General features: G+C 40.3%; 1 pseudogene; it reads right to left on the bottom strand.

Annotated features, from left to right (window-relative positions):
- Positions 1-30,699: 30,699 nt before the first annotated feature.
- Positions 30,700-46,266, bottom strand: LOC119823611 (annotated as a pseudogene).
- Between the last annotated feature and the right edge of the window lie 25,823 nt (positions 46,267-72,089).

The following is a 72,089-nucleotide window of genomic DNA, read 5'->3' as shown; positions in this document are numbered from 1 at the left end:
ATCCTCCAGTTCTTCAAGACATGTGTTCTTAAGAAAAAAGTGTTCTCTAGGGCTGGAGCGATGGCTCAGCGGATGGCTAAGAATCTGACTGCATTTTGCTCATATTCTAAGAACCTAAGTGAGGCTGAAGTTCAAAGTATCAGACTAGTGTTTCTGCTGGAAAACTTTCAAAGCAGGCTTGCATTCGAGCTGTGGCATGGTTATCGGTCACCACTCTATCCAGGTCTACACTGGAAACAAGCAACACAGGGCCAAAGAGATAGGAAAAGTATGTGATTTGTTGAAGAAAAGAGCTTGAGAGATTTAAAAGTTCTTCTAAGGCTGTAATTCTGAAAGAGAATCATCATGTTCGGCATTGGGTCACAGGCTTTTTAAGGGAAAGAATCAACTTCCCAAAGGCTGCAATTTGTAAGTTCACCAGAAAGAGGGACGCTAAGTTGAGAATGTCACTGAAGGGGTACTCTGGTCAAGGAAAGCAACTGTTTGGGGAAATGCTTCTCCAGGGCAAGCACACATCAGTTGTAACTTGAACTGTGGTTCAAGGAGACAAGGCTCCATCTCAGCTAGCAGCAGAAATTAGCATACTTTCGTGTGGTGCCGCTTTGACAGGTATTAAAGAAGCAACAATGGTGGATTCCTGCGTGTCTTGGACCATGGAGAGCTGCTGAATATGTGGGTGAGAGTCCCCATAAAAAGACACTGAGGCAGGCTGGTTCCTGAGACCATGGTGAAGCCCGAGTTGAATGGAGAGCGCAGGATGTGGAGATGCCAGAACTGTGGGATTTTCAACAGAGAAGCGGTAGGCATGGGTTGGAATCAGCTCAAGAGAGAGGCTGTGTGTGTTGACAGGGACAGAGCTGGAGGGCAGTGCTACTCACCCCCATTGGAATCCAGATGATTTCATTATGAGCCCCGAATGTCAGACACTGAGCTATAGGATTTGGTTGGTGTTTTCCTTGCTGGGGCTTGATCTTCCTTTGATGCGCTCTTTCCTTGCTTTGCCACCGTTCCTTCCTCTTGGAATGGGCGTGTGCACTCTTTGCTACCAGGTACTGTAACCGTGTGAGTTGTTTATTTTACAGGCTCTCACACTTAAGAGGTTGCCTTGTGTCCCAGGTGAGACTTGGATTTTAAAGTTTGGGATGATTTAAAACCCAGCAGCAGCAACCACTATGTGGACTTTTGTGAGTTCAGACTAAGTGCAATTTACATTTAGTTGAGTTGGCCATGTGTACATGGCAGTAAGGAGTGGAAGGTGGCAAGGGGTCTGGGGCTTGACAGTTGATCTGAGCTGTCAGTTTGACAAGGTTTATAATCACTATGGGAACAAATCTCCAGAAGTGTTTGTCAGGGATTTATCTAGATGAGGAAAATTGAGGATGGAAGACCCACGCTAAGTATGAACATTAACTTTCTTGGGCTGGACTGTCCGACAGAACTGATAAGGAAAAGAAAAATGTAAGGTGAGCATAGGCCTTTATTATCCCCCTGCCTCTCGGCTGCAGATGCGACATGATCACAAGCTGCCATGTTTCCATTGTCACGAAGGATTGTGTCCCCTAGAACATAAGCTAAAATCGACAGTAAAAGTTACTAATACAATTGTCTTCTGGCCCAGGCTCTCCCATATTTTCCTCGTGGACACTGAGCTTTTGAGAGTAGCTATGCGTTCTTCCTGCCTTTGCAGCCTCCTTGTACATGAGTCATCCATTGTGACTGGTCTCGCAGTCACTGGGATCTCGGTCTTCTCTAAGAATTGTTAAATATCATAAACCTTTTCAAATTTCAATCTGGAGAATCTGCTCAAATGAAAGAGGTGAATTACTGAAAATACCACATACTTTGACAGAGAGAAATCTGTAGGACGTGGAGAAATAAAGCTGGAACAATGAGAGAAGCTTCCATCCTGCTGGCTAGCTTGTGTTGGAATGTGCTAAGGGAAAAACTGTCATCAACAGTCTTACTCAGCCGTGAACCCTGTAAACGACACTACCTGCCCAGCAAGATGTCCTCACTGGTGCAATAGTGGCTTGACTGGTATCCAGTGGGCAGCTGCTTTCTGGTTGGAGCTGAAGCCTATTCTCTGGGACAGAGGTGATGCGTTGTAAAAATGCTATGGCGGGGCAGGTCGTCTGCACCAGGGGGAAGCTCCTGGTACTGTTTTTATGAATGGATGTGATATGCCTGTCAAATCACCTTCAACTATGCTTGTGTGGTGTCTCCAGTTTTGCCAGAAGAGCTGCTCCTTTCGGTGGGCTACAGTTACAGAAGAGACGCATAGTTGTGAATAAGTGACGGTTGGACACTTGGTTCTGAATGAAGTAACTACACGACTGTCTCTGACGTTTAGGGAACATGGCAGAAGAGGGAGTGGAAAAGGCGTAAGGGCCAGAGGAAGAGTTGGGACGTTGTGAACTATCTTCTGGGCATGGCATGGCGTTCATCCTTTTGAACACTGAGCAGCTGTGGTTATCTGCAAGCGAGCTGGGTCTGTCAACATTCCTTCCTGGAAAGGGGTCGGGCTCATGAGGTCCAGCTATCCCTGAAGATCTACAGGCAACCAACCATTGTTCAGAAAAGAAGAAACATTTTCCTTAGAGTTGTAGCCACTGAAGGGGTTGCCTACCCATCCTTCTATAGATGATCTCTTATGCATACATGTTCCTGTATGTTTCCTACTTAAACTCACTGATTAAAGAAAAGAGGAAAGTAGAAGGAAGGTGGGTTGGGGCAAGGAAAATAATCAGCAAGAGGATAGGGGCAAGACAGTAATGAGAGGTGAGTGTTATCAAAACACGATATACACGTAGAACGTGGCATAATTAAACCCATTATTTAGTGTAATTATTCTATGCAAAAAATAAGGTAAAGCAAAATTTATATCCTAGTCCATATTCTTGAACCAACTCTGAATAAATAGGCTCAAGAATAAACTAAACTGAATAGGCTGGGACCCTAAACGATGTGTCCTTTTTGGAAACATCTGAACGCATAAGGGAGAGTCGCAAGAGAAAGAAACTCAATTCAAAACAGCTTAAGTAAAAGCAAAATTTATTGGCCCATACAATTGCAGAATCCATGGATGGAAATGTTTGCATTTAAGCTTGACTAAATCCAGACATTTAAACAATGATATCAGCTTGTTCATCTCTCGGTTTCATATTTATATCCCTTTTCCTGTCGGCCCCACTCTCTCATGCCTTAGACAGGATCCCAGAAAAGCTACAGTCTACACAGCAGAGACGCTATGTGCTCTCAGCATTAGCCTTGGAAATGCCCATGGAGCTGTTCTGATTGACACAGGTTAGGTCAGGCAATCCTCTTTCATACTAACCATTACAAAAGAAAGTACATGAATCTCGATAGCTGGTTAGTTTTTGTCAGCTTGACTGGAGTTATCCGGGAACAGGGAACCTCCAATTGAGAAATTGCCTCCATCAAGTTGGCCCAGGGGAAAGTTTACAGCACATTTTCTTGATCAACAATTGGTGTGGGAAGGCCCAGGCTACTGGGGCAGGTGGCACCTCTGGCCACCGGATCCTGGGTGGTATAATAGAGCAGACCAAATGAGCCATAGGGATCAAGCCAGTCAGCAGTGTCTCTCCTTGGCCTCGGCCAAGTCCTTCAATTTCTGCCTCCGAGCTTCCTGCCCTGACTTCCATTCTTGTCGGACTCCAATCGAAAGCTGAAATAAGCACTTTCCTCCCCAAGTTGCTTATGGTCATGGCATTGATCACAGCAACAACAACAACAACAACAAAACCAAACTAAGACAAATCTCAAGTCATACACCCTCTCCTATTGTTCCTAGATTAGCCATAAATGCACGGAGTGGGGACTGGGCAAAAATCCCACCAGAAACTCTGGCGTTGGAAGGGAACAGAGTATAAATGTCAACTCTGTTGGGCGCCACAGATTTCTCTGCAAAAATATTCAACTAGTATTTAGTCAACAAGAGTTGAATTTGCATGCAAAAGGAAAACGTTATGTTTGGTTTATCAGAGAAAGTGTTGTTTATTTGGAGGAGACACTGTGGTTTTTATTTCTTTTCAGAGTCTGTAGATTCTAGTTTTGAGGACATGGATTTACTAACATATTAGCTGTAGATTGTAGATTGATTAAGCATGTCATTTGCCTTTTCTGAGGTTCGATTTCATTTTTAGTAAAACACAAATGATCCTGTCATAATTTTGAAGTTCCAGGAAGAAGATTTGTCTATTTGAAGTATGTGAAATCGGTCTGAGAAATAACTCATGCAATAAATCTTAGGACCATCATTCTCCACTGTCTTCTATCTCCGCTCTTCCTTCCATCTTCCTGCAAATGAGCTGCTATTAATACAAATGGACCAGCATTAGCGTGTCCAGGTTTCAAAAATGTCTGCTCAGATGCATCCCATTTATCCCCACACTGTGTCAGTGGATAGTAACCTGGGTTATAGTTCAGAATCACCCAGAGAGAGCCTAAAACTCACGATACCCAGCCTTCAATCCTACACAAATTAACCCAGCACCCGAGACCCTTGGAGTCCACAGGTGATGTCAGCATCTCCTCAAGGTTGAGAGCCATCTTTGTATATCTTTTCATTCTTCTGTCACTGATATATATGTTCGTGGGAAACTGTGGAATTAATAGTTGTTTCTGTATTAGCCCATTTCTGTCATTTTTCTGGGTTTTGATGCCTGGGCTTTTACTGACTGAGGAGGGACTGCCCCTGCCAGGGCCTAGAAATAGTAAAGACCTTGCTCTGAGTGAACCTTTTAACCTCACTGACAAGTTCACACATACCCAAACACGGCCTTTTATCAGATTGCTTGAGCTGAGTTTTGACAGTAAAGAACAGCACTGTCCTTAATAACCAGCCCCACACAAAGCATCCAATCCTACGTCTGCTTGCTTACCTTGCGTCCAGAAAGGCTTTGTTTCTTCATGGGCCTCTAGTTGTTCAGGGTGTCTCCCTAGGTGGTCCCCACAGACTGTGTCCCATATCTCCTCGGGTGGTCTTCCATGTTCTGTGCCTCATGCTCTTGAAGTAACTCTTCTTTCAGGGCCTATGGCTTCTTGATCTGTTGTATCACTATACGTTGGACTTTTCTGGGAATGCAGTGTCTTAAAAATGTTTCCCCCAAGCCAACTCCAGTGTAGGGAAGATGCCACAGTTTGCATTTTCTTACTATACCCAAAATATTTAACTAAGCACAGTACTTGGTATTAGCTGGCTAAGTGATTGAATTGAAGACATAGCGATTTAGGATATTATCGCATTACATTGTTAATAATTTACGCAGAGAAGGTTCAACCCCAACTTAAACACTGGGAATTGTAGCCTATAGTAGTTCTTCAGGAAAATGAGCATAGGATGCTGTATAAGATTGTTATAAGGTTTTTCAACTAACCCTGTCCGGCCTTCCTGACACGTCTTTCACTCACCATCCTTAACCAAAGAACCTCAAGCAGGCTTATGATTTGATATTTTAATGGTCTTTTCTAAACAGGTTCTCACCTGCTTATAAAATTAACATAGACAGTGGTCAAGGCCAAGAGCATGTTAAAACCTAGACACCTCATTATTACCTTTCGTGGGGGGCAAACTGAGGTTAAACCCCAGCAACCTCATTAGCTCTCTTGTTTACTTGACTCCAGTTCAGCAGCCAGTGAGTCCTTAATGAGTTCTCATCCACTTCGGTTAACTCTGGCAAGGGACAACGTCGGAGGCAGATTAGGACATGTGAAGAAATCCCTGTTAGACATCACAAACCACAGAAGCCGAGTACAGAAACAGCTCAGAGTCAAGCGCCAATGTCTTCTACCAAGCTTCAGACTTCGGCAAATGCTTAGCTGGGGAAACGTCTGTCATTTCACATACAAAGTGACCCTGCGTGAAGAGGTCATGATTACCATCACTCAATAGATGGAGAAACCGACCGAGCCGTGGAATGGGCCGATAACTCACTGAAAGTCATACAGCCCAAACCTGGCAGCTATCTCTCTTTAGAGACAGCCAATCCTGAGTCTTCCTTTCTCTTCTCAGCCCTGGGATCTTGTTTTGTGAGCACTCTCAGGTGAGTGTGAAGGACAGCGGGAGAGGAGTCCTGAACATTGGTAATGGTTTACAAACAGATCATGGTAGTGGGTCATGATCTGTTTGGTGTCCTGAAGTCGGGCTGGTGAGCTCTTGTCCCATTAAGATTAAACAGAATGAATGAGGTTGAGACTATTGGAGTGCGAGGCGCATAATTAGGGTTTTTCTCAGAAATATTTACCCCAGCCATAATGATGCATAAATAAATGACTGTTTATACATGTGTTCATGTGGGATCTGGATGAACGCGGATTTCTTGCTGTGATTATGGATTCAGAAGCATTTAAAAAGGAGTTATCTCCATGCTAAAGAGCCGGCTCTGCTCTTGAGGAGGACCCAAGTTCTATTTCCAGCTTCCAGGTCAGGTGACTCACAACTGCCTGTAATCCCTACTCGGGCAAGATCCAATACCTTCAGGCTCTGTGGCACACACCGGACTCACGTGCACATAGCTCCTCCATCACCACATACACATAATTAAAAATAATCAAATAAATCTCTTCAAAAAATACTTATCTGGGGGTTATGATTTGGCAGTAGGGGCCTGTGAAGAGCCCACGGCAGTCTTGGAGAGAAACCCTGTGTTGTTGGAAACAAGGCCTAGACAGTTTCTCCTTGGAGTCTTTTTTTTTTTTTTTGGCCTGGGACTGAGGAGGCAGGAAGCAGCGCAGGAAGGGCAGAGGCTACTGAACAGAGGAACTGTTCTAGCAGGAGAATGCCCCGCTCGTCCTCCTTGATCCCTGGAAATCCCCACAGCTTTGACTCTCAGCTGGCCACACTAGAGGCTTATGGGGAAAAAACAACCCGCTCATGTGAAGACACAGGGACTTGATTCTGACATGATCAACCTGGGGCAGCTTGCATGCGGCAGACTTGCTGTCAGTGTGCTTCTAATCCTCTCCTGGAGACAGACTGGATGCTTCCTTGTTTTTGCAGCTGTTGCAGATTCTGGTTTGAACCAAACTGCTCTCAGCTGTGAACCTGACGCAGCTACAATTCTCAGTATTAATGAAATACATGTGCTTCAAGAGGATGAGCAAAAATAAATTCCATCAAATGTTGTAACTCGTTTTTTTTTTTTTTTTTTTTCTTCTCGCGAGCCGTATTTCTTAGTGCTTACGATAAGGCAGTTCCATCTGGGTTCTACTTTGCTGAGGTTTTGAACCATGGCCCTTTCACAAAGGCAAGGCTGAACTAGTATTACCTGACATATGATCCCACACCGTCAAACCAGAGGTCACCAAAACAAGGAGCAAATGGCTTTTGTTTACTCCTGCTTAGAAGAAAGGAGAAAACGTAAAAGGATGAGACGTCATGTTGGCCAAATACCACCACTGTGTTTTTCCTGAGACTCTCTTGTCCACTGATGGTTTGCTCTATCTAGCAACTGTCTACACATGTGCTCCCAACTGTCTACACTTGTCCATTTTGACTTAGTTATTGGATTAATACTGTTGACACTAATACACTTCTCATTGCCCCCAAACTCTTCCTCTTGTGAAATAGGTGCCCATCGTGTTCAAATTTCCAGTGATCCACAAGAGGCAATGGGCCTTTGTCTCTATTCTCTGAAATGGTTATTGGCCTCAGCATTGCTAAGGATTGCAGAGAGATTCAAGCCCACAGATCTATGCCTAGGTCCTTCCTGACCTCTACCAGGGAGGGTAGTGTTACAGAGTCAATGGAGACTATGTTTTTACACCACTTAGGCTCTGCTGTGTTGACATGCAGGTCTGTCTGTGGGCTGGTTGGAGAATAATGAGTGACTGCATACAGATTGACAGAGGACAATGCCTTCCACAATATTTTTGGGCATCTCAGCATCCGATGAAATGTAGAGCCATAAGAAAACCTAATAGCCAAGACCAGTAATACTTAGCTACAAAAAAATAGATAAAGATTCTTATAAGGTAAAGTTCTCCAGTATCTTTCCTACTGGTTCTTGCTTTGTTTTTGCTCAAATGTTTGTAATAAAAATTAAAGTAGAATGAAAATTTCCAAGAAACAACGATGTCTTTGTAACTAAAATGCTTTTCAAAATATACCAAAGATTTAGTATTAGTCAAAATTTAATGTGTCAGGCAGCACAATAACAGACAAAATTTGTGGGGAACTCTGATGTCAGTGCATGGCTAGGGCTGGTACCATCTATCTTTGGCTCCGTGGCTGACACTATATAAAACCAGGGATATGATATGAATGGAAAAAGAAGAAAATGATCTTGCTTTTTTTTTCCTCAATGTTTATTTCACATAGTCACATGACACCATTTTTGTAGGTGGAGGTAAGCCTGGCTCTTGACGAGAGATCTTCATAAAATGTAACACATTGATTATAGCCTAAATTTTAGTTAGTTAGAATTTAGTTGAATCAAAACCTCTATAAACAAAGTACAAGCACTTCCAGTATTATAATTATTATTAAAAGATTCTCATTGAGAATTATCTATATGCTCTTTTCTATACCCAGAATAAAGACAGAAGAATTAAATTACATTGAATGTAATTTGCTATTATAACTAAAACTTAAGAAAATACAAAGAGCCCCAAACAAGTCTACAGATGTCAGGAGTCCAACACAGAAGAAGGCAATTGGGTGGGGTGTTTATGGTAAAATAGGCATACAGCTACATGCTTTTGTTGAAGTGTGCCTCTTAAAACTCAGCCCTGAGTTTCATTATAAATATCTACATTCTATACATAACATAGACATGATGTTTACTATACAGTACTTTATTTGGCTATTTATTTCTTTTTGATTCTCAGATTTCTTGGCGAGGGAAACAATACCTTATAGATAACTGTACTTCATCAATGACACAAAACAGGCACTCAAATAATAGGCAAGTTTTACTGTGTCAATTTGCTCACACCAACACACATGTATGTAATACACCTTGTATACAGATATATGTGCACGTACATATCTGTGTTTATATCTATCTCATACTGTGTCACTTCCAAATAAGATATTTTAATACGTTAGTGTGATGGGGTTTCCTATAGAGGTCTTTATTCTACCAGAAATTCCTGGGAGCATTTGCTTCACTTTCTTAATAAGAAAACCAGCCAATAGTCTAAAGGTGTAGATGAGGACAAGAAATTGCTTTGAGGGGAGTGTCTCTTTGCAGGGGAAACTCTGCTGGTTCTGAGAACAGAGCGTGGCCCCTCTGGAATGCACGCGGCTGCCAGAAAGGAAAGCGGTTTCTGAGGTCACTGCTAGACATCTGAGCTCAAAGCGATGAGTGCTTAAAGATGAACCTTGGAAGACAGATTCGGGTGTCTTTCAGTGTGCAGGGTAATGAGGCGTGCTTCCCAGCCGTGGACGTGCCCTGTTTGTCCGGACTTTAAAATGAAACAGCGCATGCGCGTGAGATGTGGCCTCTCTGATTCACATGCTCCCGCTCTTGCGTGGAGAAAGGGCCCTATAGCTCACTTTCCAGAGACGTTAGCAAGTTAGGGTGTGAGCAGAACACTAGACTGCCTGCTACTAAGAGCAAGTAAAGACCCCCAAAATTCACTGCAGTCAAAGAACTGAGGGCGTATTTGTTACTATGCTATGAAGCTATTCTTCTGGGAGCAGGTATGCATGTGCTTAGTTTCTGAAAGGGATATCATAGTGTAGTCATGTGGCTTATTATAATTTCGACTGAAAAAGGAAAGAATAATTTTCAAAAGAAGCTTTGTGAGGATTTTTTTAGCTTTGTCTAGGGCCTGTGGGATGGCTGAGCGGGTGTAGGTGCTTGGGATGCAAACCTGCCCATTTGAGTTTGGTCCCCAGATCCCATTTGAGATGCTGTGATTGTTCTCTGACCACACACGAGTTCGGTGGCTTCTGTCATCATACGCATACCATGTAAATACAATAATAATGAATTAATTTTAAAATTTTATGTTTAACTGTGGGCTTTGCAAAGTTCAATTACTTGAAATTCCTTTTTATTCTCCCCCCAAAACCCCGCCTCCTGCCTCCTGGCCAGGCACTGAGCTCTTTCTTCCCCAAACAGAGAGCGCTCTTGGAAGAAGTCTTCTGTTTTCTAGAAATCCGAATTCCCTGGAAAGAACAGAGGTAAGACCTTGCACCCCTCAGTGCATTTGACTTTCTGAGAAATTTTTATAATTAAAGAGGAAGCAATTAATCTATGAAAAAATTATATTAGGAGTAAAACACTCAAACTTTCCTCAGAGAAGGAAAACGTTAGACTTGACATTAAAAGTTCCGAGGATGGAATTCCAAGAGGCAGCGGGGAGAGGAAGCAGGAGGGAGTGGCTGGGGGTCTGATGGAACGCAGCTGCTGCGGTGAGACCCCACACACTCCTCCAAGAAAGAGCTCTGGGCGCTAAGACCAACCAGATTCATGGCTTTGCTGCCAGGCTAGGTGTGGGAAGCCTGGGCAAAACCAAGACGGTCATATCCAGAGTTGGGCATTCCGTCTCTTACTCTCATTTTTACTTCTTTCTGAGTCTACCCTACCTAATGAGATAAGAGGGGGGCATTTTTAGTAGCAAAGGTTCCAAATACTATCAGAGAGAATCAAGTGCTTCACAGAGCGGTCCTCTAAAGGACACCTCGGGGGTTGCCAGGTTTGCTGCACAGACCCAGGCAAAGCCTTCAAACTGAAATCAAGGGACCACTTCCTAAGTCAGTCGCTACACTCCGACCCCAACTCGGTCCACCATTATTATGTAGCGTTTCCAAAATAATTTCAGCACCTACCTTCGTTCAGACCCCACCTTCGTTCACAAGTATTTCATGTGCAGAAGATGGGTGTTATGACTAATTATTGTATCTCAATTTGCTTGCAAAGTGCTGTTCACACATCGCATTATCACACGACTCTGCCATTTCTTCAAAGGTAATAAATGAGCTAGTTTGTGTTTATTTCCGGCGTGGGCCTGCCTCCATTGCTATGATTCTTTGTGAAGTTTGTCAAGCCCTTTCACGCCCTGACTGAGGTAATACTGACTTAGTTCATAGGGTTGCTTTGTGTAAAAATATCTGCATTTTGCCATCTTAAAAAACAACAGCCATAGTTTACATGCAATAATAGCCCACATCAAAAAGAAACATTTTAGCAAGTGTTGACAAATATAAATTCTGTAACCACTCTCTCAATCTAGAGCATTCTTGTCACTTTGTAACAGTCCCTATGCGTTGTGATTCACCCCTTCCTCTCAGCGGTGGTCTCAGGTGATGACTTGCCTGTCTGGTTCTGCCCTTAGTACGCTATTCAAGTGAAAACCCACAGTATGTACTTCACCCAGCACCATGCTGTGGAGACTCGTGCTTGCTCATGTTGGTAATGTGGTCCCACTCTTCCTGAGTGTTGTTTTATATGGGACCTTTTAATGAGCCCATCTTCGTTCAGGCTGCCAGAGGTAAAGTCACCATGTACACCCTTTGTGTGTGTAAATAAAGCTTTCACTTCCCTTTGAAGATCAGCTAGCAACTGGATTGATGGCCCATAGGATAGACAGTTATTAGTGTAGAATAGCCAGTTGGTCTGTTTTCTGAAGTGGCCGTTCTACTTTGTGTCTTCACAATTGATATTGCCATTCTTATTTTCGTCATTCAGATAGCATGAAACTTATTTCATTTAGGATATTTTATTCTCTATGTAGTTAAGGATATTACTAATCTTTTCACATGCTTATTTGTGATTGATGTATCTTGAGAAAAAATGTTTAGAACCTTTATCCACTAAGTTATTTCTCTTCATGTTAAGGAAGTTCAAGCTCCTGTATTCATCTCCATTTTATCTTTTATCTGGCATGTGTTTTGAAGAGGTTTCTTTCAGTCCGTTCTTGTGATTCCTGCCAATACTATGCTACACACTGACATGGGAGGGAAACTTAGACCTTCACATGTCACTGCTGGCGATGTAGCCACTTTGGGGACAGATTGGCAATCTCTTGCAACACTGAAAGTGTACTCTGCATAAGATGCAAGAATGCAGCTCCTAAATATTTACCAGAGAGAAGTGCAAGCACACATGAAGAAGTCATACAATGTTTGTAGCTTCTTTCTAGCCTTGAAGAATAGCGAAAGTCTTTAGTTGTAGTAGAATTCAATTGATTTGTTTTCCTTGTGTTCCCTGTGGATGTTTTTTAAATACAGTTAGATACCTTTGTTCAACCTAAGGTCAAAAGATTTTCTCCTGCATTAAAATTTTTTTCAGAACTTTTTTAAAGGACACAAGTTGCATCTATTTTTATCTTAATTACTTTTTATTAATAAAAAAATCTCCATTTATTTTAAATCCTGATGGCAGTTTTACCTCTCTCCTCTCCTCCTGTTCCCTTCCCTGCATACCATCTACCCCCCACGCTGCCATCCACTGCTCCTCTGTTTCTGATCTGAAAGGGACAGGCCTCCAATAAGTGTCCACAAAGCATGGCACGTCAAATTGAGGTAGGACTAAGCGCCTCCCTTTGTATTAAAGCTGTATGAGGCAATCCAGTATGTCTTCCAGAATTTTTAATGGTCTTAGCTTTTACAGGTAAGCCTATAACTCACTTTTAGCTAATTTCAAAGTGTGTTGTGATATAAAGGCCAAAGTTTTTATCCCCCTTCCCCCCAGTCCTGCCCTTTTTATTCAAGATGTACTATGTCTTCAGTCTCTGTGTAGTTCTGGAATTTGTTGAACTAAATATTCTTGTCATCAACTTACCTTGAGACATTTGTTTAAACTCAATTTTGTCTTACAGTTGTGAACCTATTTTCGATATCTCTATTTTGTATAACTCATAAATCTTTTCTTTCTATAAGTCTTTTCTTCTTCCAATATTTTACTATATTGTGTAAATTACAGTTTTTCTTTCTAGTAAGTGTAGAATCAAAAAGGTTACATTGTCCAACCTTGTTTCCCTCTTTTATTGAAATTGGATTATTTTATGTTCCTCACATTTTTCTATGCATTTTCTGTAATACCAAATACAGTGTAACTATATAATAGATTTTTAGGAATTTGGTTGGAGTTAAATAAATATCTAGACTAAAATAGAGATAACCGACATCATAAGACTATGGAGTCTTTTGAGCCTTATGTATGTCTAAGGCTTCATGCACTCAGTTCTTTTAGAATTTGATTCAGTAATGTTCAACCACTAATAGGCAAGTTTTGCCTAAATTTCAATAAATTTTTCTATCAATGATATTCCAAATAGTATTTTAAATTTTTCTAGCACATAAAAGAATAAAATCTTCTGTATAGACCATATTGTATTCACTAGCAAAATTTTCTAGTTACTTCTAGTAGCTTTTATATAATCATTTGAGGTTAGATGTTTTACACTAGTGTGGACAATCTTATGAATAAAGTGGTTAGCGGTTTTATTTCTATCTTTTTTTTGAGCCAAAGTTTCTCTCTAGCTTTGGTGCTTGTCCTGGAACTAGCTCTTGTAAACCAGGCTGGCCTCAAACGCACAGAGATCCGACTGCTTCTGCCTCCCAATTAAAGGCATGTGCCACCACCGCCTGGCTTATTTCTACTTTTTAAAAGAATAACCTATCAAGTAATTATGGTGTAGGGAATGGCCGGCAGCCTTTCTCAGGCTCCTACCTTGTTTACTGTGCGATAGAATTTCGTGTAACTTTTAACTTTATTTTTGTTTTTGAGGCAGGCCTCATTATATAGCCCTGGCTGAACTGGAACTCCTTACATAGATCAGACTAGCATTGAACTCAGATTTACCTGCCTCTTACCTGTGCTAAGATGAAAAGCATCCACCACTATTTCCGGCAATGATTTTACTTTTTTTATTCAGTGTTTTCCATTTATACTTAAAATCATCACTTTCTCTTAAATAGCATGGTGTGAGAAATGCTTGTGATTTATTTTTAAAGATTTCTAGTTTACTTTGTGTGTGTACACATGTGTGTGGATACCGGTAGGGGACATGAAAGGGCTATGCATCCCCTAGAGCTGGAAATATGGATAGTTGTGAGCCACCAACAGAGGGGATAGGAACAGAGCTCAGGCCCTCTGCAAGAGCAGTAAGCAATGGAGGAGCTATCCCTCCAGTCCTGACACTGGTTTTCAAAGAACTCCATAACCACATAACCACACTCCTAAGATTGTCTATGATAACTTCTAATGCTAGTTAATTATATCATAAAAGAATTATTTGAATTTGCCAGAAGATTTTTCTATATCTGCTGAGAATATGATTTGTGTTTTCTTGGTAAATACGGTATTATGTTTCTTTACTATCCAATGAGACAATACCTGATGCCTTTGGAATGAATCCCAATTAATAATGGTGTATGATCTTTTAATATTTGTTTTTTGTTTTTCTCTGATAAGCTTTTCTTAATGATTTTGTGTTAAAGGCAATGGGAAAGGAAGGGTATTGGTGTGGAGGACATTTATTGCCGTGGCTACTACACTGGTGAAGATGCAGATGTGGTCTTCCAGCTCAGTGTCCGGGGATTGGTGGTGTACATTCATTGCCATGTTGGCAGTCGCTGCCTTCCTTCAAGTTTGGCATGGCTGGACCAAGAGAGAAGGCATAAGTAGATTTCTACAGAAACTATGCTTCTGTGAAAGATTTTTAAAGAGATGAGGAAGGCCGGTATCTATCCGAGTACAAAGTGACTTCAGAATGTAAAGAATTTCTTCGGCTTGAGCCCCATAGAAGAATGTCACTGCCCTTTGTTCCTGAACTATGAAACATGAACATGTGGGCTAAGGAGTAGTTCCTCTGAATAAATAAACAATTAACAATTTTCAAGGGGACTTTTTGTTTAAGTTCACAGCGACTATCTGTCTGCGTCTTTCCTCCCCCTTTGGTTTTGGTTTTTGGTATTTGGCCTCACAGTGAGTAGGGAGGAATTTCCTCCTCTTACAGTTTCTCAAAAGATGACTTGAAAAAGTAAACTCTGCAAAGACCATAGATTTAGGAGTAAACAGTATAAAGTAAGATCAGAATTTTGTGTTTTATAATACACTATAAAACATAATATTTTGTATAGAAGATATATAGTCACAATGTAAAATTGCAGGTAAGTGTTTAAGTGATTGTTAGGTGTTTAAGTGATGGTTTTGTTCTGCATTTTTCATAAATTAATTCTGGTCAAAACAGTTTGAAACAAGATCTTATGGCATAAACAATATAAGAACAGTATTTCAAAAAACTCAAACCCAGTATTGTACCAATGACTATGATTAATGGTAAATGGGTAGGAAATGATGTTGAGTTTCTCATCATGTATGGTTGTGGTTAAGGTAATCCTTTTCACTTCTCTGGCTTTCACATGTATAGAAACAAACGTCAAGACCCTTTTACAGGGAGGTGCTCCGTCAGTGGAGTGCTTACTAAGCAAGCATGAAGGTCTGCTTTTGGATGCTCAGCACCCATGTAAAAAGTAGTACATTGTGTTCATGGGGCAGAGACTGGAAGATTCTGGGGTTCATAGGTCCACCAGAATAGCCAATTAGTGAGCTTCAGGTTCTGTGAGAGACCTTGCATCAAAAATAAAATGAGGTAGAATGCACTGTATTTGTGACATGTGACAGCATGCCCAAGACCTTCTTGAGCAACACAAAACCCCAGCATGGAGAGGAGAGACGATCCCCAACCAGCCAAGGAGCTGACTGTAGCTCACAGCTGCTGCGAGACGGAGCGTCAATTTTCTTTAAGCGTGTGGCCTCTAGTAAGTCCAGCACGCTCCAATGGAAGGCCATCTCAAACAGTATGAGCATCATAAACCAAAACTCAGTGGGTTAAAAACAAGGAAAAGAGGATAGAAAATGGGGTGGGTAGGGAAAGGGCGCTGGAGTTGGGAAACGAGGGGGGAGGAGAATGAATATGGTCAAAACATATTGCGTGACATTCTCAAAGAACTAATAACAATGAGAAAAGACAGCCTTCTTAAAGTTGGGTAAGGAAAGAAAGATGAGTAGAGAGTTATTGAGCAAAGACATTGTTGACTTCATTTCTCCTGTACACAAGCACTCATATGCACACACACTTGCACGCATATGAGCACACGCCCATGAAAACACATACCTACAACACACGCATTAAAATAGAAAATAAAAGTAATGTTTTGCAATACTTAATTTATAGCTGGAAGCAGGTTATATAACTGCCAAATTCCCAGAATTAAAAGAAAATGTGCGATGCCTGTGATCTACGTATGCCTTTCTGAATTCATCCACACATGCATACTAGTGGGCTTAAAATATAATATTAAGGTAGGAACTGTGGTTTTGAATATAGAATTTATAAAAGAAACCACTTTACTCTTCAAAATTATTTGCAAGCAAAAACCATGTTTTAGAAAGCACACTATCTGTTTAAGGCCAAACACAAAATTCCAAAGACCGGGACAGCCTTGATGGCTGCGAGGTGCTGAGGAATTACCAAGGCAAGATGCAGTGGGGCCGGAAGGCATGCCAGCAACATCTGTCCAAACAGACGAAGGAGGAGCAGTGACAGGACAAAATTAAACGTGTTTTCAAAACCCAACAGAAATAAAAGAATAAATATTTTAGGAAACAAACAAAAATATCGTGAGTGACATCACACACCTGTCGGACTGACAAAAATAAGTAAGAATAACAAAACTTTAAATAGTATAATCGTGAAATCAAATAGAGGTGTTTATTAACATGTATGTGTGATCACAAAACATAGCTTATAACTGACATAGAATATTTTTATTAAAACACAGTGAAGTTAAATAGTTACATGTCTGGAGAAATGGCTCAACGTTTAAAACCAGTGGCTGCTCTTTTAAGCACCAGGGTTTGATTTCCAGCACCCATATGGCGGGTCTCAACCATCCACAACTCCAGTTCCAAAGGCTCTGTAGCCGTCTTCTGGCCTCTGCGGGGGAAAAAATTTAAATAAATGGTAGCTTCAAGTAAACTTCATCTTTACTCCTTCAATCATTAGCTGAATGTCTGAACTTTTTCATCCAGCTCTGTAAAACTTTAAACAAATCCAAGTAATCTTATGAGTGCAATAATTAGCACTCACTTTTATCTGACAAAGAACTTCAATAGCGTTCTTATAGGAAAAACATAAGCACTATTAACTAAATAGGAATTGGGATTCGATTTCCACCACTGGTTCAACTCTGAAAACTTTTCTATGCTTAAATCAGAATGATTGAAAATGAAATTGCACCAACTATAATTGGAACATCGGTTACACCCTCAAACTCAATGGGAAAATTCTAGAAGGAAATGCTTTCAGCTAAAAATATGTATGGTATAATTTCAAGCTTTTAAAATTATCTTTGCAATTAATGTGCCACCTACCCAGTTTTTAAATTTTATAATGATATGTAAGCGACCACTCATTACATCAAACTCATGATGTCTTTCTTACACCAGATAAACTTCATCTAGTTAAAAAGGAGATAGTTTTTTTTTTAATCTATGTTGCTTGCTTTTCCTGCTGTATTAATTTGTGAAGGATTTGTCCTTGGGTGAAACACATAGAAGGGCGCATCAATAAAATCACCAACTTGTAGGAAAACTAGGTCTCAAGAATTAAGTCCCAACCAAGCACACTGTGCTGTCAATCAATGGCAAGCAGAGTCCAGAGAGAAATCACGGCTTTAGTCAAAGTATGTCTATTTGTATTTTGCTGGAATTTCTATCTATGAAGCTCGGTTCAGGGAGCATTGGTTCCTTTGAGCCCTGGGTCTGTTTCTTGTCTTGTCCCTGCTGAGCTGGTATTTCTCCATGGGACCAAATGTACTTTCCAATCTTTATTTATTTGTTCTGCCCCAGGGCCCTGTCTGAGGCATCCTGAGATACTTTTACAAAGCTCTTCTGTGTGGACTCTCTGGCAGTGCCTCTCCCTTTTCTGGCAGTAAGCAGCAAAATGATTTGGTAGACAGCAGAAATTCAAATACGTGGTTTGATGGGACAGACGCTGATGTGTCTCCTCTTCATCCTTGCATGTCCACGGTGCACACAGTTGTCTTTGTTCTCCGGGATCCCCGATCACTCCGGGGAGCTATAGAGCTTTATCTTTGTATTGACTCAAAGTTATGGACAGAAGAAATACTTCAGACCAGAAAATGGTGCGATGTCCTCAGCCACATTGTTTTCCTTTTGTCTGTGCACCAGGTCTCCATATTTCAAATCTCTATGTTGGGTCCTGTTCCACTCATAGTACGGAAATTGAATGTGTTGTCATTTCCAATTCCTTACGCATTTAAAAATCTGGATTTGAATCCTCATAGCATAGTTCAGGCAACTTCATGAGGAGAGTTTAAGGGCCTGCCATAAACAAGTTGAGAAGGAAGATAGGGTGGGGACAGTTCTCTCAGAAGCACCAGAAGGTTCTGTGGTTTCCTGCTTCCATTAAGTTATACTACAGTGGTAGCAGTTAATTCTTCCGTACCTGGCAGGAAAATACCACAGTTTTTCTGGTCCTCTAGGACCTTCCTTTTCCTTTCTTAGTTTCACTTGCTCAAGGTTACAGTCCTAAAATAAGACAGAGATTTGAACAAAGGTCTGGGTGTCTTTTCCATAACCTGCTAGATGACTGCTTATGAATCATAACTTAGGGGCCCCATGAAGACTGAAGCCCCAATACTGACCTGCGTTGCTCTGACGTCGTTAGAGGGGCTTCTTTGAGTTATGGCACTGCAGTCCCTATGGGAAGAATAGCATATTCAATTTAACCAGTCAACATATTTTCATTATTAAAGCTGATAATAATCTAAAATAAATGGGGCACAAAGAAAAACATTTAGGCAGAGAAGGAGTGAGATTGGGAGATTTGAGAAAAACAGATTTTTGTCTCTCCCACCCCTCAATCCAACCCTTCCATCCAACCATTCTGCTACCTTGGAGCTGACGACCTAACCAAGCGCTCTATCACTGAGCTAAACCCCCAACATGTATAACAGATTTTACATGAAACTCTGCATGAACCCGAGAGTGTGAGTGTGTTTGATGCTTTTCGTTAAAGACTGGTGTCTAATTAATGAATTAATAAAGGTGGCATTTTCTAGCATGTTGACTGTAAAGTTTGGTTAAATGATTCCTCATTGCAGTCGCCTCTTGCCACCTGTCTTTGTCTTCCTGGGTTTCCATCCCTAGTGCAGTTCATCTTTATGTGCTGGCGATGTTAAACCAGAAAATAGTCTGAGCGTGGAGCAAAGTAAACGTCTTTGGAGGTACAGATTGTAAACATTTCCACATAAAGAATGAGAGGATTTCACGATTTGAGTTCAAGTTAGCTGTAAGCTGCAAAATAAAATAGAATAACCTAAATGTATAACATTGATGTTTATATAACTCAGCTCTGGAGTTTAATGCACACACGCACACAGCCAGGTCTTAGATGAGCAAAGCCTTCATGTTGCTTTGTTTCTGGAATATGACTCCCTCTAGTCTGCGTACCCTGCAGGTCGGGAAGAAAATAAAAGGAAGGCAGAAAGATCGTACAAAGTTGACTCCCCAGGAGCCATCACCTTGCTTATTTTCACAGGCTTACAGAAAGACTTCTATCTACCACCGGCCTGTGAAACCACAGAGAGGATTTCTCCTCTGAACAAATCCAGCTCACACGTCCTGTCTTCTCCCTTTGACAATCCAGTGAAGATGTACACAAAGTTGAACAACAAGCCAAAGCGGCATCAGCCCTATAAAATAAAGATGTGCAAACCTGGTGACTCAAAAGCCAGGGAAAGGTGCTGGGATTCTGATATAAGCCAGGAAGCCCAGATCTGAGGATGCTGAACACAAGTTCAAGGCCAACCTATGCTATATAACAATACCCTGTGTGAAAAAGCCAAGATGTAAATAAATAAAAATATATAAATAAATGTAAGGGAAACAAGCATCCATCGTGTGGAGTTTGTAGCCCACTAATGTGTCCAGTCTTCAAGACCTCAAAGAAGGATGCCAGTGCCAAATGCTCTGTTATGCCATTACCTTTGCCAGACTCTGAAGAGGGCCAGGGCCAGGGCCACACAGGCTTTGAAACATTTTATAGGGCTCCCTCTTTATCTGAGCTGTGGTAATTAGCAATGGAAGGATTTGAAGCAAAGAAAATGCTAGACTAACAACTGTCACGGGGGCAGGAAGCAGTGTGTAACAGCAGGTAGGTGTTGACAATCAACAAGTGACGAAGAGAATGACGGTGACCTGAAGGAACAGGTATAGTGGAACAGCCAGGGAGGTCTGTCCCCTGTGAGTGGAGGCAGAGAGGGTGAAACAAAAGAATCAACAGAATCTATTCTCTAACACTGGTAAGAAAACTAATTCGTTCGTTCTAACACCTCTTCCTTTTCAGCAATAAGCAACAACTCCCCTAACTGGGGAGTAGAAAAAGGCTATAGAAAATTTCATTTTTAAAACAATATCCAACAAAATGCACAAGAGCATTTTAATTCTAAAGAGCCCATGCTTCATGATGTGCCATCCAGTCCCTGCAAACTCTCTCGCTGCCTTCAGGCAGAAGACTTTGACAAATCTTTAAGGAAATTTCCTTTTCCAGCTAAGAAAGATTAAGTTCCTTGTCAAAAGTTAAATGTTCTTCAGTGTATGCTCATTGGTCCTCATCACAGGCACTCTTCCATTCAATGAGGTTAGATATAGAGCCCTAATTTCCCCCTTATTAATTATATCAGCTTGATCAGATAATTAGCCTACCAGAACTTCGGTTTCACAGTCTAAAAATAGGGTTGGGTCAAATCTACATGGCAAGGTATTTGGTGCTTAAAGGCAAAGTATCTGATATTCTAACTCATACATAAAACCTGTGTAAATTATACATTATAAGCCAAGTGGTAGTGCACACCTTTAATTCCAGTACTCAGGAGGCAGAGGCAGGCAGATCTCCATGAGTTGGAGACCAGCCTGGTCTAAAAAGCGAGTTCCAGGACAGGATCCAAAGCTACACAGAGAAACCCTGTCTCCCTTTCTCCCTGTATTTGGTTTGGCTTTCCCGCCTAGCTATATTCTGCCCTGCCATAGGCCAAAGCAGCTTTTTTCACCAACCAATAAAAGCAACACATATTTGCAGCATACGGAAGGACATTGTCCCCTGCTAACATCTGCTTTTCCACTAGTGACCATGTTACCAGCACAGCTTTGCAAAGCCTCCAGAGGATACCTAACAGACCATCAGTCTCACCATTTAAATCCTTCCTTTTCTAGTTGCCGTCAGCCCTTAGAGCTTTCAACCCCAATTCCCAGAGACATCCTCCAGGCCTTCAGAGCTCAGTGACCACCAGTAGCTTCCTGAAATCCTTTAATTTTCTTCTCTTTTAGTCTTTCTGCCCATATTTCCTTTCTGCCAGTGCACCCCATCTCACTCAAGACAACTGAATTCCTATCTCTTAAGGTTATCTGAAATGTAGGCTCTGATTTTTTTTTCTTGATTCTTGGAACCAACTTGATTGACTGAATAAAATCAATCTTCTGAGCCTCACTCACTTAAGGTTCTCAAAGCCTGCTCACTAACCCCATGTCTTCAGAGAGATGTCTGCTTTCCTTGGAAGGTAGGGAGGGTATCTCTCACACAAGCATCTCAACTTTAGAGAAAGGTCGAAAAATGCGTTTATTCACTGCTTTGGGGCAGAAAGATAAGACAGAGACTTTTCTGCACCAGGGGCTTCTCTATGTGAGGCAATGCAATTTTAGATTCTGATTCCCAATCACCGTATGCTCCAATATTCTTATCAGAAGATCCCCTGCCATGTCTTTCATTCCTGTTTGGAAGGATTGCTGCGAACACTTTTGCTTTATTTCCTTGCAGCTTCTGTGTTCCTCTTGGGTACCAGTATCTCAGTGCTCCGCCTAGATGTGGTTTCTGGTGAAGGATCCAAACGTCTTAATGCTGCTGTGTTTGAATTTTGAGGGAGTGGAAAAAACCATGACCAAAGAAATTCCTCATCTTCAAGGCAAACTGAATCATATGCTGAATAGTTGAACAACGTTTGAGCTTGTACCAACTCACTGAGTGCCGGCTTAAGGGGAACGATGTCTGTGTAGGTGTCGTCTGTGTAGGACATCTGTTGCTGACGACCCTCAGAAGCTGCTGCGGCTCCTCTGGAGCAAACACTGTGTTTCGCTGTTACAGAGCTGGGCAGAGACAATCCTGTGCTGCTGTCTCCAGCTGGAAAAGAGGATTTCAATGTTTCACTGTAAACAAAGGATGGATGCTTCAGGAGACAGGTATTTTAAAGATTTAAAGATTGCATAATGCATATGCATATTAAAACATCCTTGGGTGCCTTATTTTCATGCATTAGTTTGCATGTTTTTATGTATGCCAGAAAAGTAAGTTTGATTTAAATTTAAAAAAAATGACGAATTAAAAAATATCTATTGAATTCTGCTGGGTGCTAACTTGTCACTCATTGAGCTGTCCACCAGCCATGCTAGTCCTTCCTCTCATTGTTTAATTTGATGATTTTACTTCAGTTCTCACATACTCTATTGATAATGCCATTGCATCTGTAGTATAAAGAGACGATGTGTAAAAATTAGCATGCTGAAAAACACTAATGCGTTGATTCTGATTGGTGAATTGCAGTGTTTGCAGCAGGGCGCAGGGTGAAATAGCACGGATTAATGGCTCACCTCCCACTTTGGCAGACCTCCTTGCGAGGCACCAGGATTACCCATTTAGAAAATGGACCGACGCCAGTGCTCAGAGCACCACTCATCCAGCGTGCCAGCTGTGACTGGAAATTCAAAATATTTCCTCCAACAGCTGTATCTTTGACAACACAATTAACACCAGCCAAAATAGTGCTGCTACTTGAAGGGCATAAAGATCGGGCATCGCAGCCTCACGGAAGAGGCCATGTTCTAGAGTACATTAAAGACAGATGTCAGCAGCCAACACAAGACTAAATCAAGCAAAACAAAAATGATGGTCTGCTCAACTCTGGCGAGGTGTCGTCAGATGTCCCGACTGTTACTGGAAGATGCCGGGAGCAGAACCGGAAGTGCTTCTACCAGCAAGCAGCTGCTCCCCTCAGAATGTGAAGTTCATCTTCCCACGGGGCAGCTATTATCCGCTCACACATTTGCGCGAGTAGGAGTCCCCAAAGAGCACCATATTTTTGTTTTAAGCTCCGTCTTTCTTCGATGGGGGAAATAAATCTTTTAAGCGGACTTGACTAGAAGTTAGTCTTGAAAATTCTTTCGTTTCAAACAATGTGATTTTTCTTATATGGTATAAAAGACGTAGTGAGAAAGACAAGGGGGCTGAGTCTGGCTTCAGGCGGCGCTTGCGTTGTCTAACATGACGTCACAGGGCTGACACAGCTCAGACTCTGGACACGCACGCACGCACTGCTCAGGTTATGAGAGCCAGAGGGCCAGAAGCACAGTCCAGAGTGAGACAGGCTGCAGAGAGAAGTCACTTAGTGTCCACCAACCTCGGACTCCTTCCCTCTCTGACACGAATAAAGCAGCACAGCACGAAGGTGAGAATAGTTAAAGGAAATAAATAATTCTGAGCTTTAATAACTGAGGTGGCCAGTGCTTGTTCTTCAAGCAAAGGTTCGTTCAAATAATGAGTAGTTTTTGAGTTCTTTTAATAATCTGATCTTCCCCTTACATCCTTGAAATGTGTTTTTCTGACCCAAAGGCAAAGCCTGTTATTATAGTGACATAAATTACGTTTAAAGTCATTCTTATCTGACAGAATTTAGAGCGGTAGTTTGCCGAGGAATTAGCATAAAATAAATATTAAAGAAATGACTTCATTCTCATTTTTAAGGCACAGAGAACTTAAGATAGAGAGGGTGGGGCACAACTTTAATCCCAATGCCTGGGAAGCAGAAGCAGGGAGATCTCTATGAGTTCCAGGTCAGCCTTGTCTACCTAGGAGGTTACTGTAGCCCAGCCAGAATGACATAGTGAAACTTTGCCTAAAAAGAGAGAATTAGAGAAATTAGGCTTTCTCAAACTGTGTGTTACCCTGACTGCCACAGCAAAGAGCAGTATATCTTCATCATTTTGCTTAAAGTTTTGTGTGTGTGTGTGTGTGTTTTGTTAATGTTTATTTTATTCTTCTTCCCTATATTACATAATGCATGCATTTTATTCTTTCATACATATAATATATTTCATATATTACAAATATGCACAAATATCCTGAGTACAGTTTCCCTCCCTCCCCCTCCTCCAGTCTCTCTCTCGCACCTCACCTCTCCCCCACCTCGCCTCTCCCCCACCTCACCTCTCTCCCACCTCACCTCTCCCCCACCTTACCTCTCCCCCAGATCCTCTCTCCTCTGTCTCTCCTCAGACAAGAGCAGGTCTCCCAGGGACATCAGCCAAACACAGGATAACAAGTAACAATAAGACTAGCAAACCATTGTATCAAGATGGGACAAGCCAACCCAGTAGGAGGAAAAGGGTTCCACCAGCAGGCAAGAGTCAGAGGCAGCCCAGGTTCTCATTGTTAGGAATCCGATAAGAACACCAGCCAGCATATTCAACCATAACATTTATGCAGAGGACTCTTGGATACCTGAGAGCCCCATGTGTCCCTGTCAGTTGTTTCTGTGGGCTGTGTTCTTGTGGTGTCCCTGACACCTCTGGTTCCTCCGATCCTTCCTCATCCTCCTTCATAGGACTCCCTGATTTCTGTCTAATGATTGACTGTGGGACGCTGTATCTGTTCCATCAGCTGCTAGGTGAAGTCTCTCTGACGACAGTTCTGCTTGGCTCCAGTCTCAGAACACTGTGCAGGCAGGACAAACTAAGCTTTGGGGCTTGTTCAACTATGTTCCTAGCAGCTTTGCTTATGATAGCCAGAAAGTGGAAACAACCCAGGTGTCCCTCGATTGAAGAATGAATAAAGAAAATGTGGTCCGTTTACACAATGGAGCATTACTCAACTGTTAAAAACAATGGCATCATGAAATTTGCAGGCAAGCGTATGGAATGAGAAAAAAAAAATCATCCTGAGTGAGGTAACCCAGAGCCAGAAAGACAAATATGATATGTACTCACTTATAAATGGATGCTAGTTGTAAAGTACAAGATAATCATGCTAACGTCCACAGCCTCAGAGAGGTCGAGCAAACAACAAGGAGGACTTAAGCAGAGATGTAAAGATCTCCAAGGGAAAGGGAAATAGAATGAATCTTACTGGTGTGTAGCAGCAAGCTAGTTGTTCGTTCCCAGCTGCTCAGCCCTGAAATAATCACACAGAAACTGTATTAGTTAAACCACTGCTTGGCCCATTAGCTCTAGATTCTTTTTTGGCTAACTCATACATCTTAATTTAACCCATCTCCATTAATCTGTGCAACACCATGAGGCTGTGGTACCAGGAAAGTTTCAGCATGTCTATCTCCAGCAGAGGCAGCTCCATGCTTCTCTCTAACTCTGCCTTCCTCCTCCCATGATGTAGGCCAAGCCATTCATTAACCAATAAAAGCAACACATGGACAGAAGGACCTCCCACACCACTGGTGAATTGCGGGAGGGTGGATATGGGAACAGAGGAGATCAGGTGGTGGGGTAGGGAGAGAGAATATACTAGGAGAAATGACTGGAACATGGCGGGGGAAACATTCTGGGGGTGAGACAGAAACTTAGTAAAATGGAAACTCCACGGAATCTATGAGAGTAACGCTGGCAAAGATGCCCAGTAATGTGAGACAAGGAGCCTGAACCAGATGTCTGTAGCCAGTCAAGGCCTCAAGTGGCAGGACAAAACCTTTGACCTACAGTTTGCTTAAAATTTTAGCTGCCACAGATTTTAGTCTTCAGGATGCTTCAGGGTGTCATTGAAAGTGGGCCAAGAAGACAGATGTTGAGAGCAGGATTCGAAATGTTGATAGGGAAATTGTCATCACTCCAGTGTCCAGGGAAGATTGAGTTTAAAATTGGGGAATCAAAAAGGAAAATTATGATTATTATAATTTTATATTTATATTATATGCTTCCATCTATCTATCTATCTATCTATCTATCTATCTATCTATCTATCTATTTGGAGACAGGATTTCTCTGTGTAACAGTCCTATCTGTCCTGGAACTAGGTCTGTAGACCAGGTTGGCCTTGAACTCACAGAGATCTGCCTGCCTCTGCCTCCCGAGTGCTCCCACATCTTACAGTAAGCCCTCCAAGTGATGCTCACAGGGCTAAAAAAAAAAAAAAGGCACCATCTAGTTTTGGAGGCTGTTGTCAACTGATCTGTAAGACTTCCATATGAGGATGCTAGTTTCAAAGTTAAGAAGCTGTCTTGGGATTTATATTACTGTAGGTCTATGAGTTTCTTTCCATTTCAGAGTCAAGGTGCATTTCATGAGTTGTAAACACAGCATTTGACCTTTGGCCTCGAAGCCAGATTTGTGCTCCCATTGGTTTAGGTGTCAAGGACTACACCAACACAGCAAACTTCATAACTGAGTCTCTCTCGCAGGTTAGATGACTACAGTACACAGATGGCTTGAAGCAGCAGAAAAGTGATAACGGGGGTCCTGGGATTTCAGAGAACAGCCTGCCTTGAACTCTTCGCTGACCAACTGCTTTTGAAAACTTTTCAGGTCTTGACATCAAAAACTAAGCGACCACTCAAGGGAGGTGGCCAGGATGAATGACGTGTTCTCTAATCTATGTATGGGTGTGGCTTGTGCCGCTGAAATGGGATAACATGAACCAGGTGTGTCTGTCTTGCTTTCTGTGTCTGCTGCTGTGCCAATTTGTTCTAAGTCAGCTGTGGTCTTGGAGGACACTCTTCAGTGACTGATTAACAAATAAAATTAATTTTACTTGTGCTAGAAATATACTTTATGGTATTCTGGCACCACCATCTGTGGGTGCACTTGATTCCCAGTAAAAGGCAAATGAAGTAGGTAATAAAGTATAGAAATACCATGATATCTCATTTCTCTATTAGAGTAGAAACAGAGATGGTCTTTCCAACCAGAGATACACGGAATTTTTAGATCAGTGACTAGTGAAGACTTGGGAAAAGATGGAGATAAAATACTTTCAGTGGTCTTAGACTGTGTCACTTGGATGTGACTGCATGAAGCCCACATGTGTGGTCAAGTGTTTTAAACATTCAGCCTCACTTCTCATCCATGGCCAATGTAGCTGAAGGGCTCAGGGTGGTGTGGCAGCGAAGTGTCATTGCTGTTTGAACTGAATACAGCTGCTTCTCTTATTCTGAACTCAGTAAAAGGTGGAAGACTCTCAGCTCTGTGGAGGTCCAAAAGTGTGAGCCGATTTCCACCTGTCTGAAGGGCGGTGAGTTTGTCAAAGTTGTTGGCCAGTGTGGCTACACACCCTGACCTAGAGTGTGGTGGCTTGGTGTTTTGGACATAAAGATGGCCCATACAGGTAGATCCACTCCACCCTGACCAAAGGTCGGAGAATTCAAGTATACTTCTGTTTCTTCTTTTGAATTAAGAGGTTTGACTTAGGCAGTGGTTGCCTTCAGGATACTTGGTCTAGGGTGGGTTCACTGTCAAAACAACAGAATGCTCTTCTCTAGAATTACTGACTTGATATTTCAATAATTGAAGCAAATAACTATTCTGGATGTCCTTTGTATCATGCTAAAACAGTCTTTGGTCTTCTTTCCCCTGCGGTATTAGGATATAAAAGTGTATAGAAAATTAAACACTGGTGATTTCAGTATTCACCACAACTCTCTCTCTCAGTACTATCCTATGTTTCTGTTCTATTATTTTCACTCGTGTCTTTGTTCTCTTTACTTATTTTTCTAACCCCCATGCCCCTACCCTAGTAAGTGGTATGCTTGTCAAAGCTGGTCTGACACAGGTCAAGGGTAGAGGGCTGTATTTTGCCTGCATATAATATACACTGTTTTCCACATCTGAAGAGCTTCATCTATTCTTATAGCAGAAGGCCCATGAAAAACAATTATATTCTGAAGGGTAAATGATTTTCATTAATGAAGAAAACAGACATGCTTTCACCACCTAAGCTTCCCAGTTTGCCATTAGTAGTGACTTAACCGAGCTCCTGTTATCTAAGATGACTGTCAGCTTCCTGATGGCTGTTTTTGATGGCTGACACTGTAGATTGAGGAGCTGGTGTAGTCAGAAAGGAACTGCATAAGCCAGAGGACTTAACTTTGATCCCTAGCACCTCCATAAAATTCAGGCAGGTGATACACTCATGTAATCCCAGTGCCAAGGAGGCTAAAATTGGCAGGTCTTGCAGCTCATTGGTCAGCCAGCCCAGCCTAATCCATAAGCCCCAGATTCCACTAAGGAGCCTTGACTCAGATAAAACAAAACAATAAACAGAAGAAAGGTCAAATGCTTCTTAGGAACAACACCCAGTGTTACTCGGCCCTCCACATGCACATTCATATATGTGCACACATAACTGTGCACACACACATACACGCAACTGTATGTAATCACTGCTAAGCCACTGTTTTATAACAGTTTTCTCTAAGATCAAGACCTTCAACTTGCGAGGAAGATTGTTAGGTCTTAGGCTGTTAGAAAGGAGGTGGAGCAACAGGACGTCCTAAGTGGAGAGGAAATACTTCATCCTGCAGGAGTGCTCCTTACGGTCAGGAAGTAAAATAACTCAAATGCTCCAGGAAGTCACTGAATCTGACCACATTAACTTGGTCCCTTCCTTCCCAACATATAAAAGCAGTAAGGACTGATGAGAGACACTCTTAGACAAGATGAGCTGCCTAGAAGAGGCTGAGACCAGCCAAGAAGTCAGGAAATTATAGAGACCGGCAAAACTCTGCCTAGAAGAAGCAGAGACCAGCTGAACTGCCCAGAAGAGACTCAGAACAATTGGAATTCATAGAGGGGTGACTCCAACTTTCTTGAGCATCCCAGGCTCTATGTGGGCCGTGCAGTGTGTTCTAGGCTTTTGACTTTTGTAAGCCGTGAGGGGTAAGGTTCACTGATGGCAGCTGTCTTTGAGTCACAATTGACTTTGCATAAGTAACTCCCACCTCATATTCCTGTGAGGAACCCCAATAAAGCTCATTAGTTCACCCAGCTTGTCTTTTGGTGGTTTCCTTACTTTAGTCTGTCATCAGATCCCTATCTGAGACATTTGCTCGCATTTCTTCAGGAATAGCATTGCATAACAGCTGCATGTATAACCAGCCAAATAAAATGTAAGTGAACTTTCTGTTTAGACTTTGGTTTCATCTTTGAAATGTTTCATTATTTATATGGACATATTTCTAAAAGAAAAAAAGAAAAAATGACTCAAAACACTCTGATTCAAGCGTTCTGGAAAGAGGATGTTTAGCCTGCACCAATTTCTTCTTTTTGGAAGATTCTTATCCTAAACGTGACCTTGCCTTTCTTGCCTCCTGTACTTCTTGCCAGAGCATTATCAGTGGATTCCCTGATGCTTTTCGTGTCATCTTCGTATCTCACACCACATCTCAGTTACAAAGATACAAGCTCCAGAGGCAATGCTCATAAATTCGCTGTCCTCCTGAAGAAACCATTTCCCACAAGCAGCTGGCCTTACGGAATGGTTGAGTACTCTGGAAAAGATTCATTTATCACACCATCTGGGAACAATGTCTTGGAAAGTTGGTATTCTGTCCTGCAGGAAATGGCAAACGTTTTGAACCGTGAACAGCATAGTACTGTTTCTTCTGCAGACAGACACCAGGAGTCTGAATCAACGATCAGCATGGAGGATTTCTCACTAGTGACTCAACAACCCATTATGGCATGCTTTGTTTTATGTTTTTGAGGTTCGTCTTTTTAAATTCCACCAAATGAAATAATGATCCCATGTAATTGTAAGGAAAAGCTCCAATGTACAGTTGGAGAATTTCATCCCACTGGATGAACATATAAAAATGTATTTATGTTTGTTGAGGTTGTTGATTCTTTCCACCAATAGACATGGGATTGCTGCTGTACAGTGTATTAAGAGGACTGTGGACATGGCCTGATTACTCTCTGTGGATATTCCCTTTACTCTGTCATGTCTGGTTCTAAAGCTAAGGAAGGCTCTAAGAAAGTTAGATTCCCCAATCAACTGAAATTTATGTCAGGTTTAGGGTAAGTGTGAAGTAGAAAAGAATCATGTGAATCAGATCTGTGACTAACCATGGGAATGATGCCTGGTATACAGGTTTGTATCCATGCAAACATATACCTAATGTTTATATAAATATATGCACAGACATAAGTTTATATATAGGCTATGTTTGTGCATAATGTATACAAATGTATCTTCAAAGCTGTATCCTTGAATGCTGTATGTAATATTTATTAGGATAGTCATTTACATTATAGTTTTGTAGTAGAAGGTACCATTTTGAATAAGTATCATGACTAAAACAGAAGATGACTATGTAGGAGGGAGGCCATTTGTTGGTGCCTGGCTTCTCACCCCTGAAATAATCACATAGGAACCATATTGTTTAAATCACTGCTTGGCCCATTAGCTCTAGCTTCTTCTCCTTCTCCTTCTCCTTCTCCTTCTCCTTCTCCTTCTCCTTCTCCTTCTCCTTCTCCTTCTCCTTCTCCTTCTCCTTCTCCTTCTCCTTCTCCTTCTCCTTCTCCTTCTCCTTCTCCTTCTCCTTCTTCTTCTTCTTCTTCTTCTTCTTCTTCTTCTTCTTCTTCTTCTTCTTCTTCTTCTTCTTCTTTCTTCCCAAGGTCTGATCATTTATTTGTTACCTTTTAAGACTTATTTTTGACTGGACTCAGACTTAGAAGTAGAAGCTCTCGGCAAGGACAGCTTCACTTCTTGGCAATCTGTTCCTGGTGGTTTTCTTTGGCTTCCTTCATTATCTTTGCCAAAAGTTTAGCATATTCTGCAGCTTCCATCTTGTTTTTCTTTGTTCAGTCCCTCTTCAGAGCAATGTGCTGGCGTTTGTGTTGCAGGACATGTGAAGTCACAAGATGCTGAATCTTGGGTGCCTTCATCCTGGGCTTCTTACCTTCTTTGTTTAAAGGCTTCTTGACAATGTACTGGCAGATACCATCTTCTTTAGAGATATTAAAAAGCTTTTGGATTCTAAAGCTCATTTAGGTTTCAACCGACGAGGCACAGTAGTATCTGTCTGTTCAGGAATATCCTTCTCTCCTTTTTTAACAATAACCAAGTTGAGAACACTCAGATTGGCATCCACAATGCATCCTCAAACACACTTGCATTTCCTCTGATGGAGGAGGGTCTTCTATCAATCTGTTGATTTCACTGGTTAATTAATAAAGAAAACTGCTTGGCCTAATAGGTTAGAAAATAGGTGGGTGGAATAGACAGAACAGGAAGAAGGAAGTGAGGTAGATGGCTCAGACAATTGCCCTGCCTCTACAACGAGTAGCAATGAAGCTAGCCACCAGGTCAGACGTGCTGAATCTTTCCCGGTAAGACACCATTTGTGATGTTACACAGATTATTAGATATGGGTTAGTCAAGATGTGAGAAAGAGGCTGGAATTAATGGGCCAGGCAGTATTTAAAAGAATACAATTTGTGTGTTGTTATTTTGGGGCATAAGCTAGCCGGTGGCCGGGAGCAGGGCGGCAGGAAGCTGGCCCACAGCCTCCTCACTACATTCCTCTCTCCAGTTCTCCTTGGTCATAACAAGAATGCCCCTTACTTGACAGCAGGAACACTCTGTCATAGGTCAGGACACCTTGTTTCATGGGAAAATCTTGTTTGTCATTGCCGCCACTGATTTGGACCACGTAACCCTTCCATTCTTCACCCAGAGCCTCAGCAGTTACTTCTGTGGTCATGTGCTTCTCATAGAATGTCCAAAGCTTGCATTCATCATCCACTTCGATGCGTTTCTGACAGCCAGTGACAGGGAAGGAAATATTCAGCTTTATCTTTGTACAGCTGACTGCCTAGGAGGCATCACAAAAAGAGACCCAACTTCTGCTTTAGCTCTAGCTTCTTATTGGCTAACTCTTACATATTAATGTATCCCATCTCCATTGATCTGTGTATTACCACGTGGCAGAGGCTTACTGGCAAAGTTTCGGCATGTCTGACTCTGGCGGTGGCTCCATGGCTTCTCTCTGACTCCACCTCCTTTTTCCCAGCATCAGCTTAGTTTTCCCCACCTAACTCTGTGCCCCTATAGCTCTGCTATAGGCCCAAAGCAGTTCCTTTATTTATCAATCGTATTCAAGTGTACAGAGGGAAATCCCACATCATCACTAGATATCATTCTCAAGTTCTGAATATGGGATTAAGCATACCCAGTAATGGGAAGGTGACATTTGTTGGAGGATGAGAGTAATTGATTCATAGATGGTTATGTTTTGTTATGGAGTTATGTTTGAAATATGACCTATAAGGACAAGAGTGATCTTACTATTGTACATCAATAGACAGAAATGAATATCTGTTGGCTTTTTATAGGGAGGGAGGTGATCATTATGTTCTCTAAATATTCCAAGAAATTATAAGTTCTTCCTTGGGTTTCTCTGCAGAGGCGATGGAGTTCACTCACACCAATGATAGTGAAAGCATAATTTTGTTTCTAGGAATGAGGTGTTGGACATGTTCAAGACAAGGAGTGGATGTCTTATGACCTCCTCAACTGCACTTGGGACACAAGCCGGCCATCCAGTATTCAGTAGCCACATCCTTTTATGCTTTTTTCCCAGCCCTGTGGTGGGGGTCTACCTGGGATTCTAACAACCAAGGTACCCTTGGACTTTACAGCATAATTCTGAGTAAATTTTATTTTATTTTCTGCTCTAAAAATATCAGAATCAATATCTGATGGTGGTCCTCAGACTTTATTGACCATAATGAGTCTTTATTTGAAAGGGTCTTTTAAACATTAATTAATTAATTAATAAACAGAAATTAAGGTCCATGAAGATATGTCCCACCTGCATAAAACAAAACAAAACACACAAATAAACAAAAAATTGGGAGAATTGAAGAGATGGATAAGAACACTGGGTGCTCTTCCAGAGGATTCAGGGTCAATCCTAGTACCCACATGTCTAACTACAGCTCCAGGGGATCAGATGTCCTTTTCTGGTCTCCAAGGGCACCAGGTACAGAAGTGGTACACAGTCATCCATGCAGGCAAAACACGCATACACACACAAAAAAATATAAATAATGTAAGGATATAAGTGCAGCTAATCATATTAACCAAATAAGACCAGTTTCCAGAAGAATATCATATATTTTCTCTCATATGAGGCTCCTAGACTTTGTATAGATGCATAGAATTTTGTGGGTATATCCTGTATGGTATGAGAGTAGACATTAAATTCATTAGAGGAATAAAGAGGACTAACGGCAGGGGAGGGGCAAGAATGAGGGAGCGGGGACACAAGAGGAATGTTTTAGGGTACAGTGCATGCTTGTGTGGGAAAGACATTGTGAACTGCAGTAGCATGTTCAATGGACTTGCACAGTGAAAAAACAATTTTAATTTTTAAAAGGATGTATTTGCATTGTTTTCTAATATCCACTTTTACGTTCTGCTGCATTATACAAGTATACTTAGTGTGATTTTTAAACATCAAGCTCCATATCAATTTAGAACACATTTTTCAAAGGTGATGGGGATTATATGGTTCATAGTAGCTTGGTTGTGTGATAAACAAAGAATGAAAATTTTGAAGTCAGTTATATATGGGAAAATACAAATCCACTTGAAAAACAGTAGTTATTATATGTGGAAGTATCTTATCTTTCATCCATTTTACTTGTTTCTGGAAGTCTTAGATTCCTCACTAAAAGCAAACATTAAAGAGTATAAAGTATTCTTCAATTTAGTGAATATAAAAACTACATTGTTTCAGTAGGTGGTCTGAGGTACAGAGAAACAAGCCACTCATTTCTTAAAATTTTAGTCAGTGTTTAACTGCTGTTGAAAAAGAAATGATAACTCTTCCTTCCTGCCATCCACTTTAAGGTCCTTTGCCTTTTTTTTTTTTTAACTGAGATTCTTACTAATTTTTGTCATTGCAGGGGAGGAAGTTGGCAACATCAACCTTAGCATTAATGGCTATCAACCTAGTGAAGATCCCTAAGCTGATACCACCATGGTTTATATCTGGCCCACTGTTGCTACCAGACCCAATGCATGATCTAAATCATTCTCCATGTGTCGGTTAGGACTCCCACTTTCAACTTTTATAGGCTTAAACCAACATTAAACCAGTGACAGGAGAAGAGACCAAGCTTTCTTTCAGCCGGAGGGTAAAATACCCACGAGAATACACTTACACACCTGCTCTCTCTCCATCCAGACAACCGGCAACCTTTACAAGCTCTTTGGACATTCGAGGCAGAGTTGCAAAGTCAAAGTTAGGAATGAAGACATTATTGTCTCCCCACACTGACTGGTAGGAGACCAGAAGAAAGATGATACCAACATATGTACACACACACACACACACACACACACACACACACTCCTTAAAGCTCAACATTGAATCGATGCTCCCTCTATATTAAATATTCTGAGTTTGACTCCCAACAAAAAGAAAACCCAAAGTTATGTTGGTCCCATGAGGACATGACCGTGAGCGAGCTGATGAGATCCATATGTGGCAGGGCTATAAAGGTTTTGATTCATTTTAACAAGAAGAAAAATATTTTACTATCACCTTGCATTTCCAGGATTTTACTTTGTTTTCTTCAGTTTTTAATGAGTTTATCAGTTTTTCTTGACTTCTTGTCTTGATGCAAGATGTTATTCAAGGCTTTCAGCCAATGTACTAGAAAACAGAACCCCCAAATGTGGGTACCTCCACTTAGATGCTCATTCATTAGCTCTAATAGATTTAGTCATTTTTAAATTTAAAGGGGGGAAAAGCACAATGATAGTAAATATTAAAAAAGAATAATTACTGATTGGTAAAGGTAGGCACATGTATTTGACAGATTGTTGCCTGGTTAAATGTCAAAGCGTATTGTAGTTGATGACGGTACTGCCTAGTTGTATGTCAACTTGATAGAAGTTAGAATCACCTAAAAGGAGAGAACCTCAATGGAGAAAAGTTCTTCCTAAGACTTAGCTGTAGAGAAGCTTGTGATACATTTCTTATTTAGTAATTGATATGTTAGGGTCTAGCCCATTGTGGGTGGTGCCACCCCTAGGCTGGTTGTTCTGAGTTATATATAAAAAAAAAGCAGGCTGAGCAAGCCATAAAGAGCAACCCAGTAACGAGCACTCCTTGGTGGCCTCTGCTTCAGTTTCTGTCTCTGGGTACCTGCCCTGCTTGAGTTCCTGTCTTGGCATCCATGACTGGGCTATGAAATGTGGAATAAATAAACTCTTTCCTCCCCGTTACTTTTTATTTATTAGTACCTTATTTTACAGATGAGAATTTGACCCTGAAATTGAGCATTTGTTACTTTTGTATAACTATATTGCTAACGACGAGGAGAATCGTAGATTGAACCATACAGATATACAATTCAAAAAATAGATAGTTATACTAAATGGCCATGCTTTCATTAATTTTTCAAAATTAAGATGGGAAACTATATTTCCATAGGAAATTAGTTTTTACTTTTATTAGAAGTAGGTTATCTTCCCACAAAATATCCTAATTATGGTTTTTACCTCCCTCTACTTCTAGTTTCTCTTACACCCCCTCCCATTTGGATCCACTCCCTTTTGACTGAAAATTCCGCTTAGCAATGACTTGCTGATTTCAGTACTGGAATATCGCTCTAGGCTGTGTCTGGATGTGTCAATCATGTTACGAAAGACAGCTATTGGTTTCCCCATCAGGCCTGGTTTGGAGGCCTGCGTATTGGTTTCCCCATCTTAACAGTTTTAGGTGTTAATATATACATGCTGAGGGAAGGAAGGAAGAAGTAGGAAGGCCGCTTTCCTCCTGTCTCTATGCTTAACAGAGATTATAACCATTGAACTGACATTGTCTCTGTTCATAACAAGAATCTAGGCTAACTAGTGATGACTTTCTGGAGATGGACTTGAATGGACAGCAGTGTGACTTCTCTGATCACCTGTGCTATGTTCTGGTAGCTTGAGATATTGCTACCATGTTGACCACACATTTGATGACTACACTGATACTTTCTACAGACTCTCTATAGTCAGAAACATCAAACAGATTTCATAAAGACATAAGTATATTTTTTCCAATGTGTAAATTTTAGAATTTTTTTTAAAAGGAACATTTGAAATGATATTATATGCTTACTTTCAAGGAGTCCCTAAAAAGTTCCTTTAGTCTTATTCCATTAATCTGCCAAGTAAATGATAAATAAAATTAAGGCTGCAGATGAGAGATCAAAATAGCATTTTCATTACCAATAAAATGTTCCATGATGGGGACCTAGTGTGAGGGCTGCATAGTCCAGCCACCTTTCCATCACTCCCCGAGGCACATTTGATGGTACAGCATACTTAGGATTGAGGCACTGACTTGCACCTCTTTGGAAGTTTGCTGGAAAAGTCTTAGGATCTGTTAGCTGCCCCCAGTTAAGCAGTGATCACCCAGGGTCATCATCAAGCATAAAGAATAAGAACAGGGAGAGAGGTCATGAAATCTTACTGATACCCTTTGTTGAGCAGGAGCTTTAAATTTTGGTCAAGCCTAACATATTTTCATGGGCTTTTCATATACCCTAAGACAATGGTTCTCAGCCTTCCTAATGCTGTGACCCTTTAATAAGGTTTCTCATGTTTTGGTGATCCCCCACCCTAAAATTATTTCCATTGCAACTTCATAACTGTAATTTTGATACTATTATGAATTGTAAAGTAAATATGTGATATGCAACCCCTGTGAAAGGGTCATTTGACCCAGAGAATGGGTCACGATGAACAGATTGAAAGCCACTGTCCTAAACTACCCTTAACATTTTGTGAGCACCCCAGAAAGAACACACTGGACTAGTGCCTTCAGATATTGGCTAAGGCAAAATATGTTCTCTGAGTAAGAGAACTCAGTGGTGCAATGTGCCAGGTACAACATCTTTGAAAGGTTTTACATTACATGCAATATTGGCTATGACTGACTATTGTGCTTTAGACCCTCAGAATGGTTTCCCTTCAACTCTCCTTGCTTTCCATACTCTGTCTTCTTAGGCTCCTCTATCTCCCGGACACTTCCTGCTCCTGGCCTTTGCCCCACTGTTTGCTACTATGGTCAGTTATGTTAGCATCCACAAATGAGTGAGAACAAGGGGTATATTTGTCATCTGCGAGTGGATTATTTCACATGCAGGAGAAAAGTTTTAAGTGCCTAGGAAACAAAAGTGATGATATATAAAGAGGAAAAATACTAGTTAGATTATTAAACATTATTTTTATTTAATGATTACCAGGCTCAATAAACAAGTACAAATATTATATGATGTCAACTAAAATGTTAAAAAAAAAACAAGCAAAAAAAAAATCCTAGAACTTTTGAAAATCATTGCTAAATTAGAAGCTGTGGAACTCCCAGAATTAAACAATGAAACAAAACGGATATCGTGTAAGGTACTAAAACACCAAACGCCAAAGGATGCTTATCCTCAGATTCTACGTTGGAGGCTGGAAGGGAACGAGGACCTGTAAGGACTTTGGTCCTCTAGGCCCAGCTCTAGCTGGAGACCTTGACATAGAGCTGGGCCCCAAGGCGCTATGCAGTTCACATCAGAAATAAAACAACTGTCCAGAAGACAGGGTGAGGAAAATCACACTATTAGGTGTAAAAGCTGCCAAGAGAATAATAAAAGCTCTCAGAATTCACAGCCAGAAGGCAGCCTTCAAATGGGTTTATGACCTGCATTAATTAATACCACCTGTGTGGTCTGTGTGCTCAGGTTTGAAATTCACTTCAGAGTCATTTTGGTTTGGGTGAGAGCCAATTTCCAGAAGCAAAAGTAAATGCTATACAGAGGAAGAGACTCTCTAAGGCTTAAACAGTTCTAAGAAGTGACTCGTTTACACCTCGAATCACAACACATACAAGGAAGTGTCTGTGAGAGTCGGACAGTGGAATCATGAAGGTGGGGGGGGCGTGCTGAGATGACTCAATGTGTAAGCGCTGGACCCGAGCTCAGACTCCTAGCTCACATAATGAAATGGGTGTAGAGGCTGGCATCTGTAATGTCAGCACTGGAGACAGACACGGGGCTCCTTCACCAGTCAGTCTTGCTTAAAAGGCAGACCCTAGGGTCAGTGAGAGATGATGTCTCAGAAATATAAGGGGAGAACCATAGAGGAAGATAGTGCCAGTCACTCTCTGGCCTCTACGTGCACATTCATGGTGTTTTAGTTAGGGTTTCTATCACTAAAAGGAGAAGCCATGACCATGGCCACTCTTATAAGGAAAACATTTCATTGGGGAGGCCCACTTACAGTTTCTGAGGTTCAGTCCATTATCATGGCAGAGAGCATGGCAACAGATTCTTGTTTGTTTCTGGTTCACTGATTTCTGTACTGATTTTAATTATTTCTTTTAGTTTACAGATTTGGGGTTTGGCTTCTACTTAATTTTCCAAAGTGCTAAGATGCACCATTAAGTCATTTATTGAAGATATCTCTGATTTTATTGTTCAACACTTGTAGCATAAACGTTCTTCTCATAACTATTCTCACTGCATCCCATAATCTGGGCTTTCATTTTCATTCTATTCTAGTGATGTTTAGATTTTCATATTGATTTCTTCTGAAATCCAGTAATAATTCAATAGATAATGTTCAACCTCCACGAATTTGTGCATGGTACATAGTTTCATTTGCTGTTGATTTCTGGTTTTATTTTATTTCTGTCATATATTGATGGAGGAGAGTTATCTGTCTATGTTACTTTCATTGGTTAATTAATAAAGAAAACTGCCTTGGCCCTTTAAGAGAACAGAAAGTTAGGTAGGCGGAGTAGACAGAACAGAATGCTGGGTAGCAAGAGTGGGGAGACGCTTCAGGCAGTTGCCATATGCAGTCGCCATGCTTCTCCTCTCCAAGATGGACGCAGGTTAAGATCTCTCCTGGTAAGCCACACCTCGTGGTGCTACACGGATTAGTAAATATGGGTTAAAGGAAGATGTGAGAATTAACCAATAAGAGGCTACAGATAATGGGCCAGGCAGTGTTTCAAAGAATAAAGTTTCCGTGTAATTACTTTGGGTAAAGCTAGCTGGGTGGCGGGACACAGCCCCGCCGCTCCTTCTACAATATATAATACAAACTGTCATTTTATTTCCCTATGTGTCCTGTGACTTGTTTTATGTTCTGTTACATGCTTTGTTATAGACAAAGAGTGAAGGGTGTCAACTGGGCACTTGTTTTAAAATCCAGTCTGCTACTTCCCATCTTTTGACTAGGGATTCAAATCACTATTAATCAGAAGTGTCATCAAAAGCTGTGTGTTATTTCTGGTTATTTTGCAGATTTTGTGATTTTTTTTATTCCTTATTTAACTGATGTGCTAATGCAATTTATGCTTGTTTGCAGCCTCTTGAAAATTTTTAAATTTATCTTCAATCTATAGTATTATTCAAATACCTTCCGTAAGATGAGTGAACTGTTTTAGCCTGTTTTTAATCATGGGAAGCTTTTCTGATTCCTTCAGTCATGACAGTTTTGCTGGGTATAGTAGATTAGCTTTGTAATTTTGTCTTTCAGATCTTAAAATACACTATATAAACTTTTTAAGAGCTTCCTTTTGAGAAATCTGCTGTTTCTCTGGTGGATTTAAGTGTGAGTACACATTTTAATATCATTTATTTTCTTATTATACTTATATTTTGATAATGATTGGTTGTGGAGAAAGAAGTTCCTTTCTGGTCTTGCCTGGTGTTCTGCCACTTGTGCCTGAATGGTTTTTTTTTTTTTAAATCAGTATCTAGAAAAAATATATTCATGATATTTGATCATGTTTTGAACCACAAGATTATGTTATTTACTGAAAAATCTTTTTTTGTTGTGGTTTGGCTTAGCCCTAGAACACATCTTTAGTTCAAGAACCTTCTGCTTACTGTAAACAAGATTAAACAAAGTCAACCATTGGTTAATAGGTGGAGTAAGCAATCAGTTGACAGGAAAAAAAAAACATAGGGAGTAAGAGGGAGTCAAGGGGAGAGAAAGAGAGAGAGAGAGAGAGAGGAAGAAGAAGGGAGGGATATTTTGAAGGCATCTTGTTCTGAGATGGAATCGAAGTGTGGCTTCTGGGATGCTGGTGAAGGAGAAAGGTCAACTGGGTGCTTTCTCTGCCTCTCTAAACTAGTAGGACTTCACCCCAGCATTTTATTTGTGAGTCTTTATTTGTAAAATTGAACAATTGAGATTTTGTTAAAAAACAACATTTTGTGCCCTGGAAGAATTTTCCACTGATACCTTTTAACAGTTTGAGCATTATTATAAGTAGGTACAGTGAAGGCAAGTTTTTTCTTATCCTGTTCTTGTAAAGATATAGTAAAAATATTAGTCTTTTAAATCAGTCAATATAATAGATCATTCCTTAGGTAATAAAGAAGGCAAGGGAATTCCAGACTAAAAGGAGCCCATTCACTGAATCACCTTATTCATGGCTTCTTAAATCTATTAACATTCTCCATTTCCCAGATTTCTTTTTTTTCTTTCTTTTTTTTTTTTTCTTTTTTTTTTTTTTTTGGTTTCTCGAGACAGGGTTTCTCTGCAGCTTTTTTTTTAGAGCCTGTCCTGGACCTAGCTCTTGTAGACCAGGCTGGCCTCGAACTCACAGAGATCCGCCTGCCTCTGCCTCCCGAGTGCTGGGATTAAAGGCGTGCGCCACCACCGCCCGGCTCCAGATTTCTTTTTAATGACAAATAAAGGAGAATTGGTTGATTCTTTAACATCATAAGCATTTAGTTGCTCCTGTACTAGCTGTCTTAGTATCTGTACTTTATCTGAGGTCAAACATTATTGTTCCACTCACACAGGTTTGTCAGCTAACCATTTTAAAGGTAGTGTGGTTGGTACCTTTGAGAGACCAGCAGCTGTTATGTCCTGCTTATGTACAACCTGAGTGCCTTGTGACTGTTCTTGATAATGCCTTGTACTATTTTTCTTAAGAGGCATACTTTATTTTATGGTTCATTTCTGAGATTGGAAGAATGTTTTCTGTTGCTGAAACAAATTACATCTGCATAAATTCCTGGCGATATTAGCTACACGTGGCTTCAATTTTCCTCTTTGTTCTTTTGGCCCTATACACTTGACCCATCTTGCGCTTTGTTTTACCTGAATAAAGTTCCAATCCCTACAAGTTGAAAATTTGCCTCCTGAAGAGGCCAATAATCTGGATGCCAAGATTTTGGTGAGATTATTGTTACATTTGCTCCAGTGTCTACTAAACCTGCAATTTCAATGCCATTTATTTGTATTTTTAGCTTTGGTTTATGATCATTTATAGCAAATTGCCAAAATACTTGTTTTCTGGCCTCTCCTAAATTTTTGTTTAATCTACTGAAGCTGTTGTCTTTAATTATATCCAGAGCAGTGTTATTTTTAACAATAGGTATTAAATTCTTTAATTGCTCTGTGGAGGAGTTTCTCCTATGCTGACAGGGGATGATTGAATCAAATATGATATTGAGGCCATTGGGAGACCCCTTAGGACATTTCCCAATGGAAAAGGATTACCTTGACTGTCCCTTGTTGATCAGCATTCATTAGTCCCATGCTGGCCTTCCCACACTTTCTGCATACTCCAGAAAGCTGTTTAGATTATCTCTATAAAAAACATTCTTTCTAGGAATGCCTTGCCTACGATCCCCTTTCAAATGGCCTTGTTTAGCACAGTTAAAACGTCTGATATTTTTATTTTTTTAACTTTTAGAAATCACTTCTCCTATCAGAGTAGCATCATAATGTGAGATCCAATATCAGTGATATTTCTAATCCATTCATCTATTGGTATTGCTCTTACCTTAAAAAGGCCAAATCATCCCTTTACATTCTGAATTCCTGTTCTCAAAAGCCAAAGATTCAATTAATATTTGTCTGACTTCTATGTCTGATACTATTCTATTTACAGCTGAAGTCAAACTCTGTAAAAAATCAATGAAGGCTGCTTTTGGGACTTGTATAATTTTAGTAAATGACTCAGACCTCTTTCCTGATTCGTCAACCTTGTCCCAAGCATTTAAAGCTACTAATTGACATAGCACCAAGGTATGATCATCAACTTCAAGTTGCCTCTGTAACTCAGCATATTGACCTTCTCCTAGAAACTGATCTTGGGAAGAATTACTATCTCTAGTCCGATTTCTTCGTCCTAGCTTCCTCTTTCCACCATGTTTGCCCTTGTAACTGAGGACCCACTTTCAATATTGCTATTGCCAAATCTTTCCAGTCTTAAGGGATAATTCTCTTCTGAGTTGTCCATGAATTTAACATCTGCTTAACATAAGGTGACACATAACGTATGAAACAACTACTTCCTTAAATCTCCTCAAATCTAACATTTCTATAAGATTCCACTTAACTTCTGCATAACCGTGGGGGGGGGTGCCTATTGCCTGCTGGTTGTTCCTGTATGGTAATTGTATGAATTAAGGTTGGTTTTCTAACACTCTTGGATCACCACTCCAGTTTTATCATGTAGTGAAATGGTATGTTCGTCTAAATTCCTCTGTCTTTGTCTGAGTATTTTTGTTACTTTCATCTATTAGTCTTTCTAAGGCTTGTATTTTATCAGTCCATTTTTCATGTTTGACACAAAAGTCACTATGTCTATCAAGGATAAAATAGGAATTACCAGGCTGATAGTAATTCTAATTAGTATTATGCCAATCTAAGTAAAGTCACTTATCTTTCCATTTTCCATTTCTATTTTCAAGCTATCTAAAGTAGCATTATACAGGGTTCTAATGTCTTGTTGTATGGTATTTCCCATCCTTAATGTGGGAAAGATTTTTCCTTTTAATATTGCTTAGCTCTCTCCTTGAGAACTTCTCAGGTGTTTACCAAATCTGATGGCTTCTCAGTTTGTCCTCAGTTGGCATGATTGCTCTGTCCCTGTGTTTGGAACACAAGCTGGAGGGCCAAATGTTGGGTTTGTTTTAGCAAAAATCTCAATCATTTTATTTTATCAATAAAGGTTTCTGGGACATCCGTCAAGGAGGAAGGTCAGCTGGGTGCTTTCTCTGCCTCTCTGAGCTAGCAGGCCTTCACCCCAGCATCTGGCTCCTGAGTACTTATTGGTAAAGTCAAAGGTTGAGATTTTGTTATAAACAATAGCTAAGTATTTTATTAGCTAGGTTCAGCCCCCTTGGCTAGAGGACACTAGGTTCAGCACTCTTTGAACTTCTGGTTACAGCCTTGACTCTAGACCCATTTGCTGGTCACACCTTTGGATGACCCTTCAGGGTCTGCTGTGAATGTTGGTCTTGTCCCTGGGTTGTTCTTAGCAATGATGGATGCACTGCATGAAACCTGCATCTATGTTGCCCTGTGGATTCTGTCTCTGATCAGATTTATACTCCCATTGAATACTATGCAGTTTTGACTAAGTTCCTTCCCCACAATCTACAGCCACCTTACTGGCCAGGTTTCAGCATACAGTTCCAAGACACCTGCTCTGAATTTTTCAAGAGTTTGGTCCATAGAGTGTCCGAGGCCATTGAGCTGCTAATGCAGGGAGTTTCTAAAATACCATCTTGCTGTCATTCTGCACAGAGTTTTTACAGTCTCTCCCTCTGCTCTTCCTGCCATGAACTACTTTTATCTTCCTCTTTCCCTCTCTTTAAAATGTCTGCTACTGAGACTATAGGAGCTGGTTTTCCAAGGCTATGTCAAACATGGCTCTAGCTACTCCCTCTCACTGGGAGTTGGGGGACCCCTCCCCAACTCTGTCAGTATCTCCATGACAGACTATCTTTTGTGTTGTATCTAGAGTTTGCTTTTCATTGTGATAGAGGATGACAGACTATCTTTCATGTTGTATTTAGAGTTTACTTTTCATTTTTATAGAGGATTCAGTCACAAACCACCTCTTCTGATAGTTTCTGCTGCCCTCAGTTTATTCCTTAGAGTTTTCAGCAGACTCTGTATGTGTTGTCTTCTGTCTTGGCTCAACCTCCTGAAAATACAATGACATGAGTCACAGTGGATCTGGCCTCTACTTATGTCCATAAGTAAATATGTGAACTGCTACAAAACCAGACTTTTCTTTTTATAAAAAAATCATTTTTTTTTAGTGGAAAAAGAAAGAAAGAAAAGACACTAGTTTTTTGTAGTCAAGGAAAGGATAGTGCATATACTAAAATCTTTTTTGTTGGGACTGAGAATTTTGTTCTCAGGGACCTGAAATCTAAACATGTTCTTGTCAACCCAGACTTGGTATGTAATTCAATCTCTGCCCTCATTTATTCCATTCTGTATTATTCTCTTGGAAATGATTCCTCCAATTATCACCCAACAAGACAGAACTCATAATAAATGTCCTTTTAAAAATCTGTTCTTATTTTTAATGATATGTTTGAATGAGCTTTAAAATCTAAAGCTGTTATCATCATAATGATCTATCCATGTTAATCATTTGGATTTTTAGATGGAGTTTAGATTTCACCTGGCTAAAATCCAATGAATGTTCTTGTTGGGAACATAATCATTCTAACATAAATATTCACTTCTTTACATGGGTTCATAAAAACTCTCGAATTTCTCTAGGAAAGAATTTACTGAAAGAAGCCATGTATGGAACGAATCATTCCTCAGATGTAACTCCACAGCTGCAAGATCTCCAGGCCTAACCTGGAAAAACATATGGAAAAATCCTGAGGGGGGAAAAAAAGGAGTGGGAGAAAGTCTAGGAAAGGCATCTAAAGAGTCTAGCTTCAGGGAAGATATTTCAAAGGACAAGTCTATCCAGAGAAATGTCTGAAATTATTCTATATGTTTTTTTATAATTCTAGAGGTGTTAAAACGAGCTCAATAATATGCTAGTAACTTTGGAGGCTGAGTGTGTAAACTACTGTATGTTTTAAGATTGTCAAAAAATGATTGAGAATTTATTGCTATAGAGAAGTATTAAAAAGCCTTATAAAAACAAAACAAAACATTTAATAACTGAATTAAATTTGAATGCAGATGCAGCAACCACAGATATGTATGCATTTTTAAAATTGTTTTGCTGTCGCCCTTAGTTCTAGAGATTGATCCCAGGGTCTCATTCACGCTCCTCAAGTGCCTGTGTCCTTAACCATATTTGCATTGTTTTCATTGTAGACAATGTTTCACTGAGTTGCCCACATTACCTGCAAACTCACTCTGTGGTCCAAGAAGAACTTGACGCTGCCTTCCTGGCTCCTCAGCCTACTGGGTATCTGGGATTACAGGCTGCATTCTGCTATTTTAAAAGAGTTATACCCCTCTGCTTTTCCTTGGTAAACTAATTTGTTGTCAACACAGAATTAATTAAACTTATGGTTTCCTTACTACATCATTTTTGGATTTTGTATTTACTTGTATCAATAAACTTGTCAATGATAATTGATCATGCCATCCTCATGGACTCTGTTGATTCTCAAAGTTCTTCCAATGTGTTAGTCACTTTGATTTGGTTATAAAGATTATAAAGGAGTTTGGCAGACAACACACCAACAGCAATTGAACCATACACAAAAATATCTCTGAATCTGGGGAGCAGGCTCAATGACTGTTACAGCATCATGACCTGAACCTGAGTTCAGGTCTTCAGCACCCATGTAAAATCCAGAGAGGCCCTACACATCTGAAACCCCAGTGGTAGGGGAGTGGGGACAGACGGATCCTATGGATTTACTGACTATCCGAATTTAATAAAAGAGATTCCATATTAAAAATAAATTTAAAAATGATAGAAGACTGCTGACACATTTGCACACTTGTATATACCATGCACACACATATAGCACAACACACACACACACTTCAAATCAAATCAAGGCAAAACCACAACCTATAGTACCTAAGCTATTGTCTATAGTTACCAATACATCTAAGTCAGACATCAGAAAGCCAATCACTATCTGTAGTTACAAATCCAGTATCATGGGCAAAAGTGGCCGGGCCATAATAACTGAAAGAATCCCCGATTTTGTCCACAGATCCAACTTGGAAACAATTAGAGAAAACCCCAGTCAACCATGGAGAAGTCCAAGCATCAAACGCATTCACTGTCAGATTCTCAGGGTCAACACCAGCTGGGCACAGGAGACCCAAGCCTGTCCCTTCTTTTAGTGATAAAGCTTTCTCCTGTCTCTTTTTGCATCTCAGCTCAAGCCGAACAGCAAGTGATAATAGCTGTTCCTTGATGCAGTGAGGTTGGAATACACTTCCCTTGATTGCTCCCATTTACTTCCATGTCCAATCTGTCCTGATTTCTCCTTTGACTAGATCTCACATCGTTCTCTTTCAGTGATAGAACCTTGATTCTCCCCATGTAGAAGGCTCTCTTCTATGCTTACTTAAACATGGTTCCTCTTTGGATTTCAGCTCCCCAAATAGTTCAGGGGTCCAAATAGTTCAGATAGACCTAATGTGGTCAAATCCTTCTAACACTGGCTCCACTGAAGAAGATATTTAAACTGCTTGAATATAATTTCTAATCATCTCTATTTTCACAAGAAGGTTCTCAGTGATAGGGACTGTGCATATTTTTACTCTAGTTTGCAAAATCAAATCCTAGTGCTCAATACGTGATTATCTGCTGACTTGATAAAGGACTCTGGTTCCTTGAGCTACTGCTGGGCAGGGGGTACCACTTACTTACAGCATCCAGGAATGATCAGTCCACGCAGAATCATCAGCTCAAGGCCCCTTCACTTCCTGCTTCATCACCTCCCCAACCCTTTCCTTACCTAATGCAAGCTCCTAGTTAACTTTAAGTCATTAGTATAAGCAGTCTCTTCTTGAGTAGCTTTAATGTCTCAACGCCATGGAATGAGTCCTCTGTAGCCGTATATCTTGTTACAATTATTTATTTACATCTTCTCACTGAGACTTTCAAAACAAAAACCTAGTATTTTCTTGGTCTTGCACCAAGGAATTATCAAACACTTATTTGTTGGGCAAAGTACTGAGCCACAACAACCAATTATCCATCACATACAGACGTGGTATCAGGTCCAGTAGATCGTAGCTATAATTTAATTGTCACCTTAACCTTGTAGATGAAATAGTATTTTCTTCCTTTTCTGGATGAGAATGATAGTTCTAACGTAGGTAAAGAAAGTTGCTGATAATTACATGTTAAGCAAATAGTAAGGCAGCTTTTGGATCTAAACATGTCACACTCTACATTCCACTATCAAAATCCTATGCTTAATTGAACATGGACTCCATTTAAATGCTGTTCGTGGCTAGCCTTATCTATTCATCTCTCTACTGTACCATATATCACTGTTCTAAACATTTTATTTCATGGTCTATAGACCCATATTTAAGGAAAATATATAAATTTTTAAACTGATTAAATAAACTGGAGAGATACGTAATTCTTCAGACATCACTCAAAATAGGATTCTTTAAAAAGTTGTACTCTTTCTTAGGTGTGAAATATCATTCCTTAAAATCTTCAAGAAATTATTTTTTGAAGTTGTATACCAAACTATATCTTTAAAAATTAACTTTGTTATCAGTTTATTTTATGTATGTGTGTTAATACGAGTATATGCCATGTATGTGCAGGCGCCCATGGATGCCGGAATAATATGCTAGATTCCCCCAGAGCTGGATTTACAGGCACTTGTGGGCTACATGATGTGGGTTCTGGGAGCAGAACCCACGTCTTCTGCAGGAGTAGGAAGTATTCTTAGTCACTGAGGCACACCACATCTCCAGAGCCACCAAATTTCATTCTAATCCTTGATTTTATATGCTGTGCTTAAAATTAGATCTTATTCTTTAACATTTTTATACACATACGCAATCTATCTTGATCATATCTGCCCTCCAACTCTCTCCTCATCTCTTGGATCTCCCCAGCACTTGCCTGAGCTTTCTACCTTCATGTCTTGCTTAATAAAATAACTCCCTTAATCCTATCAGCTTCTGACATGAGCATAAACAACGTCCCTGCTGCTGTACCTCTGAAGAAAAAAATGATTCCTCCTCACCTCACAGCCATCAACAGCCAATAGCACCTTGCCTACATCTCTGCTGGACTTTCAGCTATCGTAATCTTGTGCAGGGCTGGTGTGGGTAGTAAGAGCTGCTGTGAGTTCATTAATGCAATGTTCATGCTATGACCAGAAGACATCATTTTGCCCACCCTCCTCCTTATCCTCTGGCTTGTAGATTCTTTCTGTTTTTTCTTCTTTGATGTACCCCAAGCTTCCTGGGTATTGATATAGATGTTTCATTTAAGGCCAAGCATTCAACAGTCAGTTATTCTCAGAATGTTGGCCAATTATGAGTCTTTGTATCGACTACAACATGAAGCTTATTTGACAAAGTTAAGAGCAGCATTAGTGTATCAAAAGAAACACAAATACTTATAAGGCAGTTTGGTGGCATGCCTATTAGTAATATCACCCTCACTAGTGCCCATGACTCCCTGGGCATAGGCTTTCGATCAGGTTTACAATACCATGTGGGCACTTTTCCTTGTGGGGCGTCGTATCACATCAGCAAAGAGCTGTTTGTTCGTATAACGGTCCAGCCACTATTTCACCCACAGACACAACTTGACTAGAAGCTCAGTATTGGAACTTGCAGGGTCTACAACTGGGAAGGTGAACTTTTCACTCCCAGCAGACTGCCCTGCATCCTTTGTATTATGAAAGCTATCCAGCACCTTCCTCTGTGGGGTATTCCAGGTTAGTGCCAGCTTCATTTCTCTATGCATTGCCTTTCTCACAGTACATTGTCTCTTTATTAACAGGGCCTTACCAAATAGTTAAGAGTGGGGAATCAAATGAAGATCACTAGTCTGCATTTTTTTTTGGGGCTCTCTGGGGCCTTCCTGATCATGGGCACTGATGCTATACTGAGCGTTGAAATTTTCATTTAACAATCCACGTGTTCTGGAGGAATCATTGTCTAACTATGCAGGGTACCTTCATTAAACACTTTCCCCCTTTTTTAAAAAAAAAATATGTTTTTAAATTAGCTCACAAAGTAGTGGATTTCCATAAAGCTTTTTTATACATCCTTGGCTAACCTACTTTGAACCCCTCCACTCATTCATTTCTTTGCTCTCATCCTTACTTAACCCATTCACACTCAATATTCCACAGTCAGGATGCCCAAGGTGTATCCATGGCTGAAATTGTCGCATGGCTGTTATGGGAATAAACACTTGGTTTCTGATTGGATATGAGGCTTGCAGGAGAAAAATTAGGGTTGCATGCTTTCTACCACCCCCAAATTCTTTTATTTCTTCCTTTTTAAGTGGAGAAACTGATAGTCAATAAATCATACTCAGATTTATTTGCTCAACTTCTACATATAACGGGGTTTCCAGATTGTTCCCTCTTAAATTAAGGCCTAAAGGTAATTTAACATCATAGAACATCAAAGCTCATGAAGGTGATGAAATAAAGCCAAAAATGTTTGAACTGTTCTCTTCACATTAATTGGAAATATAAAATACCTGTGAAATATAATCTGGAGTTTATATACTGATTTATGTCAACACATAACTAAATGCTATAGTAAACTAACATTTACCGCTAGGAGCTATTTATTAAACACACCACGAGATTAAAATAACAGGTGGGAATCTTTATCCTTTCACTGAAGTGAAGCAGTAAGGCTATTTTCTGGTTTTTAGAGGTAACAACAGGCACTTGGCAGGTTGTACCGGCTAACATGTAACCAAGGTATTCCTCCAGCAAACAGATCCCAACACAATCAGCAAAGATGCAAGAAAAAAAAAAACATGAGCTCTTTCCTCATTAAAAACATGTATTTCTTTGAAGTGGGGGTAGGCAAGCCAATTGGTAAAGACTTTAACATATATGAAGCTCTGGGTTCCATGCCTAGTATTGATAGGTAATAAGTTTAGAAGTAGCAGTCTTGTAGGTCATAGAGAGTAGATGGAGAATAGAGAGACTCTTGAAGGTCATAGAGAGTAGATGGAGAGGAGACAGACCCTTGAAGGTCATAGAGAGTAGATGGAGAATAGAGAGACCCTTGAAGGTCATAGAGAGTAGATGGAGAAGAGACAGACCCCCTTCATAATTAGTTTCCAGCCTACCTGCTGTGTCCTCCGTAAGGCACTAGTTTTAAAAGAGAGAAAACCATCACAACTGCCTCTCCTTGGAATTTGTAATGGCACATGGAAAGGAGGGAGGTGAAGGAGTCAGATTATTGCTAAAGTTCCTGGTAACACATGACTGTAGCACAGGTAATAAAAACCCAGAGACAGATATTGAGGTTCAACTTGAAGGTCAGAAAAGCAAAGCAGTCAGTCACTGGCTCTTATATCTACCTTAGTCTGAAATGGTTATTGTGCCCCTAAGAAACCTCAGAACGAGATTGTGTCTGAGAGTTGTCTCCTCCCATTTTATATTGCTCTCTCGTGTTGGGATTAAAGGTGTGCACCACTACCGCACAGTTTCTAGTGAGGCTACTGTAATTAAGTGTGTGTGTAACCACTGCGGTATGTAAGACTGACCACTAGGAACTGTTTTACTCTGTTCTTTAGACGAGCTTTATTTTATTAAAATACAAATGAAATATTACATTTCCCATTTTTGTCTAAAATTTTAAAAAGGCTATAACTGCTATAAGAAAAGTATATACATAAGTACAATGACTATATAATATATACAGGCCAAAAATACATCAACAATGTATTTGCATTTGACAAATTCAGAGAAAATATTCTTTGTCTATCCTATCTTGGTGAGTTCAAAGTCTTGTACCTAATTTACTTTCTATCATTACTTGCTTTCTGCATCAGGTAAACAAGGAGAACTGTAACTATAACTACCTAGTGCTCAACTCCCCCAGAGACTCAAGAAAGCAATAACATTACTTGAGTAAGCAGGAAGTGCAAGTAAGTGACTTTCAAAAAAATGTGAGAAATGACAGAGACAGCTGGCTACCTGAATAGTCACCAAAAGTTCCTCTGCAACATTGGGACACCCATCTTCAGCCTACAGTCCTAGCATATCCAACAGACCTGTGTGTGAAAGAGGATATTCTTGAAGGGCTGTCCTTCTTGTCTTGACAATGTTTGTCGGTCACTTTCTTCTGTGTCCTGCTTGTCCAGTTAGGACAGCGCAGTGTTAGCAGTCAAGGCAAGGGCATTTTCTTGCCCTGTGGCTTACTTTTGCTACAAAGGAATTCCATGTGGAATTCATCAACGTCCATTATCTTCTCTGAAGTAGATTGGTGCAGCCAGGAGTAGACATGTCTCATTGTCATAAAAATAAGAACCTAGGTTATTAATATATCTTAAATGCCATATTCTATAGATCTCTGGAGTGTTTAAAGATGACCTGTCTATCTAAAATATATCTTTGTTTGACCTTGAAAACATACCTAATGTTACTACAAGTTTGATAAATCTAGGTGATTAACTACTAACCTACATTTCCTTATTATCCTAAACAGTTGGTAATAGTAATTTTCAAGGACTAGAAATTTGTTTTTCATTGTTAAGTGAGTTGTATAGGTACAATACCTTGAGCAAGAGTAGAAATGTATGTACAGTATTTCTAACAAAATTAGTCTCACTATACAAAATTTGTATAAAATATACAAATGTCCAATCCAATATAAAAGATTTAAAACTAGTAGTTGTTTTAAAAAGTATATTTAATAATTCACCTTTTTATCCCATCATTTTATATCCTCCCTTTTTTCTTTTTAGAGTAGATTCTACCCTTTTATCCATCATATATATGTAAATGTATATACATATATATCCCTTTTTCTTACAAAACAAGAATCTTGAATATAATTTCCCTTGTTTAGCTTTTTTCTGACCATATTACCAATAACAACACAAAAGCAACCCCCTAAAAAATGACAAATTTCCATAATCTATTGAATGATCAAAAACCACTCACCCCACCTCTTGGGAATATGGGAGTTGTATTCTTAAATTTACTTCCTGCTGTCTGGGGTTGATGGTATCTTTAGGGGATCCTGAAAAGAAAATTTTTAGTTAATTGTCAAGTCCTAAGAGAGCGAGCTTTATCATCTGTTGTCCAATCTCTGCATAATGGGAAAGTGTAGAGCTTGTCTCAAGTTCTGGCTAGAGTAGTTTTAGGCTGGACCATCTCAGCTAGTCACCTCAAAATTGTCCTGAGAAGTTTGTAGTCCAAAGTCAATCTTTAAGTGGTGCTATCAACTGAACGAATCATATGAACCAGTTGGAATTGTTGTGGGCGCACCATCTTCTTCCTGGAGACTTCAGAGATAACTGTAGGAAAATTTATTGTTCACTTTATGTAACTTAAATATTATTCATATCAAAACAGAAAATTTGAATTTCAATAGACATGCATTCAAAGAAAGTTACCATAGAGACAAAATAAGTATGGGGAGAAGTAAAGTTTTTGAAAACAAAGTGTTGATAACCTTAGTCCCTAGATTTTTTTATCTTCCTTTCTGTTCTACAACAGGTTGCTCTCCTGATATGAGACAGAAACTCTGAATTTTTTTCAGCAACATTCATGGGTTTAGAGAAGGAGAGCCACAGACCAACTCCAAAGACAGCTCTGATTTCTAAGTGAGTCAGGACAACCATTATATTGAAAAGTAAGGGGATATGAAAGTTTAGGTAGTGCTATTTTCCCCTGCAGAGATTATTGGTATAACAAATCAGATTTTTCTTTGCTCGTTGATTCTTTCTGAATAATTATCTTTCTTATTTAGGTGTCTATTTGTCCAAAGTCTCTTGACTTCTCAAAGATGGATATTTTCTATTTTCCTGCAAGACAAGAACAGAATCTTGCCCAAACCCTTGTTAAGTTTCCTTACAATTTGTAGGATTGTCACCTCTGTGGATGAGCTGTCATTTCTCTTTATCAAGAGGTTTCTACTTTTCAATCCAAATCTTGATCAATTTTAATGCTATCCATAGCTTTTTCTCTCCTGTGAAAACAAGCATTAATTTGTGGTTTATTTCTAAGATTGGGGGGATCTTAACCTGAGTATTTATTGCTGTAATAAATCATGCCCCACAAATACATTGATATGTTAGATACATATGGTTTTAATATTCCTCTCTGTCCTTCTGTTCCTATACATTCAACCATCTCATACCCTACTTTACCTCAGATAAAGTTCCGATCCAACTTTAATCATAAAGTTTTACCTCCTGAAAAGGCCAATTTGGATGCTAAGATTCTAATGAAATTATTGTTACATCCACACCTGTGTCTACCAGACCTTCAATGACAATGTCATTTTTTTCATATAATTTTGGTCTTTGTTCATTTATAGAACTTTGCCAAAAATGCTTGCTTTATGGCTTCTCTTGAATTTTTTTTGTTCTCCCTTCTATAGTTGTTTATTATCCAGAGCAGTATGGTTTCTTACAATAGGCATTAGGTTCTTTAATTGCTCTGGGAAAGATTTTCCTCTATGGTGGCAGAAAACTACTAAACCAGATTTGGCATAAGGGCTGTGTTTGGCATGGGGGCCTGTGAGAGGTCCCTCATGGAGTTTTCTGGTGGCACAGGATTATCATGAATATTCCTCATTGACCTACACTCATTAGTCCATAATGCCTGCCTTTGTCACACATTCTGCATATTCCAAAAGGGCAGGTATTCTGAATGGACTATCCTTAGAAAAAAATTGTTTCTAGGAAAGGGCATTCCATTTTACAGTCCCTTTTAAGGTGACCTTCTTTGCCACAATCAAAACACATGACATTTCAATTTTTCTTGAAACCTCTGGAAATAACCTCTTCTATCCATGTCATTATGTTTATGAGATTCTATATTAAATGTATCTCAGATTAATTCCTCTAAAGGTTCTTACCTTGTCTTTAATGGCCTAATTATTTTTTTACATAAGAATTGGCATTCTCAGAATCCAGAGATCCAATTATTATTCATCTAGCTTCTGAATTTGGTATCATTCTATTTACTGCTGAAGTCAATCATTGTAAGAAATCCATAAAGTCTTCCTTTGGGCCATGCATAACTTTGGTAAATGACTCAATTTTCTTTCCTATTTCCCCAATTCTGTTCCAAGCATTCATAGCTGCTGTGTGGTATAATTCCAGGGTGTGATCATCATATACAGTCTGCCTTTCTATAGTAGCACAGTCTCCTTCTACAAGAATTTGATATTGGGAGATTTCTTTACCTATAGCTTTACTCCATTGTTCAATAATATTAGCGTATTCTCTGAACCAGGTACACCATTGTAGTTGTAGACTATTCTCTAAAGCACTATTAACCAAATCTTTCCAGTCATTAAGGATAATTCCATTACAAATAGATCATGAGTTTAACATTTGCATTGCAGAAGGTGATGAGACTATATGAGACTATTGCTTCCTTAAATTTCTTAAATCTAACAATGGCTCAGGAGTCCAGTTAGCTGTAACAGAGCCTCTGTCATTTGACAATTTCTGTAAGGCTACTGGATATATTAAGTTTGGTTGTCTGAAAACCTTAGATTGTTCTTCTCTATTCTTACAATGCAATGCTAAAATTGGCTCTCCATTAAATTCTTCTGTATGGGTTTGAATCTCTCTGTGATCTGTTTTTATTAGATTTTTCTAGGGCCTGTATCTTAGCACTCAGATTAATCAACTCTTTTAGTGATAAAACAAAAATGAGAATGCTGACAGTGTTTATAATTGACATTACATAAATTGCATCTAAATAGATATCCTCTCATTTAATCATTCCATTTTCAAGCTGTATATCATATCATCATACAGAGACCCAAATCCCACCATTGTGATGGTTTTTCCGACTTTTAACATGGGGAAAAAACTCTCTCTTTAGCTAATTCCTTCCTTTAAGAATCCCCAATGGTCTTATTAAACCTACCAACAATGTTGATGAAAATGTAAGGCTAACTGCTGCTGCATAAGGGAAGTAAACTTGGCTGGATTTCAAGACAACTACTTAGGCTAACAGCAGTCTGATAAGGGGGTTGAGGGAGAGCCTCCAACCCACGAGAGAGAGAGAGAGAAAGAGAGAGAGAGAGAGAGAGAGAGAGAGAGAGAGAGAGAGAGAGAGAGAGAGAGAGGAGGAGAAGGGGAAGAGGAAGAAGGAGAAAGAAGGAGAAGGAGAAAGAGAAGGAAGAGGAGGAGGAGGAAAAGAAGAAGGAGGAGGAAAAGAAGGAGAAGGAGAAAGAAAAGGAGAAAGAGAAGGAGGAGGAGGAGGAGGAGGAGGAGGAAAAGAAGGAGAAGGAGGAGGAGGAGGAGAAGGAGGAGGAGGAGGAGGAGAAGGAGAAGGAGAAGAAGAAGAAGAAGAAGAAGAAGAAGAAGAAGAAGAAGAAGAAGAAGAAGAAGAAGAAGAAGAAGAAGAAGAAGAAGAAGAAGAAGAAGAAGAAGAAGAAGAAGCCTAGCCGAGTGAGGCTGGAGCCCTATGTGCAGCCCTGGCCAGTGTTGGTGGTTAAAAGCCTCAGGCAAATGACTTTTTCATGAATTCATGCCCCAAATGTTGGGTTCCAAACTTAGCATGATTAATAAAAACCCAGAAACAGATAATGAGGTTCAACCTGAAGTTCAGAAGAGCAAAACAGACAGTCATTGGATCTTGTCTCTGCTTTAATCCAAAATGGCTATCCTGCCTCCAGGTATTCTCAGAATGAGGCTGTGTGTGAGAGCAGTCTCCTTTCATCTTATATTCCTCTCTAGGGCTGGGGTTAAAGGCCTGGACCACTATCACCCAGTTTCTATGGCAAACTAGTGTGGCTACTGGAATTAATGGTGTGTGTTACCACTGCCTGGTCTGTAAGGCTAACCAGTGGGGCTGTTTTACTCTCTAATCTTCAGGCAAGCTTTATTTATTAAAATACAAATGAAATATTACTACACGTGACTGTTGTGAAAATTATTTGGGGAGAGGGGACTTTCATTGTAATCTACTCTGCTATATAGGTTTTTTTTTTTTTTTTTTTGTCAAAAAATGTGACCTGATGGCCACTGGAATGGATCAGTAAGTAAAGACCTTTTTTTGTCAAGCCTGGAAATCTGAGTTAGATCCTGGAAATCACATAAAAAAAGAGAGAACTCAGAGAGACGGGTTTGGTCGCATGATCCATCCAACAGCGGGGGCTGACTGAGAAGCAAAGGACAATGGCTCTGGGCTCTGATTGTTCTTCATGGACGGGCTCTGTGGGAGCCTTCTCAGCTTGGTCGATCACCTTCCTGGACCTGGGGGGAGTTGGGAGGACCTTGGTCTTAGCATAGAGTGGGGAACCCTGATGGCTCCTTGGCCTCGAGAGGGAGGGAGGGGAGGTATGGGTGGAGGGGAGGGGAGGGAAGGGGGAGAAGGAGGGGAGAGAAAGGGGAGAAGGAGGGGAGGGAGGGGGGAGGAGGAGGGAAGGAGATGGAAATTTTTAAATATAAAAAAAAATAAACCATGAGAAAAAAAAAAAAAAAAAAGAGAGAACTTACTCTTGCAAGTTGTCTTCTGACTTCCATTTAAGCTCTATGGCACATGCATGCACATGCGCGCACACACACACACAAATATATAGATGATAGGTAGATAGATAGATAGATAGATAGACAGACAGACAGACAGACAGACAGACAGACAGACATAGGCAGGTAGATACCAGGAATGGGTTCTGAGCTGTATCTCTAACCCTGGGTGGAAACACTGGTTTCTCTCAAAGAAGGAAGACATTCTCGTGTCTGCTCCCGATAGAATTAGTCAAAATGTACCTGTAAATCACCTGAACAAATCTCTGGCCATCAGGACAGCTATCTGTGCTAGAAAAGTAAAGAATACTGTAAAATCTACTTCAGCATGGGGCTTGGCACTGTGGTCTCCCTGTCATTTTCCACTGTCACTCCACAACAGTGTCCTCCTCTTCAGCAGGCCCCATGGCCAGTGTCTTCTTCTGTCCCTTAGGGGTGTGTTGTTGTTTTAGAATAAGCGCTGTGTGTCTCATACATTGTAAGCATTATACACTGTATGTCTCCTCTTCATTCTTTTGACTAAGAACACAATAACGGAGCAGAAGGAGGGAGGGTGGAGCGAGACTCTGGTAATAGATTTCATGGACTTTTCTGTGATGAATGTAGGGTTCTCATCATTCTTTTAAGATCCTGGAAGACTAAAATACACTCTATCACTTCATCTTAATTACTCAGTTTCTTTGCATAAAGCAATGTTCTTATATCTAGCTTCATTTATGTAATTTCTTAACATCTGGTAGAGGCTATAAAGAGATAGTTTACATAAGCTTTAAAGAAAATAGACCAGGAATGATCTAGACTGTATTCACCAGCCAATGTCAGACAAAGTCAACACTGCAACAAATGCCCCTTTTCTTGCTGTCTTCTCATTTTCCATCTGTTGTGAAATAAAAGCTAGAGCCAAATCTGTATATGTGTAATATGTAGTACTTGGCGCACTCCATAATGTCCAATAGTTGGGAACAATGCTATCCTGGAAGCAGTGATTCTCAGCCTTCCTGATGTTATGAACCTTTAATAAAGTTCTTCATGTTGTGGTGACCCCGAAATATAAAAGTATTTTCCTTACTACTTCATAACTGTAATTTTTCTACTGTTATGAATTATAATGTAAATGTCTTATATGCAGGATGGTATCATGCAACTCCCGCAAAAGGGTCATTTAAACCCCTTAAGGGGTCATGACCCACAGGTTGAGAACTGCTGCCCTATGTTTTATCTTCTACTTTCCTAATAGCACTTGTCAGTAAGGTATGATAATTATTGGGCAAGCCTACCCTGCATTCATATTTATCAGTTTCTTTGCTAGGTGGGAAGTAGAGCGATACAAAGAAGCCATGAGAAACTTCGACATCAAAGGTTGAGAACCTACTAATGCAGAAAATACAATGTTGGGTGGACAAGATGGCTCAGCAGGTAAAAAGGTTTATTGTTCAAGCTTGGACGCCTGGGTTGGATCCCTGGAGTTGATGGAAAGATAGATGGAGAGAACTGATTTTACAGAGTTGTCCTCTGACATCAGCACATGCCCCTCCACACACACACACACACACACACACACACACACACAGAGAGAGAGAGAGAGAGAGAGAGAGAGAGAGAGAGAGAGAGAGAGACAATTAGAGAGACAGAGAGAGAGACAGAGAGAGAGACAGAGAGAGAGAGACACATATCATACATGCACACACACATAAAATAAGATAAAAATGTTAAGAAAAAAGACCAGGGAATGGTAAAGTTGAGAAAATGGGTTGTCTGTGTCATTGTTAAAATTTCCCAAGGGCTTCAAAGATTATTAAATATCATATAAGAAGACTCTCAATCAGATATAAATAAATTTGGTGATCTTCTGAAGAGGAGATAAGAACAATTAGATACACCCCATGTTTATCTAGAAGGCTGTTCCTTGACTTTAATAAGTCTTATGTATTACAAAATGTTTAGGTCAGAAAAGATGATACTTTCAGGAAATTTTTATCAGTGTTCTCAAGTTATTGTACTAGGCACTAAAAATGCAGAATGTCATTTCATCTAATTGCAAACATTTCAAAGTTATGAATTTGCCTTTCTCTATCATGAAACAGCATAGAAAACATACATTTTTAATTTAGGAAGGTATGGTGTCTCAGCATCCACACGTGTCCTGCTGCCGGCACAAAGGATTCATATATGTATGTGGCTGTGGACACACTGACACACAAATCTGACACAAGCAGCTTGCTGTCCTATGATGTCCAACATTAAACAATGTATCATTACTTCTTCATTGGGAAATACATGTTAAGTTGGGAGGTGGCTCGAACATGAGTTTCCATCCTATGATTCTACACACCCAGAACACCCATATAAAACAGCCGTGTGAGATTTGCCGTTACAGAATCTAATGAAATTAAAAGCCAGATTGTCAAAATTTCAATGAAAATGTCTTGGATGTGCTATCATTAGAGCCTCTTCCCCCAAAGCCTTCACAGTGTTTGGGGGGAAGCAGACACAAGTTTGCATGTCCACCTTACTTATTGATGTCTCTTGGAGTCACTCCCAGCCTTAACTCGAAGGTCCAGATGTAAACTCAAGGATTTCAAGGACAGTTTTAGACTACATGGAGCCCACTCACAGGACTGCCCACACAGAAGGTTGTTCGTTTCACAGGTTGTGCACACCATTCCTCTTGACATCTGCCATTGTCTTCTCCATACAGTCACTGATGAACCAGCATATGGTTCACAATAATCAAAGGAAGATAGGCAAAAACCCAAAAAATTAATGACCATTAAGACATATGTTTGGGTTATCTTACATTTGCTGGTACTTGTTCATGACCAATATTATGCAGAACACTTTAGGTTTTATATATTCAAGATAATGTACACTTTGATTTCAGTCAGTGGGAAGAGCTGCAAAGAAATCAGCTGTCTGGCTTTCTTTCAGTTGATACAGCTTCCCAATAGTCTATATCTTTCTTCTTAAGTAGAAAATTGCTAAGTAGTGTCTCTTAGAGCAAAATTAATTTTGAAGAATTGTAGCCTTCAGGGTAAAGGTCAATCTATCATGGATTTGGCCTTTAATGCTAGAAGCTTTCTCAGGAGGCCACATAATCATGGTCTTTAGCACAAAGCAGATGTTGATGTATAGTGTCTGCAGAAATATAGCACAAGGGATTGTGAACTGACACGTGGGGCTGGAGAAGAGGAGGGAAGATGGGTGAGGGAGGGAAGGACAGGAAGACTGAAGGTTTGGAGCAGTTACCTTGCTATCTAGAAATTAGAAGTCAGAGGGCAGAGAACATCTGGCTTCAGTAAGGAATGCACAGGAAACTAGAATGGTAATATTATTTTGCATATATCTATGCTTTAATTTGCTCATGAAATTCAATAACTTTGTCCAGGTAAAGCACACCCTTTTGAATAAGCAGGCACAAGCTAGGGTGGGCATACATGTTTTGTTTTGTTTGCTTGTTTGTTTTGTGACATGGCAGCTGTATTTGTAATCATTAGGAATGAGTTAGGAAAGTGGCCACATCTGCAACAGAAGGTGACGTCCCTGTCAGAAGAGGCCAGTGGGCTCATATTTCAGTGATGATGGATAGGGCGGAACCTTCAATGTCTGCTGTCAGTTCAGCTTCCACATTCGAACCTTCATGGTTCCTGACTGAACACTGGGAGACACCATCTCAACTTCTGCAAAAAACAAAGTCTACCATAAAAGAAATCGGTGTGTAAATCTGTGTCGTGTTTTCCAAGAGAGAAAACCTTGAAAGTTAAGCATGGGTCAATGTCTAGGATATTCCTCCCTGGAGCTTTTCCTTCTCCCGTTTAAAAGTGATGAGCTACATCTCAACCATGAAGGTGTAGATACAGCCCAAGAACTGATTGTCTTCCAGGTCATTTATAAAGAGGTCTCCTGGAAAACTGTGAGATCTGAGAAATGCTGGAGCAGTGTAATGTCTTTGGATGTGAGGAGTTTTCATTCAGTACTGAAGGACAACAGGGCTAATGTGGAAGGGAACAGTATGAACCAAGGATCATGGCACCAGGGCTCTCACTGGGTTCCTGACTTTTGTCATTGCTGTTTCTGTTGTTGTTGTGCTTTTTGCTTATGTCCAAGACACAGGTGATGCAGAGGTAAACATTCTGCTACATGATCTGGCTCATCTGATCAGATCTGTGATTAACATGCAGGAGAAGATCGTGGCTTGTCAGCTTGTTAGGGTCAATGCTAAGGTCAGTGGTGATGTTCCTTTTTGTGATTTGCTTTCCCTAATTTATTCTGGAAATAAGAACATAGAACTAACTATTTAAACCATGCAGTGTGGTATTGATCATGTTTAAGGTGGACTGAGTCACTTGTATTTTCCTAGAATACAGACATACTTCATAGATTGAAGAAGAAAATTTAAATTTGAACTTCTAAGTTTTTTTTATTACACAAAATTCATGGTTTGTACCAAATCATCATCTCTCTTAATCTTACAGCTTGCGTATGTGTGTGTGTATAACATCTATAATATAACCTTGTTCATATAATGAACAAGACAATCACATTAAAAATGACAACACCAGTTGACATCCCAAAGTGGATGTAGAAATCTCATAAGGCCCCATTCTTAGATGAAGAGCTATGGGCTTCTAGGAAAGAGAGAATCATTCTTCTACAGGGATGAGACCCCATTTTCAATAGGCTATCTAAACCCATGCTGTCATCATTCCTCATGAGTGTTAGGTAAATGCTCTACCACTGAGCTAGCTACAGTTGAGGATAACTTCTTAGAAGTTATGATGGATCATATCTAATACCAGATCCAGCCGACTGTGCTGTAGATGAGAGAAGGGCAACACCCAGGATGGATTCTTTAAGAAATTATCATAATGCAATATCAAGTTGGTGGAATGCTGACCTAGCATGAAAGAGACTCAGATTGGATCCCTAGCACTGCATAAAACTGGCCTGGCGGTTCACACTTCTAATCTCAGCAAGAGAAGTGACGGCGGCAGAAGAATCAAAAGATCAAGGTCATCCTTGTCTCCATGGGACCCTGTTTAAAATACCCAAAAGAAAAAAATGTCTGACAAGAAGAGAAACTGGTTTGGGGATAACCTGGGTACTGGATAAAATGACATAATTTTGAATCAAAAGCAAAATCGGAGCCAGATTCTGACTTTTTAATGAGATTCACAGGTTATTTATAGTCATACTAAAGTATGAAATGACTGACCCGCAAAATTGATAGTGCCAAAGGATATTAATAAGAACTATTATCAGACAGTGACAGAATAATTAAACAAGAGAAGCCAACAAGAGATGGATATACTCAGAGATTCCGGCCGAGGAGGAGCTCCCTCTCATCCTCCCAGTTGACCAGGTCTGCTCACTATCACAGGTGGTTTTGTGACACCTGTGGGATCCATCCCACTCTTCCTTGGGTGGAATTCAGTGCATTGATCAAAATGAATAAATGTTCATCTTGTATCTCACTCCTGCTCTCCCTGCACAGAACCCGTATTAAGTTCTTTCCTTAGAATCTAGGGGGAAGAAATCAGAACACTTGTAATATAGACTGTGTCGCTTCCAGTAGCCTTCTGGCCACTGTCCCCACACTGATAGGGTAGACATGGAGATGAAGGTGAAGAGGTGACTATAACATTTAACCTGAGAAAGCAAGCCTGGAGATCTGAGGGTAAGCGTGAATGTAGCCTGAGTCCCTTGACTCTTCTTTAGATGCCTCTGGACACGATATCACAGAGTGTAACAAAGGCACTTCCTTTGACTCTTGGAGCAGGTCACATCTTGTTCTCCAAACTAGAGGAAGTAGCTGAAGTGACAGAAGTCCTGGGATGTGTTTCTGTGGTGATGAAACATCTGGTCGCCCACTGAGTTGAGACTAGAGGTTATTAGCTGCGCAGCTGCCTCTTTAAGGATGCTCCTAAGGTGACAGAGAGAAAAGTGTGCTGGGATTTTTATGAGCAGCAGTTTCAGGAACATAACACGATTGCAGAGCTTCTTGTGTGCCTGTGTTAGCCCGGGGTGAGGCTGGATTGAACACCGAGTAGCCATCCAGCGAGAAGAGGTTTTTTGTTAGCGGAATGGCGGAGTATGTGATTCCAAAGCTGGAAGTTCTTGGTTCCTTCTCAATAGCAATGTCTAAACAGAATTAATCAGCTGCCTCTCACAGTAAGTCACACTAATTAGCTGCACAGTAATGGCCATGTGTGGAGTAACGGGACTCCAGTCTAAGTACCCTGTGGCCTGTGAGCTCTTTGATAGATCATCATAGGTTTCTATGTAATTAAATCATTTTCAATGGACTGAAAGGAAAATATTGTGGGTTATTTTTTTAAGCAGGAATCAATAAGCAACTTACATTTTCTGCTATCAAGAACAGCATCTTTTACGTGATGTGTGGAAGTGCGTATGTACCCTATGCCAGCACTGGGACCTGAAATACGCCCTTTGCTATAGCTATTAGGACATGGCTTCTCTCTCCCAAGGGAAATTATTCCAGTTTGTTGTAAATTTTATTAATTTTCTGGAATTGGATAAGTAAAATCAATTTTATATACAGGTTGATGAAAAGGAAGTGTTAATTTCCAAAAGGCTGTAGTTTCCTCTTGTATAGAATTTTAGCTAATTTTTTAAAATTTTTGTCATTGATCTTCATGCTTTAGTATTTGAGTATGTGTCTTTCTAGCAGATTATTCCAATAATCAGTGATCATTAGAAATTATTTTTATTAAAATGGTTTTTTGTTTTTCTTTTGTTTGTTTATCTAAGCTAATGGGAGCTCACCAACTCCAACCAGACAGAGAAAGAAACAGCATAGGACCAAATTAGTCCCTCTGAACGGTGACAGGTTGTATGACTGGGGCAGACTGCATGGCCACTGGCAGTGGCACCAGGATTTATCCCTACTGCTTGTACTGGCTTTTTTGAAACACATTCTCTTTGGATGGATATCTTGCTCAGTCTAGATATAGTAGGGAAGGTCTTGGACCATCCCCAAAGCAATGTGCCTTACCCTCTCTGAGCAGTGGATGGGATCATGGGGTGGGGAGGGTGTTGAGGGAATTGGAGGAGGAGGGGAAGTGGGAACTGGGAAAATGAAAAAAGAAATTTTCTTTGAAAAATTCTTTAGATTGCAGAAATGTATGAATAATATTTGTATATATGTCAGTGTGCACATTCTTGTGTAAACATATTTATGTAGAAAGAAGTATGGCATATTTGTATGTGTCAAGTGTGTTCCACAATTGCTTTCCATATGACTTTTGGGGGTAGGTTGTGTCGCTTCCCATGGAACTGTCCAATTTAGTTACACTGTCTGACTAGCAAGCCCTGGAACCTGCTGTCTCTTGTTCCCAGTTGGGGCTAAGGAAATGGTGTTAGAGATCCAAACCTGGATCCTTATTCTAAAACAGCAGATATTTTACCAACTTTATTTTAGTTAATTTTTGTTTGTACCAAAATATTTGCTGTTAAAATAAAACAAACAAAAGCAATAGTAATGTAAAATTTTTTTTTACATGTGTGAGTGTTTTGCCTGCATTTTGTGAACATGTACCATATGAGGGAGAGTACGGAAGAGGCTGTCAGACTCCCTGCAACTGGAGTTACAAATGGTTGTTAGTCACCCTGTGGGTGTTGGGAACAGAACTCGGGCACTCTTCAAGAGCAACAAATGTTCTTAACCACTGAGCCATCTCTCTAGCCCCTTGGAAAGTGTCCTTTTAGAAATGACTTTAGAGCACAGCTGGAAAAGAGAAAAGTCAGCGGCTTATATAGAGACGCCTGGAAGGAACAGAAATGATAACACGGGTTAAAAGTTGTGGAGCCAGCAAAAGCCATGCTTTCTTCTCTAACTGTCATGCTCATACAGATGTTGCTTCTCCTGATTTTGTGTGAATCCTGTTTTCTCTTTCTTTTGAAGCGGTGTCTTTCTCATTACAGTGTGTGCTGACACATTCCTCACTTCTTTTGAGAGCATGCATGTCCTCTGAATACCTGTCATCCTCCTCATCGTTCTTGTGCTGGTTTTGAGTCTGATGTGTTACAGCTTTGCCTTTAAGGAAATTATCCCTTCCCGGGTTTTCTACGTCATTTGAAAGGGTTTAAGAGTGTTGCTGCAATTCTGAGGTATGCATCACAGAAAACTATATTTCCTTAAAGAAAAGCACTTTAGAATGTTGCTCCTTATTGAGGACAACTAGTAATACACAAGGGTGTTTTCCTATATACATTTTCTAAGATTTTTAAGTTTGTTGATTGGAATTATTACTTCACTGCTTTCATTAGAATTTTTATCACAAGAAAAAAAAAGCAACTTTCATCTTAACTTATATTTCCTGGAATGTTTTTCGATGAAGGAAAGGCATCACAAACCTAGCAGGAGAAAGCAAGGCATTTGGTTGCTCATATTGTAATTACTAGAGGCATAACTGGTGCATGAAGCCTGCTGTCTTTAGAATAAGGGGATGGCACATCCTTGGTATTTGCTGTGTGGTAATCCTGACGGAACAGAGAAGAAAATAATAGTGATAGTTGCCTCAAAGCCTTGTGTGGTGGCTCATGCTCGTAACTCCAGTGTGTGGGAGCCTGGAGCAGGAGAATTGCCATAACTCTAGGCCAGCCTAGACTTCATCGTGCTCTCCAGAACAGCTTAAGCTTCAAGCAAGACCCTGTCTCAAAAACAAACAAAAAAAAAACAAAACAAAAAACTAATGAAGCAAAACCAAACAGCTCTTACTTTGTGGGTCAGTGCTAAGGAGGTGGAGCTTAAGAGCTGCATTCTTGAGTCCAGGTGAAGGCAAGGTGTTTTATTGCATACTTAACATCTTTGGGTTTGAAACATATTGTTTAGTTAAGGCTACTATTGCCGTGATGTAACACTGAGCAAAAGCAACTTGGAGGTAGAGGGCGTCCATTTCTCTCACAGTTCCATAGAACATTTCATCACCCAAAGCAGTGAGGGCAGGAATTCATGCAGGGTGGGAACCTGGAGGCAGGAGCTGATGCAGAGGCTATAGAGCGGTGCTGCTTGCTAGCTTGTGCTTACTGGCTTCTCCTTATGGCTTGTTCAACCTGCTTTCTTGTAGAACCCAGGACCACGAGTCCACAGAAGGCACCACCCACCATGGTCTGGGCCCTCCCCCATCAATCAGTAATGAAGAAAATCATCCCCTAAAGGCTTGCCTACAACCTGATCTTATGGAGACACTGTCTTAATTCAGGTCTTCTCTCAAACGACTTTAGCTTGTGTCAGGTTGACATAAAACTAGTCAGCACATATTTAAATAAACTAAAGGCCGGGCGGTGGTGGCACACGCCTTTAATCCCAGTACTCGGGAGGCAGAGGCAGACGGATCTCTGTGAGTTCGAGGCCAGCCTGGTCTACAAGAGCTAGTTCCAGGACAGGCTCCAAAGCCACAGAGAAACTCTGTCTCGAAAAACCAAAAAAAAAAAAAATAAATAAAAATAAATAAATAAAAAATAAACTAAAGATTAGTACTAAAAATAAAACAACAACAAAAAACCCACACACAACACAAAGGAGAAAGGCTGTTCCAGAAAGAACATGTCAGCCTGATCGCACAAATGAGAACCAACAGGCCCTTCGGCCGAGTTCAAGTATTAGTGGAGGAGCTTGCCTTTGCCCTTTCATCGTTCACTCTGCAACATGACTCCTGTTCAAGGCTGAGCTCTGGTGCTGTGAGGAAACACTTTAAAGCAACACAGGGGAGTAAGGAGTTTTACATATTTTATGCTTCTGAGTCACAATCTGTCACGGAAAGAAGCCAGGGCAAAAGCTAGCCACAGAAACCACAGAGGATGCTGCGTTCTGGCTTGCTCATAGCCTTAGGTCTAGCTAGCTTTCTGAAGTAGCCCAGGATGATCTGCCTAGGGAATGGTACTGCCCACAGTGGGTTAGACCCTCATCTACCCAATCTGACATGGGTAGTCTCTCAATCAAGACTCCCTTCAAAGATGACTCTAGGCTGCTTCAAGTTCAAAATTAAAATGAGGACAGCTCCCAATTTGATGGAGTAGATGTTGGGTCTCAGAATGAGATGCCAGGTTGCTTAGGCTTAGAAGCAAGTGTCAAAGGATTGGAAGAGCAGGGCGATTAAGACTCTGTCCTTCAAGAAATGACACAGAGAAAGCCCTTTTATGTCTTTGTTTTTCTATAAGAAGATCCATTGTATCAACTAGCAAGTCTATACAACTTGCATTCGGGTGATACTAGATGAAACCAACTCATTGGAAATTATTAAGATGCTGTTTGGAATCCTATGTGAGAGGCTGTGATGGGCCCGAGTTACCAGGCACTAACGTGATCGAAGAAGGCACAAAGCAGAAAGTAAGTTGGTCTGAACTGATAGAGCCAAGGATCAGAGCAGCCTAAGGTAATCATAACAATGATCAATGAGACTTTAACTTCCTTTGAGGAGACTAAGGGGAGGTGGGGGCGAGGGGGAGGGAAGTTGGGGACGTTTGTTTTCCTTTGCTTCCTTCTAATGCTCCAGGAAAGGTGAACCCAAACCTGGCCGTGTGCTTTTTTTGCTGAAAGTTTTACCTTAGGAATAATTTTTGAACCGTCTCAGTTTGACACCTCTTTATTATAGATGTGCGCTTACTCATGGAGTTGTGCAGCCACACTCTCCCTGAACAGCAGCCTAATCATCCTCAAGCTCAAAAGAACAGCAGTCACACATACGCACTCTCATATCTTCAGGGAGTATTACTGGCTCTTGATGAAAGGCAATCAGTCACGATAAACCGTGAAATATGTTTGCGGAAGACAGCCGAGGTCAAATGGTGGAGCCATTTTGGAAACGCATCCAAAGAATGAAGTCTTGTCTTGACCTTCCATTTCCTGCCAGGGGGTTTTGAAGTAAGAGTTAACCCGGACTTGAAATAGCTCCAGACACTGAGCCAGCCCCAGTTGTTTTTGGCCTGATGATCTGAACCCCCGTCCCTCCCAACCAGTGATGGCTCCCACACACAACTGGGTGTCTTTGATGACTCTCTTCCCTCAGAGACACAGGCCTCCAGACCCTTGTGCATTTCCTGCCCTGCATGGCAAGCTTCTAGAAGAGGAGCTAGATTTCAAATGAAAACGCCACTCCTTCCGGAGAGCCTTTGAAAGCAGAACCTTCTGTTCGGTTTTACCATGGAACTGCGCTAATTAACAGGCTGCTGTTAAAGGAAAATAGAGAGCTCATCTCCCCGGTGGCAGGAGACAGAGGAGCTTGATGGAAGCACCCGGGGAAAAGCAGCAAAGCTGGTTTCCATTTTTTATTGAGGGCAAGAGAAGAAAAAAATGTTTTGTTTGTAAAAACCCATGGAATTTGGTAAAATAGCTTTAACATGAAGACTATAAGCTACTCTGTGCCTCTCTGCTGAGAGCCAAGGTCAGGGTGGGACAGGACGCTGATTTAAAAAGAATCCCAAAGCTCTACCCACCCCCTTTGTTAATTTTTGCCACAAACACTAGTCTCTAAAACTTCTAATTACCTCCTGCTTGGAAGAGACTGAGCCTCCGAAAGCAAACATGATCCTTATAGAGAACTCATGTTCTTTAAATTATTCTAAATCAGGGTCGGAGTGATTACCTCCCAGAGAACTAACTTACTCCCCTTTGAAATCAATTTTATTGTTCTTCTGCTGTTATTAAAGAGTGAATTTTTAATACAAAAAAGCCAATAAACATGAAGCTCAGATATTGAATTTGTATTTCTAGTGTGCACACCAGGAGATCCATCTTGTATCAGTCTGGTGTGGATAAACAAGATACATTTTTAAAAATATACTTATGTTTTTGTTGTTATGGTCATGCTTATTTTCTAGAGCGTGTCTTTTTGTGTGCAATCTTTATTGTACTTACTTTCAGGCATGAAAAAAATATTTGTAGAAGTGAACGCATTGCCAAGATATATATCTGATGTGGTCAAGCAGAGTCTGTGTTCGCCTAAGAGCTCCACAAATCCTACACTTCTATCTCTTTGACTATTGAAACTAAATATTTAAAGGACTCTTCTCTCAAATGGAATACTATATTGAAGACGGCAGGTGGTTACACAGCTTTATGGATTAACAAATAGTCATGTGGGTACTACTATTTAGGTTTTGGATGCATACTGATTTTCTAATCATCTGAGAAACTTATACTGGTTTATCTATTGAGAAGGTAGAGCCTTGAGGTCAAAGGTCATGTCTTATATACTCTTCTCTTATGAAACTCCATATAATGCCAAATAGATAAACGTTGCATAGATGGAGAATAAAAGGAACCACACTCAACCTGTGGCCTACCTCTTAATTCTGTTTAGTTTATGTGAGTCTAAAATAAGCTGTCTATCACACGGCTTAGCAAGATAATGGATGTGAATGGCTTCAGGCAGTTACAGTGTGTGGATGTATTTGTTTATTCCTGGCATGGTGAGTGTCAGTCAGTTGGGCAAAGCGTTGAAGAAGAGAAGCCTTTGGGCAGTAGGTGAAGAACAGTTGCCCTCCCAAGCATTTGCGTTTCTGGGTCAGGCCCTTGAGATCATGGTTGCTGATGTTGCTGATGTTCATGATGTTTTTCCTGTTCTGTCTTGAGCTACCCATTTTGTCGCAATACTGTCGTCAGGGGCTGCCACTCAGTTTCTACAAACATGAAGTGGTCAGGCTCTCTACTCCGATCTGACCTGCAAGGCCTGTGCTGCTCGTTGAGTGTGGTTCACAGCTGTTCCTTTAGTATCACTCACATCTTAGTCCAAGCTCCAGCTGTTTCATAAAGAGATGGGAGAAAGTCCCAGGCGCAGAAATAGATAAATGTCCTATCCATAAATACTAGCTTGATTATTTCAATGTCAGCTCTAGAACTTACAATTAAAATGTTAGTTAGTAGCCAACTACCAGAGCTGCTGGCAGCGTGTGAAAGCTGTCAGCCAGATGTGTAAACTCAGTATGCAGTAGAATTTATCCCTCATTCTCTCAGACACATGAGCCCAACATCCCCTGTATATTTTAGAGGATGTAGAAGTAAATGCTTTATACTGTTCATGGTTAGCAGGCTCACGGTCTAAGAAAGATGCAGACAATTCCAGAATGAGAAATCTAGAACATCTGACTAGAACAGGGTGAGTTCTACAGGTTCCAGGAGCTGAGCAGCCTGTACTTCTGGGGCTATGTCATCAGACATTTCCTGATAGAGAAGATGGCTGTGGTAGTTTAAATGTAATTGGCCTGCAGAATCTCATAGGGAGTGGCACTATTAGGAGGTGTGGCTTTGTTGGAGTGGGTATGGCCTTGTTGGAGGAAGTGCGTCACTGTGGGGGTGGGCTTTGAGGTTTCCTGTACTCGGGATATCACCCAGGGTCTTAGTTGACTTCCTGTTGCCTGAAAGATGCAGGACTCACAGTTGCTGCTCCAGCTCCAAGGCCACTTGCACGCTGCCACTCTCAACACCATGACGACAATGGACTGAACCTCTGAAACTGTAAGCGAGTCACCCCAATTAAATATTTTCTATATAAGAGTTGCCACTGTCCTGGGGTCTCTTCACAGCAACAGAAACCCTAACTAAGACAATGTCTAAAGAAAAGTGTACATTCGTCAGGAAAAAAAAATGTTCTTGATAAGAAGAGGGTGATCCACCTGGGCCAGAGAGATGACCAAAAGCCAGGAGGCAGTGTGAACAGAGGAACCACGCAGAGCCCAGGACTGTGAAATCCCCATTTGCATGTGTCTGCAGAATGGGGAGGGCTTATTTCTTTTACCTGTTCTGAAATCAAAATGAAAATATAGTGGCTTCAAGAGCAAGAAATAGGATGGGTTGGAAAGTGTTAGAGAAATATAAAAAGAAGCTGGTTACTGGAGAGGAAGAGAAAAAATACATAGGGGTATGCTTTTGGACTCTGTCAACCTCTATACTGAATTAATAATTGTTTATTCAGTAACCAACATGTACTAGACCAGTGGTTCTCCACCTGTGAGTTGCGACCCCTTTGGGAGTTGCCCAACCTTATCACGGGGGTCACCTAAGACCATCAGGAAACACAGATATTTACATTATGATTCTTTCGACCAAAGCATCAGAGCAAGAGACAAACAAGGGAAAGCAATCACGCAACACAAACACAGGAACAACTGAAAGCCAGGGGCCAATACAGAAACAGAACCATTCTATTATTAATTCATGCAAGTTAATCTACATTATTAACCTTATTTATATCTGTCATCTTATGAACCTGAATATCAACATACATGCTTTATGCTATAGCACACAAATGTCACCATTTAGCTAGCCTGGAAAATCCAGCATAGCTTTCAGTTTAGCGGAGCAGACAGAATTTAATTGTCAGTTCTTATGAAAATGCAGTTAAATAGCAAGGAAACTGTAATTCGGAGAAGGATGATTAAGACAGGGATCTGCTTTTTTCAGCCCCCATGAGCCAAATGATGTTTAAATTATGTACATGATATTAAAGTAAAAGCAGAGTCACAAAAAAAATCACAGAAGAATGTGGCCAGCTACATTATGATCTTTATTACTGCATTTCTTCTGCTCTTGCAGCTGACAATAAGATGCACATTCCATTCAAAAGTTGACAGGGAATGCTGATTGGAGGGACAGGCCAAAAGAAGGCCGCTTTTTTCACATTTTAATGGGTAAGATTTTACTGCTAATGTTTAATATAAACTAGATGTAATAATTAATGCTAGAATATAGTCACTGAGTAGTAAATAATTAAAATTAATTTACTAGTACATAAGTTCCTATGCATATGAAATATATTTCATTTGATTGTGTTCCACTGTGATGTGTGTAGGTGCTGTAGTCTCATATTTAGCACAGTTCTTGAATTGTGTCTTTGCATAGTCTGTATTATTCATTGGGAGGAGCATCGCTCAGAAACTGTGCCCTAGAGGTGAAACTGTTTCAGAAATATCAATAATGTGAGGTTTAATTATTCATCCACTTATTTATTATTTAAGACATATATATATATATATATATATATATATATATATATATATATCTCACAACTTTTACCTTCAGCTTGGTTGGTTTTAGTAGTAATATAGTCCCACAAAACTACCATTAAATAAGAAGACATCATATTTTCCTTCATCTAAAAAGCTTCTCTTGGTGTACCTTTCCCATCTGTTTATACTCTCCTTGCTGCCACATTCTGATTTTTATCAGTATAGGTTAGTTTGACCTGTTCTTGGGTATAATGCAGATGAAATATTTGTTTATATTATTTTCTCTCTGGCTTGTAAATATTTTGTGATCTATCCTGGTGTGGCAAGTAGTCATGAAGTAATCATGGCTGTATTAATTCTCTTTTTAATCATTGAACTGTATATTCCACAGTCTGTTTATCTGTGGGGGGGACCGGCTTTGACAAGCATACCACTTACCAGGGTAGGAGCATGAGAGTTAGAAAAATAAGTAAAGAGAACAAAGACACGAATGAAAATAATAGAACAGAAACATAGGACAGTACTGGGAGGGAGCTCCAGGGATAGTTCGCCTGCACTTAATTTTCCTTACACTTTTAAACCCCAATACAACAGAGGGGAAAAGGCAGAAGACCACTTTAAAATAATAGAAAGG

The sequence above is a fragment of the Arvicola amphibius genome, chromosome 9 (assembly GCF_903992535.2).
Source record: "Arvicola amphibius chromosome 9, mArvAmp1.2, whole genome shotgun sequence".
Classification (NCBI taxonomy): Eukaryota; Metazoa; Chordata; class Mammalia; order Rodentia; family Cricetidae; genus Arvicola; species Arvicola amphibius.
The sequence above is the reverse complement of the archived record's forward strand: the minus strand, read 5'-3'. Positions and strand labels throughout refer to the sequence as shown.